At 38.9% G+C, this 72089-nt stretch overlaps 2 protein-coding genes and 1 non-coding gene across 3 annotated transcripts; 1 reads left to right on the top strand and 2 right to left on the bottom strand.

Annotated features, from left to right (window-relative positions):
• The first annotated feature begins 29785 nt into the window (after nucleotides 1-29785).
• Nucleotides 29786-30569, top strand: LOC137935229 (L10-interacting MYB domain-containing protein-like). Its single transcript, XM_068779921.1, has 3 exons — nucleotides 29786-30022; nucleotides 30120-30182; nucleotides 30282-30569. Exons 1-3 carry the CDS (start codon nucleotides 29786-29788, stop codon nucleotides 30567-30569), a joined length of 588 nt encoding a protein of 195 aa, XP_068636022.1.
• Nucleotides 30570-48208: 17639 nt separating this feature from the next.
• Nucleotides 48209-50142, bottom strand: LOC137934162 (cinnamoyl-CoA reductase-like SNL6). The gene is made up of 4 exons (XM_068778414.1): nucleotides 49948-50142; nucleotides 49663-49820; nucleotides 48964-49152; nucleotides 48209-48840 (listed from the first exon to the last, which is right to left on the bottom strand). The coding sequence occupies exons 1-4, from the start codon at nucleotides 50084-50086 to the stop codon at nucleotides 48409-48411; spliced, it is 918 nt and encodes a 305-aa protein (XP_068634515.1). The 5' UTR covers nucleotides 50087-50142; the 3' UTR covers nucleotides 48209-48408.
• Nucleotides 50143-50997: 855 nt separating this feature from the next.
• TRNAY-GUA (transfer RNA tyrosine (anticodon GUA)) lies at nucleotides 50998-51083 on the bottom strand. The gene is given in 2 exon segments: nucleotides 50998-51033; nucleotides 51047-51083. It is a non-coding gene; the product is annotated as a tRNA-Tyr (tRNA).
• Nucleotides 51084-72089: the final 21006 nt, after the last annotated feature.

Below are 72089 nucleotides of genomic sequence, written 5' to 3'. Positions count from 1 at the left end.
TACTTCTCCTTGGGACACCGTGATGGAAGAGATTATTACTACAATTATGTTATTTTTTTCAAACTGGGATCACTGCCATTAACTCCTAGCTTGAGGGGGTGTATTGGAAGATATGATGTAATTAGAGTTTCATTGATGTAATTAATTTATGTTTCTTGTCTCTCCTTCACTCTTACTAGGGAGAAGGGTAAAATTGTAATATTTTACTTTTATCATCTATAAATATAGCTTAAGGGAGAGAGTTTGTACTAAGTCCATAACCCTAATTCTCCAACCTCTTTCTCTTTCTCCAAATTCGTCACTCTTCTTCTTCTCCTCCTAAACTTTCTTTCCACAACTCTTCTTCTTCTTCTCACCCTTTAATCCTCTTCAACTTCTATTATACATCATGAAACCCTAAGTTTTGACATAAATAAATTGATGAATAATAGACGGGTTATGTTGGAGATCACGTCATGCTTCTCTAAATAATGGACATGGACTTCCAGAAATCACACAATATCCATTCCAGCTGGTTCTTGACGTGGAGTTTATTGACTTCAAAGGATTGCACATGTGCTGCTATTGGTAATTCAAACAACAAAAGCTGCTTCTCATATCAAAGCAGGCCCACTAGGTGTAAATATCAGCTGCTCTAATGACAACAGATGCTTGAAATCTAATTTATTCAAGGGCAACAAAGACGAGGAAGCAGATGTAAAGAAGCTTCATTGATCAAACTATTAAAAACCAGTAATAGCAAAGATAGAATCCGCAAGAAAAATAAGAGCATGTCATGACGCCTCCACCATGTGTTGTTGTTGAGTATTCAAACAACAGCTGCTTACCAGGAGACAGATGCAGAATCTATCTCGACACGGAAAGTTGTTGAGGTATTAGATGTAAAAAACTCCAGCAATCTTGGTAGCTTCACATCCAACAACCGTAGCTATCTGACTCAAGTATTTATATGTTGTTGATGGTATATCAATTTCTGACAGAAGCATGGAGTCTATAGCAGAAAGAGTATCCCGAGAACAACCAGAGGTTGCAGAAACAGTCAGTTTTTATGATCTGATTGAATAAGCTGAGCTCCTCCTCTGCCTGCCCGCTGCTGCTAATCGACTGCTGCTGTAAGTATTCTCAAAACGGAGAAGACTCACGGAAGCTCTGCTATTATTCATCAACATATCAATCATCAATCATCAAAGTCACTTGTTGCTGCTAATAGATTTTTGCTGCAATGTTACAACTGATCAAATAAATCAACATTACTCAGTTGTAAATACTTCTTCAAAGACTAAAGAAGAAACCAGGCTCTGAGACTGAGCCAACGTCTGGTACTGCAGCAGGTACAGAAATGAGAAGCTAGTGTGGATAACTTTCCAATGGAACAAGTAACTTTCCAAGATTATGTTAACCGTTTTCATGAGAAACGGTTTCTCATAGAGACACGATTGGTCTCAAACTTCTACCAGCAGTTGCAACTCCCTCAGTAATATGATAACATGAAGAACCTTGATGGGAGGTTGGTAATCTGGAATTAACGTTTTGGTCCCTTATCTCATCAATTACTTACCCTTCAGTTAACACCATCCCTGAGAGTGATCAGAGATTGGAGGCGCCAAAGAGAAGTAGAGAACAAAGATTTTCTTATGGAATCTGATCGTATGGAGGGAGGTATGATTATTCCTATAGTTTTCATTATACTATGAATTCATGATGTTAGACATTCATATTTAAGTCTTACAGTTGGTATCAGAGCAGTACCTCTGATGCTACGTTTCGATTCCAAATGAACGATTAATTTTCTGCTTTGTTTCTGTTTTCGATTGGGGAGCGTCGTTATTACTACAAAAGTATATTTTTTGGTTGGAGAGTCGTCGAGAATGTGGATGTAAAACATCCCGAAAACTCACTGCTGTCGAGCGGCTACGACCAATCATCATGTAGACCAGCAGCGCTCGGCTAGAAGGCTGATCAGCGCCGCTGAGAGCTCAGTGCGTGTGACGGCCGATGGTGAGAAGCATCGGCCTAATGCATCGGAACCGGCGTCGGTGACCATTCCGAAGGGTTCGCCGACCTTGACATGGCTTAGGAACGCCGGCGAACCTTAGTCTCTGCGTGCGGCTGGTGGTTGAGGACGACCTCCAACATGCAGAAACGGATTAAATCCATAAGATATTTTTGTAAATACCGGGCGAGTTGGTTCGGGCTGAGCCATTTGCGACTCGCCGTTCCAACTTGGCAACATGGTGCAAATAAAAAAAGATTTGGGTCGACTCGGCTCACCGTTCCAACTCGCAGAAGCGAGTGCCAGATGGAGGACCGAGCCGACTCAGTTCTCAAAATAAATTTTGTGCCAGTGGGATTCAAACCCGCACGCTGGCACGATATTCGGCGATAGTGACCATTAGGCCACTGGTCGTCGTCTATTAAATATATCAAAACTTTTATATTTATTTCAAGTAAAAGTTATTATGCATTTTTGGCATATATGCATAATATAATAGTTTTTAATTTTGCATATATTATGAGAATATTTTGTGCATAATGATAACATGTTAGTGTAAGTTAAAATTATGTAATTCATGATATTCTCATACATTTATGCGATTTAATGTCTAGTGATCCATATAATTTTTATTAATTAGAGAGTATCCACAACATCTTTAATTTAATAAAAATTATATATTATGATTAGGATCACATAAATAACATTAGACATTAATTGTAACTAATTTTACTTGATATAATAAATTTTATCCCACAAGAATTTTTATTATATTTGAGTTTATTAGTTAGGATAAAATATCAATTTATTCATAATTTACCCACAAGAATTAAGAATTCATAAATAATTTTATAGTTTTATCATAAAGAAAAAACTAGACATTAATTGTAACTAATTTTACTTGATATAATAAATTTTATTCCACAAGAATTTTTATTATATTTGAGTTTATTAGTTAGGATAAAATATCAAGTTATTCATAATTTACCCACATGAATTATGAATTCATAAATAATTTGATAGTTTTATCATAAAGAAAAAATTAGATATTAATTGTAATTAATTATACTTAATATAATAAAGTTTATCGTACAAGAATTTTGATTATATTTGAATATATTAATTAGGATAAAATATCAAATTATTCATAATTTACCCACAAGAATTATGAATTCATAAATAATTTGATAGTTTTATCATTAAGTTTATTCATAAAGAATAATTGAATCTGCTTCAATTAAAAATATTAGCCCACATGCATTTTTTTTTTGTCAATAGATTCAATTTTTATGCATGATTTACATTGGTAAAGTATGATATTTTATTCACGCCTCAGTTTTAACATAAACATGTAATTTATAATTTTATGCAGTTGTACAACCTGTACATTTCTCTAATATTCGTTGTGATATCCCTGATCTTAAGGGAGATAACTATAAGGCTAGAAAGAGAGAATAACTTTTCATTTAGGGTGGATGGACATAGACTACGCTATTAGGAAAGACGAACCACCAAGCAATTACTGATACAAGCACTGCAGCTGAAATCATGCTTTATGAACGATGGGAGCGATCTAATCACCTCAGTGTAATGTTCATTAAGATTAAAATTGTTGCTGGTATTCGTGGTTCTGTTGATCAGCATGAAAATGCCAAAGACTTGCTGAAAGCCATTGATGAATAAATTGTCACTTCAAATAAGGCATTAGCAAACACCCTAATCATGAAGTTCTCATCCCTAAAGCACACCAGTATGAGAGGTGTACGTGAGCACATCATGCAAATGAGGGATATTGAGACTCAATTAAAGAAACTCAAGGTTGAAATGTCAGAATTTTTCCTGGTGCACTACATCCTGAATACCCTTCCGCACCAATATGGACCCTTTAAAATCTCATACAACACACATAAAGATAAATGGTCAATTAATGAACTTTTGACCATGTGTGTTCAAGAGGAAGGGAGACAGGTGATGGAACAAGGAGAAAATGTCATGCTAGCAACGCATGGAAAGGGCAAGTATCAAACCAAACAGAAAGAGAAGGGTAAAATACCTCCCCCCTCTAAGCTGGTATTAAGAAATATTTCAAGTGTTTCTTCTGTAAAAAGAAGGGACACATGAAGAAAGAATGCGCCAAGTTTCAGAAATGGCTTGCGGACAAAGGTAATCTAATCTCATTTGTTTGTTATGAATCTATTATGGTTAATGTCAATATTAACACTTGGTGGATTGATTCTGGATCAACAATCCACATCTTGAATACCTTACAGGGTTTGCAAAACCTAAGGAAACCAGTGGAAAGTGATCATCACATTTTCTCAGGAGACAAGATGAGTTCACATGTGGAAGCTATAGGAACTTGTTATTTAAATTTAAGTAGTGACTTTGTTTTAAAATTAGACAAGACCTTTTATATTCCAAGTTTTTCTAGAAACTTGATTTCAGTTTCAAGGCTTGTACCTTATGAATATTCCTTTAAACTTTTAGACTCATCTTTTAGTTTATATTATAAGTCTGATTGTGTTGGGAGTGGTACATTGTTTAATGGTCTTTATAGCATTAATTTACAAAACAATGCCACTTACGATTCAATGCATGTTCACACTGGTAATAAAAAATGTGAATTTAATAAGGATTCCTCTACATTGTGGCACCGGAGATTAGGTCATATCTCCATAACATAGATAGAATTAAAATATTATTAAATGAAGGGGTACTTAATACTCTGGATTTTACTGATTTTGAGACTTGTGTAGATTGCATTAAGGGAAAGCAAACTAACAAGTCAAAGAAAGGTGCCAATAGGAGTTCAACCATATTAGAGATCATACATATTGGTATATGTAGTCTAGACATGGACTCACATGGTTAGAAATACTTCATCTCTTTTATAGATGATTACTCACGATACATATATCTCTACATGCTTTATAACAAGAATGAAACATTAGATGCCATTAAGATCTTTAAGGCCGAAGTAGAGACACAATGCCGTAAGAAAATTAAGATCGTGAGATCAGATAGAGGTGGAGAATACTATGGTAAATACACAGAGAATGGACAAGCACCTGGGCCATTTTCAAATTTTCTTTAAGAACATGGGATTGTTGCCCAATATACCATGCCTGGTTCACTGGATCAAAATGGTCTAGCAAAAAGAAGAAACCGAACATTATTAGGCATGGTGCAGAGTATGCTTGACATCTTCAATCTTCCTAGATATTTGTGAGTTGAAGCACTTAAGATGACAATGTATATATTAAACCGAGTTCCAACTAAGATTGTTCCTAAAACGCCATTTGAATTATGGAAAAGATGGAAAACGAGTTTACGACATATGCTCATTTGGGGAGGCTCGTCTGAAGTAAGAATTTATAATCCACAAGAGAAGAAGCTAGACCCAAGGACCATTAGTGGGTATTTTATTGGATATGTTGAAAGGTCCAAATGTTACAGATTTTACTGTCCATCTCACAACACTAGGATTGTGGAATCAAGAAATGCAAAGTTTCTTGAAAATGACTTGATCAGTGGGAGCAATCCAACTTGGAACATAGTTTCTGAGAACGATCATTCAGAATCTCAACCTTCCACCTCAAGTGATAGATTGGTTATTGTTTACAGCACCTCTCAAGTACCAACTGTTGTTGAACAATTAATCATTGAAGTTCCACAAGTTGCTAACGACATTCCAATAGATTTGGTAGTTCAAGAATTGTCAAGAACTTATGAATAACTAGTTGAACCACATACTTCTCAGGAATATGATGGTTCAATATTAAGATGCTCTACTAGACTAACGAGATCAGCAATTCCTGATAATTATGTTGTGTATCTGCAAAAATCTAACTACAACATTGGAGCTGAAAATGATCCCAAGTTCTTTTCACAAGCTATGAGTTACCAAGAATCAAAATTATGATATAATGCCATGAAGGAAGAGATGAATTCTATGTTATGAACTTTGGTGTGATAGATAATCTCAGCACCTATTATGATCTTTGCTTAACTAAGACTACATTAAGGTTCACTATTGTCTTGGAAGCTTTTTGATCTCCATAAAGGACTATGTGTAGATCCATTGCAAAGCTTGATAGTAATTGTGTTTTCCTCTATGTCAAACATACCGAACTAGTGATTATGGTGTTGTTGACATATTCTATTCCTATCTCATCAGTGGCATCTTCAGTGGCATCTTGTATATAAACAAAGGTTTACCACAATAAAAAGCAATTTTAACTATGTTTTTTTATAGCAATGAAGTGAATTATGTCATCAAATGTAGTTCTTAGTCTTTAGTGATGAAATTTTTTGTCAATAATTTAGTATTTTAATCATGACTTTATCAATGAAGATGCTATTTCGTCATGGCTCTCGTGGATATTTACTATGACAGAATGAGTTTCTTTTTAACACCCATTTTCTTATTTTATATTATGTATGTTGTGGTGTATGTGGTATCAGTTAAGAGAAGGCAAGTGTTCGAAGGGGAGAGGGCTAAAGGGAGACGAGGGAGAGAAAGAAGGGAGGGGAAGAGCAAGAGAATAAGGGGAGTGAGGCTAGTCAAACTCATATCAATAAGAGACTTTCCAATGGGGGAAATATAGGTATGCTAGTCAAATTAATAACAAAAAATCATAATTAACATTTAATTCATTGTCAAAATACTGCACTTTGTCTTTGTTTGTAATACTTACACTAATTTTACATAATTGATCACATAACTTCTTCATGTTGTTATAAAAGTCTTGCACTTAACAATTACAACTTTGCTTTTTTTGGCATAGAAATGGACTATTTTAAAGTGGTCCACAAGTCTTTGTTTTGTTTAACATTCTAATTGAGGAAATTATTTCTCCCCTGAACTTAGGTATTCCGCCAAGATGACGAGGAGGAAGGGGGTTACGGCACCGATGTCATCGGGGATGACGATTGCGATGGAGGTAGCGGCGATGACGGAAGGGGCGGCGATGGAAATAGAGGCGAAGGCGAGGGGAGGAAGAAATTGGAGGAAGAAATAGAATGTCCGGCAATAGAGGCGGCCGGCAAGCAGCTGTCGATGGCGATAGAGGCAGCGACTACAGCAGACGGGAAGGGCTTAATAGTGACGAGAGGAGGAAGAATCCCCCCTTGCTCTAGCTCTCACTCCCACTCCCACTCCCGACTCGCGATTCGTTGAGCCGAACTTGGATTCAGTCGAGCTCGGATCATTAATTCAAACAAGCTGATTCTGGATCTCGAGCTCGGCTCATGCTCGAGAGATACCGAATCGAATCGAGCCATTACTAAGCCGCTCGCGAGCCGGCTCAGTTGGAAGCCACCCCTAGTTTCAAGAAAATTGGTGGACTTAGAAAGGCTTTCACTTCCCTTTACCCAAAGAAAAAGTGAGTATAAATTACTCTTTAGACTAGGCATAAGTGTTATGGACTCCATAGCATCTAGAGTCATTGCTAGACGTAGAACTTAAGTGGTGTCACTTTCAAGTTACGTTATGGGCTGGGTCTAATGTAGTTTTCAGTTATGTGAGTGGGGCTCGTCATGGTTAGGGAAGTTAGCGTCAGATTTTGGGAAGTGTAAAAGTCATTGCTTGGGCAGTGTATGCTTTGGAGAAGAGTAAGCATCATGGGAAAGAGAATGGCTTGGGAAATGTATGGACGTCATGGGGAGTGAAGGGCTTGGAAAGTATATCATCATGGCCCTTCTTGTTATAAGAAGGAAGGTAGTCAGAATGTAATCAAGCTTTGATCATTTAAATTAAAGAAAGGTCGAATTATCCCTTTCCCTAACGAGGTCCAAAGAGTGCTTCCCTTCACAAGCTCAGTTATTCCTCCTTTCGTTAATTCAGTATTTTTTAAGCACCTAGCCAATAGTATCCAAAAGACCGGCCTGTCAGGAGCGGAAGACATAGGTACTTAACCCAGGACCATAACATCACACCCCACCTTAGCGAGCCGAAGACCACGGCGGCCCACTCTAGCGACAGCCCACTCTAGCAACAGCCTACTCAGGTCGCCCCCTCTACTATAGTGATGGCCCACTTTGGTTGCCCCCTCCTCGTAGGTCGCCCCCTCTAGCATTCGAACTCGCGATATGGGAGCCCGCTCTGATACTAAATGTTAAGCACCTAGCCAATACTACCCAAAAGACCGGCCTGTCAAGAGCGGAAAACATAGGTACTTAACCCAGGACCATAACAATAAGTTACCCAACTTTTGTCAGATAATTGCCACTAGCTCCCTTAATAGAGAACAAATCAATTGAGTTCCCCTATGGTCTCGAGGAGAAATAATTTGAAGGCAATGTCAGTGACTAACGAGCACTCAAATAATAAAAAAAAAATATATAAAAATAAAAGAAGAAGAAAGGAACAAGGACTTGGTTGAATTACTGAATTTACTTTAGTCTAGTGATGTGATTAACCAGCTCGGCAGGAATAATTTATACAGCAATTCAAAGAACGAGCGGTGAAGAAACGAATAAACGAATAAATTCAAAAACATCAATCTAGATAAAGTACGATGGCACCTTACTGTTAAGGAACTCAAAAGGGATTACCCAACATACAAAGTACGGAAAAGGTAAAATTTTCTCACACGTACATTTCTAATTCCATCTCAACTAAGGTTAGGACCCTAAAATCATCCTTCCACTTATATCTGAGAGCATTACACACGATACGGAAGCAGCGTATGAAAACAACATGTTTGAAGATGAAGATAAGTGAAGAGGATGTGAATTGTGATTCTTTTGGGGTTTAGGTTTCATCCCACAGATGAAAACATTCGCTTCTCTGTGCTGGATGCCTGGAACGAAGGGTGAGAAATGAAATTCAAGCGGTCCTGATCCTGGCTCCCGCACTCCCTTTGGATTATGTAAATGCGTCGGAAGCTCGCGAACCGAACCAGCACGAATTCGAGTTTGGCTGGTTTACTTAGAGGAATCGAACCCGGTCTCGAATTCGATTCAAGATCGAAAAACCTCGAATTGAACCGAACCGATGACGAATCGAGCTCAAGTTACTCGTGAACCCGCTTGGTTCGATGCCACCCCTACCAAAGGCTATGTTATCTACAAAATTCCAATATGGAAGGTTGCTGCAAGTATTAAAAAGTAGAGCAGTGAACTAGCTGATAATATCCAATTCGGGAGCTTCACTAAAAGGTATCGAGAGATGATCATATAATATCAAGACTAGCTGCGTGCGGTAAAGGAGAGAACCAGGAAAGTTTCCTAAATAACAGTAATGTGACCAGCCTGGTCAACCAGAGTGTGGTATAAATCATCAATAACATGCTTTTGCAAAAGTATGTGCACCAGTTAACCCATGGACAATCAATACAGCAGTAGGGGCTGGCATGTATGCCCTTCCAACAAGGGAACAACTTCTGTTTGGACTTGTGACAAAGTAATCGTGGAGAAAACTAGTCTATCCAATTCAAAACCTTTTTTGATTTTGGACCAAATTACCTCTCAACTAGAAATCTCTAGTGGGCCCAACTCTCTTCTATACTTGAATGAATATTTGATGGAGAGAGACTCAGAAGCTGATGCAGATTCGGCCACAAATATTATTGGAAGATGGGCTCAAACTCATACGACCAAGGAAGGTCCACACATCCAAGTGTGTGGAAGATGGGTTTAAGCCCACAGACCAAGGAAAGGCCCACATGCCTACACTGTGGTGGCATGATGATAAATAAAGAGTCATCTCATAAAGATAGTACTGATGTAATTAATTTATGATTTATGTCTCTTATTCATTCTAGGTTAAGGGTATTCTTATAATATTAGTACTTTTAATATCTATAAATACAACTTAAGGAGGAGGGTTTGGACAAGTCCATAACCCTATTCTTCTTCCTCTTTTCTCCTCCTAAAACCTTCTCTCCACAATTCTTCTTCTTCTTCTTCTTCTTCTTCTTCTTTCTCACCCCTTAATCCTCTTCTGTTGTAATTATTCCTTCCAATAGGGAAATAATTCTCTCTTACTCGTCTTGATTAGACAGAATTTCATGATATAGATTGGAGACTCCAACATGTCAAATATCACTGGTTCATTACAACATGATGCTAATAGCACCAGCATGATAACAGTCGATAATAGAAGATACCAGGCAGCAGGACGGTAGCACGATAATAGTTAGATAATCACCAGGTAATATACTTTGCTATTCACATAATCAAAGAGCTTCCTTTTTTTAAGTAAGTATGCTGGTATTCACGTCCTTTTGAGAGGAAGAATACCAACACCAACATGATAACAACACGCCTATTGTAAGCTTTAAGTATTGCCATCTGAAATTATCAAGCATGCACAATGTTCTTTGCTTGAGAAATCTATTTTTTTTCATCATTGAGCTTTATGTTGTATCCTCTTTACCATGACTTTATCGATAATTTAGTATTTTAATCACGACTTTTTCAATGAAGATGTTATTGTTAAGCTTTACTATGAGATTTCTTCCCTTAAGGAGAAATCATGTAAATATTTTGTAATCCGGTGATTGTGTAATCCCGTTAATCACTCATAATTCTTCCATGTATATTTTGTAAAATGGCTATTTAAGCCAATGATGTGAATGAGAAAATATGAAAGAAATTGAAGAAGTATTCTTTAGTTTATATTAGAGCAGGAGAATCCTTCTCCTTCTCGTCGCCGAAGAACAGAGCAAAAGCTTTGACCAAAAATTTCATTTACCGAAGAACAAAGCAAAAGCTTTGTCCCGTAATCTCAATCGATGTTCGGAAGTTCCGCCGGTCGCTGTAGTCGAGCCACTGCTCGGCCTTCTATCAGACAACAACCCAAACATCGCTGACAATGAAAAGCCGCACCAATGCATCTGGACGAAGACAAATCGTCGTCCCTACTCCAGCAGACCTTTTGGATGCTGCCAATGACTACAGTCGAGCAACAACTCGGCCTTCCAGTGAACCGCCATCATCGTCGGCGAAGACGAAGCTGCACTTCTCGACGAAGAAGACGAAGGTACAGAGAAAAAAAAATTGCTTCCGTTAACTTAGGTCCAACATTTTATTTTTCTTGCAGGTTGCCAAATCGGACCATTTTTCGGACCGGACCAGATCGAAACCAAAAAAAAAATGATGAAGTCTTATTTAGAAATCGGACTGGACCAGTTCTCTGACCAGACCGGAATCAGAGATCCCAATAGGATTAACCCAGCGAACAAAAAGCGAATTGGACCAGTATTTTTGGGTGATCATCACCGATCTTCTTGCATCATGTCGAAGGAATAAAAACAAGAGCATATTTTTACTCAATGTGGTGAGACTGGGCATACAAAGTCAAGATGTTATGAACTTATTGGGTATCCAGAATGGTGGGATCCTACTAAAGTGCCTCGCATACAGAATACTAAACCAAATAATCATGCTTCTGTTGCAATAGCAGAACCATCCACCTCTACTACATCCGGTAAGATTTTTAATACTTCCACTCCTAGCAGAAATAGTGAATGGATAATTGATTATGGTCCTACTGATCATATGACATTTGAAAATCATCATGTTGAAATTATGAAACCATCTAAACAACATATCGTATCTACAACAAATGGTACTCCCTCTCACGTTATTGGAGAAGGTTCCATCACCCTCACTGAAAATCTGAGTCTTGATTCTATATTAGTTGTTCCAACCCTCAATCATAATTTATTATCAGTCGCTCAAATAACTCACACTTTGCATTGTATTGTGATTTTTTGGCCTAACCATTGTGTGTTTAAGGCCATTCGTACTCGAAAGAAAATTGGTTATGGTACTAAAAGGGGGAAACTCTATTACCTTAATATAAAGCCAGAGAGTTCTCATCAGTTAGCTCAAGCATTCTCCATGAATAAATCTGCAAAAAATGAGATTTGGTTATGGTATAAAAGGTTGGGTCACTCATCTTTTGGTTATTTAAAGAAACTGTTTCCAAAACTATTTGCTAGATTATTTGTTTCAGATTTTAAGTGTGAGGTATGTGAATTGGCTAAAAGCCATTGTGTTCCATTTCAAATAAGCATGAATAGGAGTCCAACACCCTTTATGATTATCCACTCTGATGTATGGGGTCCAACAAATATAGCCTCTCTAAGTGATAAACGGTGATTTGTTTCCTTTATTGATGATCACACCCGGATGACTTGGATTGGCTTAATGAAATCAAAAAGTGAATTTAGTTCACTTTTCAAATAATTTCACAAAATGATAGCCACTCAGTACCATTCTACAATACAAACTCTCCGTAGTGACAATGGTGGAGAATTCGTTATTCAAGGTTTGAAAGAATATCTAGATGATCATGGTATTAGTCATCAAACTACTTGTTCGTACACCCCTCAGCAAAATGGGGTTGCAGAGCGAAAGAATCACCACCTTCTTGAGGTTATTCGTGCTTCCTTGTTTGAAGATCATATATCGGGTAGTTATTGGGGTGAGGCCATCACAACTACAACTTATCTTATTAACCGAATACCCTCGAGTGAGTTACAATTTAAGACTCCCTTGAGTGTTCTTCATGAAACTATAAGTTCACCTGTTGTGCCGAATCTACCACCTAGAGTTTTTGGGTGTGTAGCCTTTGTTCATCTCCATAAGCCATTGAGAAATAAATTGGAAACCCCGAGCTCTCAAGGGTGTCTTTGTTGGTTATGCTCAATATCAGAAAGGTTATCGATGTTATCATCCTCCCTCTCACAAATTTTAATTCACTCTTGGTGTGGTATTTCATGAAGATCACATTTATTATTCTACTCCTGAATCTTCAATTTAGGGGGAGAATAGGATTGAATTGCAGACCCTTAATCATCATTTAGATATCTTGGATACTACAAGTGGTAAGTATTCATATTACAGTTGTGAACATCAAAATTATACAAATGAGCATGATTCACAGGATGGAGAAAAGACAAGACCAGATAGAAGTGATGCAACCAATATCTTCACAGGATGGAGACGGACAAGACCAGATGGAAGTGATGCAACCAAAGTCTCAGTCCACACCTTCCCGCTTCTTAATGTACCACTGGATCAATTGCCTTCTGAGTCCGAGTTCATGTATGAGCCTCAGGTAAGTATCGAAACTCAACTAAGAGTGCTACCTCATTGAACCACAAGAGGAAAACCTAGAGTCAATTATGAACCCCTTCTCACCTCTAAATCTTAGTATCCCATGCATAATTTTGTGTCTTATCATAGATTGTCAAAGGCAAATGAAGTATTTGTGAATCAATTATCTGTTATATCTATAAAATAGTGTGCAAGAAGCCTTGAAAGATCCTAAGTGAAAAGAAGCCATGAATGAAGAAATGAGGTCCCTCCAAAAGAATTCAACATGGGAAGTGGTTGACCTACCTGTAGGAAAGACACCAGACGGATGCAAGTGGGTATTTACCATTAAATATAAAGCCGATGGAACTATTGAAAGATTCAAAACAAGGCATGTCACCAAAAGATATACTCAAACCTATAGAATCGATTATATAGAGACATTCACACCAGTGGCCAAAATCAATACTGTTCGGATTCTACTATCTCTGGCTGTGAATGTTGACTGACCCTTATATCAGTTTGATGTTAAAAATACATTTTTACAAGGAGATCTCCAAGAAGAAGTATATTGTTCACTCAAATATCTGTTACAACAATGGATCACTACTCCAATGCAACAATGGTGGCTAGTGAAACTAATGAGCTATGACTTTGAAATTACTTATAAAAAAGGAATCGAAAACATATCGGCTAATAGTCTCTCCCATTAGTATGATACTACTATCCACTACTTTAATACTTCACTTATTCCTTTACTATTAGTATATTAAAGAGATAGAAGAATAAGAAGAATGAATAATTTCTCGATTCCTTACATTCATCAATTCAGGTATTTATAGGTTGCAAAGATATAAGATTTTACATGATAAGCATTATCACTAAGATGAGTTTACAATGCTTCAGAGTTAAAATTTCAAATGATCTCAAATTTTATTAATTCTTATCCTTATCTCTAGCATGCCCTCGTAAGATGGAGCTCCAAGAGGAGAGTCAAATCTTGGTATTCAAGAAGACAAAGCGTGTTTGTGGAAGTGGTTTGGTGAGATCATCTGCTAACTGATTAGCAGAGGAGACATGAGTAACCAGAACAACACCACTCTGAACTTGTTCTCGAATGAAGTGGTAATCCAAAACTACATGTTTCATACGTGAGTGAAAGAATGGATAGGAGCACAAATTTATAGCACCGATATTGTCACAATAAAGCACTGGTTGTCGTGGAAGAAGAACACCAAGTTCAGTGAAAAGAGAGTGGATCCAACGGATCTCAATTGTAGTGGTTGCAACATATCGATAGTCTACTTCAATAGAGGATCGAGTCACAGTTCATTGCTTCTTAGAACTCCAAGAGATAGGATTGCGAACTAGGTAAACAAGATTGGCACCGGTGGAAGTGAAATCATCCTTGTTTCTTGCCCAATTAGCATCAGAGAATGCATAGAGAGACAAAGAAGATTTTTAATGTATTATGATACCATGATCCAAAGTCCCATATAGATAGTGCAACAATCACTTGACAATATCCCAATGGTCAATAGTAGGACAATGCATAAACTGGGATAACTTATTCACTACATAAGCAACAGTAGGCCGAGTAAGAGACAAGTATTGCAGACTACCAACAACAGTTCGATATTCAAATGCCAGACTGAAGTGTGAATGTAGATAATGTGTCAAGGGGTGTAGTTACAGGCTTTGAATTTATCATTTGTGTGTGAGTAAGAGTATCAAGCCAGACTGAAGTGTGAATGTAGATAATGTGTCAAGGGGTGTAGTTACAGGCTTTGAATTTATCATTCGTGTGTGAGCAAGGAGATCAGAGATATATCGACGTTGAGAAAGAAGTAGTCCTTGAGAAAGAGAAACAACTTCAATTCCGAGAAAGTAAGTCAAGGAACCAAGATCCTTGAGTGAAAATATCTAAACAAGAATGTGTATGAACTTTTCCATAGCTTGATCTTTGTCTCCTGTAATAATAATATCATCCACGTAGACAAGAATATACAACACAATTGTACCTATACGAGAGATAGATAGAGAGGAGTCTGCATGAGAACTGGTGAAGCAATAGGTGATGAGAAACTGGTGCAACTCATGATACCAAGAATGAGGAGCTTGCTTAAGACCGTAGATAGCCTCGCAAAGTTTGCAGACATGATGGGGATAGTCACGATCAATGAAGCCCAATGGTTGTACTAAAGACATCCTCAGATAGAGTACCTTGAAGAAAAGAATTATTGACATCAAGTTGTCGAAGCGACCAACCACAACTTACTGCAAGGCAAAGAACAATCTGAATAGTGGTAGGCTTGACAATAGAACTAAAGGTTTCATGATAATCAACTCCAGGTTGTTGGTAAAACCCTTTGAAAACTAAACATGCCTTGTACCTGTTAATAGCGCCATCAGAGAGATATTTAGTACAAAAAATCTATTTGCAACCAACCTGACTATGCGAGGTATCTGAGGGACCAAATTTCCATGTCCCATTCTGAACAAGATCATATACTCATCAGACATAACCTAACGCCATTTGGGATCAATGAGAATTTGAGTCACGGTTGTTGGTTCATAGTTGGTAGATGTAGGAAGTTGGGCTGTGAGGTTTACTTTTTGGATGGGCTTGTAAACGTTCTTCTTGTATCTGGTGACAATAACACAGGGAGGGGAGGAAGCAGGTAGGGATGATGGGTGTGTGTCGGCCGATGTTTGAGTGTGGTAAGGTGTTGGAGTGGGGTTTGGTGGTGGAGTGGTTTGGTGTGAGGTCGTTAATGGAGCTTGTAGAGGGCGTATGGATCAAAGCTACGGTAAGCGAAAGTAAGGAGACAAATGAACACCAGCAGGAGAGTGTGTCAAATGAAGGATGGTCAAGGTGAGACCGAAGTAAAGTGAAGTGGAAGATAAACTCAACAAATTTAACATGATGTGATATATAAAGACGAAAGGTAGTGGGTTCAAGACATAAATAGGCACTTTGAGTGGCAAAGTACCCTAGCAAAACACAAGAAAGGAAAAATGGAGTGAGTTTGTGGGAGGAGTATGGCTGGAGACATAGATAATAGAGCCATGAGAAAGGTATGGAGGATTAAGTGTGGGAGAAGGTAGACAATTGATGAGATGGACAAAAGTGGAGAAGCCATATGACCAATAAGAAAGAGGTATAGACTCATGAGAAAGAAGAGATAGACCTCTTTCGACAATAAGATGATGTCGTCATTTAGAATACCCATTGTGTTCAGGTGTATATGGATGAGACATAAGATGTGAGCTGCTAGTAACCAAAAGTAAGGACACAAATGAACACCAACGGGAGAGGGTGTCAGACGAAGGATGATCGAGGTGAGACCGAAGTGAAGTGAAAGGGAAGATAGACTCAACAAATTTAACATGATGCAACGCATAAAGACGAGAGGTAGTGGGTCCAAGACATAAATATGCACTTTGAGTGGCAAAGTACCCTAGAAAAACACAAGGAGAGAAATGTGGAGTGAGTTTGTGGGAGGAGTATGGCTGGAGCCACAGATAACAGAGACATGAGAAAGGTATGGATGATTAAGTGTGGGACTAGGTAGACAGTTGATGAGATAGACAAAAGTAGAGAAGGCATATGACCAATAAGAAAGAGGTACAGAGGCATGAGAAAGAAGAGACAACCCTGTTTTGACAATATGATGATGTCGTCGTTCAGAATACCCATTGTGTTCAAGTATTTGTGGAGGAGAGATAAGATGAGAGATGCCAATGGTCACCATAAAAGAGAACATTGCCTCGTATTCTCCCCCCCCCCCCCCCCCCCCCCCCTACGCCCTCCCTCCGTTATTAGAATATTGTGTTTGAATCTATTTACCAAAGAATTTTTCAACAAGATATTTAAATCGGATAAAGGTATCAAACACATCCAATTTTCGTTTGAGAGGGTAAAACCATATATACTTTGTAAAGTGATCAACAAAAATAACATAATATTTGAAATCATCAATAGAATAAATTGGAGAGGTCCAAACATCTAAGAATATAATATCATGAGGGGAAGAAGAGAAAAGGGTGGAGTGGGAGAATAGTAATTTGTGACTTTTATTGCATTGACAAGAATTTTAATTAAAATTAAAAATCAGAGGGTGTGATAAATCTAACTGAAAGGTGGACACAATGTACCAAAAAATTGTAGATGATGGATGGCATAAACAATGATGCAACTCAAACGAAGTGGTATTGACTCTAGAGAAAGCAAAACTGGATTGGGGATGACGGACATTCATACACACCATCCTTAGTTCGACCCAGCAAAAGCGTTACCCCCGTACAAAGATCCTTCACACTAAAAGAAGTAGATAAGAGTTCAATGGAATTATGATTAAATTGACATAATTGAGAAATAGAAATAAGATTCTTTTGCATGGTAGGAACACAAAGAATATTATTTAAGGAAAATGTGCATGAGGGTGTAGAGAGAGATTTGTAACTAGTATGAGTAATAGGAAGACTCGTGCCATCACCGATCATAATGTCATCAGTACCGTCATGAGGAGTGTGAATAGAGAGATTACTCAAGTCGGTGGTAACATGGTGTGATGCTCCACTGTCCAGAAGCCAAGTAGAACCAGTAGGAGAGTTGGTGGTTGTAAGATGTGGGTGTGGTTGATGTGATGCCGAAGGGTGAGGTTGTCAATAAGAAGGGTGGCAAGGAGCCTAGGGAGGTGGTAGACAAGATATTGTGGAATGGCGTGTCCCTTTTCTCGGCACCACTAGCAACGGCAGAGGTAGGATTGAGGCTGAGATCAACCATCCGGAGTGAAGATGTTGGTGAGACCTGAGACCGAACCTGGCTTTGGGCTGTAGGAGTTGATTATCTAACTTGCAGAATTGGAATGAGAACTGGCGGGATGTGTAGAGGCTGGAAGTGGAGAGGAGTGAGCTTGATGGACACGTAGTGAGAGTTCCTTGTTGATGAGTTTTTCATGCAGTTCATCAAAAGAAATTGGCATGTCACGGTCATTGATAATATCAACAAGTGGTTCGTACTCATCATCGAGTCCATCAAAAAATTTCTCAGAGGGATCATCTGTATCCATAGGTTTTCCTAGGACCATAAGTTTTTTCGCACGTGTTTTTATAAAATGCATAAAATCATAAATTGTATGAGATCCCTTAGTGGCATGTTTAAGTTGTTCCTTGATCTATTTGATGTGACCACATGAAGGCTAGACATAAGTACTGGCCAGAGTATTCTAGGCTTCATGAGAGGTTCTTCATTGAGTGATAAGTGGAATGAGAGATGGTATGAGAAAGCCGACAAGAACACCAAAAATCAACTTATCTTGATGAAGCCATGTAAGGTATTCGAGATTGAGATCAGGGAGATTATTGAATGTCTTTGTGGCTGAAGGCGTAGGATAAGAACCTTCAGCAAACTTGTAGAGATCATAATCCATAAGAATAGCTTCCAGCAAAGATAATTGGTAGAGGTGAATTTGACAGAATTGTGGATGTTGAGCATCGTAAGATGTTTGGATGGGTCATGGGCATTGGGAATAGTGGTTTGAGTCTATTCTGGAGCCATGAGAATAAAATCAGTCGGAGTTTCTAGATTTTTTTTCTTACTGTTGCACATGTGAGAGTCACACGTGCAGCAGTCTTCTTCCCGAACTCACTTTAATCAAGACTTTGGATTAAACTGAAGATCATATGAAAAAATGGGAAGAAGGAAAGGGAAGAGACACACCTAGCATCGATGTGGCAGGGACAGTGGCGATGGAGGGACGGCCCATGGTGGTGTGGCTTTGTTAATGATGGCTTTCAGAGACTACTTCGTTGGGTGATAGTGACGATGCGACTTTGTTGACGACCCTTGTTGGCAATAGGCCGATAGCAGGATCGTCAACGTTGATGGCTCGAGGAAGATCAACTCAGAGGAGGAAGAGCGGGTTTTGGGTTGGGGGAGCGAGTGGGATGGAAAAAACATAATCGAGTGATTTCGCCCAAAATCCTGATTCATCTGCTTGAAGTCGTCGGAATGCTGCCTATTGCAACTCACTTCCTCTCGAAATTTTTTTTCCTCTCTCTCACATTCTCTTCTCCCTCTTGGCATCGTCTCCTTCTCCCTCTCGCACTAGGCCTCCCTCTCCCTTCTCCCTCAAAGACCTAGTCATGGATCGAGTAACTTGGCGTGGGATTTGTGAATCCAGCACTATAAATGAGTGGTTGGTCTCGGTAAGGAAGAAGAAAACCCCTTTCTTTGTGCTGATCTCGAATAGGAGAAAAGCAACTCTCTTTGTGAGTCTATGCTTTTGTTCTAGGGTAAGGGCAGAGAGCCCTTACTACTGCTACTCGGACAGGAGGAGAAAGACTCCCCTTTTTTATCGCGGAAAAAAGGGTTTGGAACCCTCTTGGCTACTGGTCGTGATAGGGCTGAAAAAGCCTCTAACTTGTATAACTTTTGGCTCAAGTATTAGGGTTTTCTTACCTTCTTCTTGCTGGTCTTGATGCTGCAGTAAACTGGTACTGGTGCTGCTCGTGATAAGAGGATTGACAACCCTCAATTCATGCTCAGAAAGGAGGGTAGAGTCCGTCTCTTGCTGCTGATAATGAAAAGGAGGCCAAAGCCTCTGTTTGAACTCGGAAAAGGACAAAAACTCCCCTCTCTTCTTCGGTATAGATCAATGGAAACAGCAATCAAAAGATGATAGAAAGATATTCAAATTCTAGAGGGAACCTAGACCTAGAGCTCATCAAGGAGACCTCCCAACCTTAGAGCTCATCAAGGAGAACTCCAAACCCTATTTACCTAATTCAAGACTTGCCCTTTTCTCAATCCTTTACCCCCTAAGTAGGCTTCACGTCCCCCCTAGTTTTAGGGTTAAATATTACAATTCTACCCCTATTGGCAATTTTAACTTAAATAATGCATGAAAAACGAATTTAAAACAATATGGAAAGAAATCTATTAACTTTGTAACTCAGTTCACCTCCGTTGTATGACTCAGTTAGCTATTGAGTCCTTAACATCTGCCTCCCCTTGGAGAAAGAGTTTGTCCTCAAGCTTGTAAGCTGGTTAGACCTATTTGAAGGTGTGCAACCGCTCCCATGTAGCTGCATCAGGTTAAGTAGTTGTCCACTGGACTAGAATCTCCCACTGGTCATTGACCAAACAGGCACGTAACACTATGGCTGGTGTAAGAATGATGTGTCCATTGTCCACTGGAGGAAGGAACGGAGTGGATGTAGGCAGTGACCCCATATATGATTTCAGGAGGGATACATGAAACACATCATGCAGCTTGGCCATGGCTGGAAGTTTTAGTTGATAGGGCACCGATCCCACGCTTTGAATAATGGAGAAAGGCCCAAAATACTTGGGGGAGAGCTTATGGCGTGGAGGTCCTGCAATGGACTATTGGCGGTACGGTTGTAGGCATAACCAAACATAGTCCCCTACCTTGTACGAGAAGTCTCGGTGTCCCTTATTGTAGACATCTTTCATGCGAACCTAAGCTCGTCATAGGTATTTTTCAATATTCTGTAACACTTGGTCGCGATCCATGAGTGTCTGATCAATGGCGTCCACGCTGGTGAACCCTGGAGTACAAGATAGTAGCCGAGGGGGATCCCTGCCATAAAGAACCCTGGAAGGAGTGGATTGTAAGGCAGAGTAGAATGAAGTGTTGTAATAGTATTCAACCCAAGGTAGCCATTGAACCCAGTGCTTTGGACGATCGCCCACAAGGTACCGTAGATACATTTCTACGGTGCGGTTAACCACCTTGATTTGGCCGTCTGTCTAGGGATGATATGAGGAGGAAAATTTCAATTTTGTGCTGCTCAGACGAAAAAGTTCCCACCAGAAAGTGCTGGTGAATACTACATCCCGATTACTGACAATAGATTCTAGAATGCCATGTATTCGAACAATATGCTCAAGGAAAGTTTGTGCCACTCGTGATGTTGTATATGGATGAGTCATAGGAATAAAATGTGCATACTTAGAGAACTGATCGACCACCACAAATAAGACTGATTTTCTGGCTGACTGTGAAAGACCCTTAACAAAGTCCATCAAAATACCAGCCCATACCTGTGTAGGGAGGGAGGGCGAGAGGTTGTAGAAAACCTACTGGACTTAAGTGGTCGGCTTTGTTGCATTGACATACCTGACATGCTAAGACATATGTCGCAATGGAGGTTTTCATGGCTTGCCAATAAAAATCTGCTCGAATACGCTACAAAGTCTTCTGAATACCTTCATGTGTGTTGTCATGGTAGGCAGAGAGGATGGCTGGAATCAACTTGTAACTTTGGGGAAGATAAATCCGTTGTTTGTAGCAAATAAGTGAATCTTGGATGAATCACTTAGAATCCATTGTCCCCTCTGTAATTTTTCTGTGTAGCTCCTGTAGTACAAGAAGAGTGGCATTGGCTTCTCTCACCAAGTCTAGGATGAGGAAACTAGGCTGGCTTATCGTATATATGAGCTGTTGGTGTTCAAAACGTCGTGACAAGGCATCCGCTGCCTTGTTTAATCTCCCTGAACAGTACTCAACTGAAAAATCAAATCTCATCAACTTACTGATCCAATGTTGTTGTGGAGAAGTCATGATGCATTGTTCCAGTAACAATTTAAGGCTATAATGATCAGTACAAATGAGAAACGCATGGCCCCATAAGTAAGCACGCCAGTGTTGGACCACCTTGGCCAACCCTATTAATTCCCGTTCATACGCTGCCAATTTGTGATGACGAGCTGCCAACTACCTGCTGAAATATGCAATGGGGTGTGATTGCTGCTGTAAGACGGCCATCAATGCCCCCACTGGAAGTGTCACACTGAACCACAAATAAGTCCTCAAAATTTGGAAGTTGTAAGACAGGGGTGGAGACGAGAGCTCTTTTGAGGGCCTTAAAGGACTGTGTGGCCTCCTCATTCCAATTAAAAGAATTCTTCTTGAGGAGACTACTCAATGGTGCTGCCAAAGAACCGTAATCCTGAATGAATTTGTGGTAGTATCCGGCAAGACCCAAAAATGCCCTCAAAGCTAAGCAAGATTGAGGTTGTGGCCAATCATGAATTACCTAAATCTTCTCAGGATCAATAGTGACCCCCTCATGTGATATAATATGACCGAGATAGGCAACATGTGATACCGCAAAAGAGCATTTGGATTTCTTCAAATAGAGCTGATGGGCTCATAACAATTCAAAAATAATCTGTAAATGTACTAAATGCTCTTCTCCGGACTTGCTGTATATGAGTATATCATAAAAAAAAAACAAGTACGAATTTTCAAATATAGTTTCAAAATACCTCATTCTTCAGTGCTTGAAAAGTGGATAGTGCACTTGATAAACCGAATGGCATGACCACAAAATCAAAATGGTCGTGATGTGTGCGGAAGGTTGTCTTCTCTATGTCGGAGGGGTGCATACATAGCTGATGATATCCAAAGCGTAAATCAAGTTTAGTGAAGACCCATGACCCATGTAATTCATCCAGGATCTCCTCCATTATCTAAATAGGAAATTTATCCTTCACTGTTTGAGCATTTAACTCCCTATAATCAATACAAAATCTCTAAGTGCCATAATGTTTCTTCATGAGCAATATGGGTGAAGAGAAAGGGGACCGGCTGCTGCGAATAAGGCCCTGTTGTAACATAGTCTGGCATTGTCGCTCGACTTCATCCTGTTGTAGGTGTGGATACCAATACGATTGAAGTACCAACACATAAGAACCTGGTTTTAAATAGATCCTACTCACAATGTCTCAAGGGAGGCAATCCGGAAGGCTCATGGAAGAGGTCGGAGAACTCGTCGAGAACATTTTCAATAGTGTTGTCCGGTTGGTCCTATGTGTATATGGTATGAAGGTGGTGGGGTTGGTCCACCTAACTGCCCTGTAATAGCACTTGGCGACCACTCAATACAAAGCTCATAGTTAAAGCAGAGAAGTCCCACAGTATGGGTCCCAATGTTGGCAACCATTTGATGCCTAACACCATATCAAATCCTACCAAAGGTATGACAAAAAATTCTGAATGAAATAAAGTAGTACCAATGGAAAATTTTACCATTTTGCTGATCCCGTAGCTAGGGACTTTCTCCCCATTGGCCACTGAAGCCGGGGTTGTACGGTGTGGAAGGATTTGTAACTGAATATGTTGAGCAGCTATTAAGCTAAGAAAATTAGGTGTACTTCCCAAATCCACTAGTCCCACAAGTTCCTGGTCGAGGACTTGAGCTCTAACTTGCATAGTTTTGGCAGATTCCTGCCCAGTAATAGCATGCAAGAAATTATTGGTGGTTCCACCTCAATAATATCATCATTATATTTTGTATCCTATGTTTCATCCACTTCGAGCCAAAACAACCTTTTAAATTGGTGACCTTCCCTATACGGTTCATCACAGATTCTTGGACCTTCATTCCGCCATCTCAGAACTTGTTAATTTTTTATATACTGAAGTGGAGTATTACTAGAGCGTGTGTCGGTTGTCAGAGTAGTAATCAGATTGTTTCTGGGAGGTGGTAATGTTGGATGTGGCACCTGAATTCAAAATGGTTGTGATGTGTGCGGAAGGTTGTCTTCTCTATGTCGGAGGGGTGCATACGAAGTTGATGATATCTAGAGTGTAAATCCAGTTTAGTGAAGACCCATGACCCATGTAATTCATCCAGGAGCTCCTCCACTACTGGAATAGAAAAATTATCCTTCACTGTCTGAGCATTTAACTCCCTATAATCAATACAAAATCTCTATGTGCCATCATGTTTCTTCACGAGCAATATGGGTGAAGAGAAAGGAGACCGGCTGCTGCAAATAAGGCCCTGTTGTAACATAGTCTGGCAATATCGATCGATTTCATCCTTCTGTAGGTGTGGATACCGGTACGATTGAACTACCACCACATCAAAACCTGGTTTTACACAGCTCCTATGGTCATAGTGTCTCAAGGGAGGCAATCCAGAAGGCTCATGGAAGAGGTCGGAGAACTCGTCGAGAAGATTTTTAATAGTGTTGTCCGGTTGGTCCTGTGTGTGTATGGTATGAAGGTGGTGGGGTTTGTCCACCTAACTGCCCTGTAATAGCACTTGGTGACCGCTCAATACAAAGCTCATAGTTAAAGCAGAGAAGTCCGACATTATGGGTCCCAATGTTTGCAACCATTTGATGCCTAACACCATATCAAATCCTGCCAAAGGTATGAAATAAACTTCTGAATCAAATAAAGTAGTACCAATAGAAAATTTTACCGCTTTGCTGATCCTATAGCTAGGGATTTTCCCCCCATTGGCCACTGAAACCGTGGTTGTAGGGTGTGGAAGGATTTGTAACTGAATATGTTGAGCAGCTGTTAAGCTAAGAAAATTAGGTGTACTTCTCGAATCCACTAGTCCCACAAGTTCCTGGTCAAGGACATGAGCTTTGACTTGCATAGTTTTGGCAGATTCCTGCCCAGTAATAGCATGCAAAGAAATTGTTGGTGGTTCCTCCTCAATAATATCATCATTATATTTTGTATCCTCTATTTCATCCACTTCGAGCCAAAACAACCTTTTATATCACAGATTCTTGGACCTTCGTTCCGCCATCTTAGAACTTGTTAATGTTTTTATATACTGAGGTGGAGTATTACTAGAGCGTGTGTCGGTTGCTGAGTAGTAATCAGATTGTTTCTGGGAGGTGTTAATGCTGAATGTGGCACCTAAGGAGAAGTATTTCGTCGCCCTTCCCAAGTGGAGGAAGTGTTTCGTTCCCCTTGCCAAATAGGCCTACGATGTTGAAGCCGTTGTCGTTGTTCCATTGCACGAGCTAAATTCATTGTCCGAGCCAAATCTGAAGGTGAATGAAGTTCCACCTCTAACCTCAGAGATTCAGTCAGGCCTACTATAAACAAGTGGACCTGCAAGTCGACTCGTACCAATCGGCTAGCGCTAGCCAATTTTTCTTGGAATTTTTTTTATACAGTTCAACAAACCCGGTTTGTCTCAACAGGACCAAATCTCCCAAGGGGTTGCTGTGGGCGGGAGGGTCAAATCGAATGGTGCATAATTCTTTAAATTCTTCCCAATCCAGCACCAATCTTTCTAGTTCCACCTAGTGAAATCATAGTTGTGCCTCGTCTAACATGTGGAAGGCGGCCAGTCTCACCTTGTCAAACTCAGCAGTCCCTTGGTTTGAAAAAAAATTATCGCATCTATGCAACCAAATTAAGGGGTCGACTGACCCAGTAAAGGTAGGAAATCTAATTTTGTGCACCTGGGTATTGTACCTCCACTCTGTGGTGCCTGGACAGCAATGTGCCCAGTCAACTACTCCTCTCTTCGGCTGTGCGAATGATTCTCCCCCCTTGGGTCTGGAATAGAGCGTCTCTCTGCCATTAGATCATACATCATGCTAGTCATCCGATGGAGTTGAAATTCAATACCAGATTTTTTTTCCAAATTACTCGTGCTTCAGCCTGGTCATCTTCTATCTTTTTTATCCTAATTTGAAGTTCTTCATTGCTGGATGTATCCCCATGTTACCCTGCTCTGATACCAAGTTGTTAAGGTCCCTATTCATAGATCGAGTAACTCGGCGTGGGATTTGTGAATCCAGCACTATAAATGAGTGGCTGGTCTCGGTAAGGAAGAAGAAAAACCCTTTCTTTGTGCTGATCTTAGATAGGAGAAAAGTAGCTCTCTTTGTGAGTCTATGTTGCTGTTTTAGGGTAAGGGCAGAGAGCCCTTACTGCTACTACTCGGACAGGAGGAGAAAGACTCCCCTTTTTTATCGCGGAAAAGAGGGTTTGGAACCCTCTTGGCTATTGTTCGTGATATGGCTGAAAAAGCATCTAACTTGTATAACTTTTGGCTCAAGTATTAGGGTTTCCTTACCTTCTTCTTACTGGCCTTGATATTGCAATTAACTGGTATTGGTCCTGCTCGTGATAAGAGGATTGAGAACCCTCAATTCTTGCTCGGAAAGGAGGGTAGAGTCCCTCTCTCGCTGCTGATGATGAAAAGGAGGTTGAAGCCTCTGTTTGAACTCGGAAAAGGGACAGCAACCCCCCTCTCTTCTATGGTATAGATCAATGGAAACAACAATCAAAAGTTGATAGAAAGATATTCAAATTCTAGAGGGAATCTCAAATGTTAAGCACCTAGCCAATACTAAACAAAAGTCCGACCTATTTGGTAGCGGAAAGCCAAATACTTAACCCAGGACCAGAACATCACACCCACCATCATGAGCAGATGACCACGGCGGCTTAACACTAGCGACTCGGTCCACTGTTACATGGTCGCCGAAATCTAGGTTGACACGATCGCCCATTCCAGGAGTCAAACTCGAGACGTAGTGCCTGCTCTGGTACCAAATGTTAAACACCTAGCCAATACTAAACAAAAGAATGGCCAATTTGGTAGCGAAAAGCCAAGTACTTAACCCAGGACCAGAACATCGTCTCTCAATCTCACTCTTGGCGAAATTCTCATATCTCTCTTGTTCTCGACCCACAGCAATGCTGATCTCCCCCTCCGACCTTCCTCCTCTCTACGTCGTCTCCAACCCTCCTCTCCTCTAACCTCTATCTTTCTTTTTCAACCTTCTCTCGCTTCTCACTCTCTTTTCCCCTAAAAATATTCCCAATTTTATTTAATTCCCTCCATTTCGGTTTCAAATTCCTTCGATTTTCCCCATTTCGATGTCAATTTCTTTGATTCTACTTTAATTTCCCTTTATTTCCCCATTTTACTTCAATTTCCCTATTGGGCTTCGGTTTTCCCAAACTTTCAGAAGGTAACCCTATTCCCTATTTTTTTTTACAATTAACTTATTATTTTATTTTATTTAATTTTAATTTTTCTATGCAGTATTTGTATTGATTGTTTAGTTACTGCATGATTTTTTTATTTAGGGTTAGGGTTTATGGTATTTAGGGTTCAATTTCGTCTTTATAGGTATAATTTTGGGTTTAGGGTATTTAAGATATGGTTAAGGGCATTTAGGATTTTGGGTTAATGGTTTATGGTATCTAGGTTTAGGGGCTTATAGTTTGAGGTTTAGGGTTTAGGGCTTTTAGGGTTTTTTAGGTTTAGGCTATTGGTTTAGTAGTATGGTTTAATTTTTGGAATTAGAGTTAAGGTAGGGTTAATAGAAATCAGGGTTTAGGGGCTTATAGTTTGAGGTTTAGGGTTTAGGGTTTAGGGTTTAGTGCCTTTAGGGTTTAGGGTTTAGGGTATTGGTTTAATAGTATGGTTTACTTTTTGGAATTAGGGTTTAGGGTTTAGTAGGGTGTACTTTCTGGCATTAGGGTTTAGGGTTTAGGGTATGTGGGGTAATGGAGGGTGGGTCGAGTCCTGTTCAAACTAGGATGAGTTGGCTGCATGGGTGTCCATTAGCCAATGAATCCCGACCCCCATCACTAACGAGGTACAGATCATAGTGACTGCGAAGTCATATGGGGCTCTACCAAGGGTATTCAGTGAATTTTGACTTGATGAGTGTGTTTTTGCATTGTTCTTTTCATCTACAATGGAATTAGTTTGATTAATTTTTAAATGTTATAGAATATTGTTCAATAATTTTGAAGTGCTATGGAATGATCTTGCCATGTGGTGAGGAGATTCAAGTGTTATAAGTATCTGTTGAAGAGCAAATATGGAAGAGTCTTACATGACTCTCACAATAAGAAGTCTTACACAGCCAAAAATATTATGGAAGGAGGTCTCATAGAAGAGTTTCATTTTAAATATGTTTTATTTATGTTAGTCTTCTATTTATATTGAGTTGTTTAATTATGCTAGGACTTATCTTTAAGTGTTAGAGTTTGGGTATAATTGGGATATGGGTAATTTAATTGTAATTGGACTCTACTACTTTCCTCTATTATAAATAGGGATTCATAAACTCTGATTACATCAAGTCAATGAAGTTTTTCTCTTTTCCATAAATTCAACATGGTATCAGAGTAGGTTCTGTGAGTTGACTCGGTCAACCCTTAGAGATAATGTGATCCTTTTCTGATCTATTATCTTTAGCAATTTAGGTTAGTATTTTTTTCTCTTTTCAATCCCTTTACCCATTGTTTTATTTGTGTTTTCACCTATATAATTAGCTTTGCATGTTGCAATTTATATATTTAAGGAAAGATATTCGACTTTAATTTCCAACAAAAAATGAATTTTGGCAATCGGAGTTTTCTACAAAGAGAAATTGATATTTGATGCAGCAAAGGTCAGATTGCAAGAGAGGTTCGAGCAGCAGCAGAAAGCTTCAACTTTTGAGCCATTTTATGCTATCAATAACGAGAATTTATATTGATAATTATACATAAAAAGAAATATCTGTAAGTCTATTTTCTTACCTATTCAACCAATTATCAATATGAGTCTTTAATATGGAGATAATGATCTTGGAAGAGTTAAAGGTCATATTGGCAAAAAGAGAAAGAGTACTTAGTTCGGCAAGATTACAGAGATCGAAATCTATCAGATTTATTTATCTCAAAAAAGTATATTTTATTAAGAGAAGTTATACTTGGATGAAAGGTATTTAAGTCTAGTTTCAAAATAGGAAAATTTTATATCAATATGATCTATATTTTAGGATAGATTCACATTGGAAGAATCAAAGATCTTGAAGGTATCCTATTGCATTGAAAAATTCAAATTTAAGCCGAATTTTTTGTGCCACTTTTTGAGTTGTTGTTATCGATCAACTATATTGGGAAAATATCTCAATTACCTCTTTTTCAGTTACCTTTCTCCTACCATCCTTTTTTTACTCTCACATACCCCCTTGGGCCAACCTCTTGTGTGTTGCTTCGGTTGGTTTACCTTTATATACATATATACAGATATGTGGGTGCTTTAAGTCCATTGAGACTTTTTATATGTATTCGTGGGTCTTTTATCACCATCTTGTGAATGACAGGCATTATCCACTTATCACCCATTTCTACCTTTGAGAGTCGATGCCTGGGTTGGGACACCGTGATGGAGGAGCTTATTATTACATCTATGTTATTTGGTTTAAGCTAAGATCACTGCCATTACCTCCAGCTTGAGGGGGAGAAGTATAAAAAGAAGTACAATAAAGAGGTATTTTATTACATATGTTGTGGTAAGCTTTATGTAACCAAAATATTCAAGAAAGGGGGAGCACAAAAGATGAAGTTTTTGCATCTATGAAGAAATATTTGCAGCAAAGAAAATTGAAGACCAAAAATCCTTTTCATTGCAAGCTGAAGTTATAAACTTCAGCTTGAGGGGGGGTGTTGAAGAGCAAATATCGAAGAGACTTACATGACTCTCACAATAAGAAGTCTTAAAAAGCCAAAACTATTATGGACGGAGGTCTCATAGAAGAGTTTCATTTAAAGGTGTTTTAGTTATGTTAGTCTTCTATTTATATTGAGTTATTTAATTATGCTAGGACTTATCTTTATGTGTTAGAGTTTGGGTGTAATTGGGACAAGAGTAGTTTAATTGTAATTGGACTCTATTACTTTTCTCTATTATAAATAGGGGTTCATGTACTCTGATTATATCAAGTCAATGAAGTTTTTCTCTTTTCCATAAATTCAACAATATCCACCATGTGGTATTTTTTTCAGTGTTTTTTTTGTGTTTTCATGTGTCCCTAATTACTAAGGGTAAAGGGTGTCTGATAAAGTTTTTTCCATGAGGACCATCTCGGATTTAGATTATATATGGTTGGAAGAAGACAACAAAATGGTCGATCTCTTGGTCGAGTAGGTTAATATGGGGAACAAGTTGCCCAATGAGGTTTGGAAGCATGAGGTGTCTATGGTCTGTGTCAATATGTTTGATGAAGATACAGTCAATAAAAAAACTTGTGAGCAACTCAAGAATCGAACAAGATCATGGAAGAAAAGCTACCAAATAGTAACGAGATGTCTCAACACTAGTGGGTTCGGCTGGGATGCAACCACACATCGAGTAACTGCATGTCATTTTGTATGGCAAGATTACATCAAGGTCAGTAATTCATGTTGTACTGCAAAACATTTTGTATGTCTTCCGCATTACTAGAACTCTATTCCAAGATGTCTAAAAGATTTTTTTTTTCTTGTAGGAGAATAGAGATGCTGAGAAGTATAGACGTGAAGGGTGTCTTCTTTACGAAAAATTGGCTTTGGTAGTGTGAAAATCAATAGTCATGGGGACAGCAAGTCAAATTTGCGTAGATCTGAGCGATGATCTCCTTTGTGAGTCATAATGGACACTGATGGACAAGCTCGAGGATGTCAATGTAGGTAGGGATACTCCATCACCATTCCTTATCGAGAATGAGTCAGCACCTGAGCAGTCTCAAAGAGGTAACCCATCATCTTCAACTCGTCATAGAAAGAGACCCGAAATGTCCACTGATGACACCGGCAGATTCATTGATGCAATGAAAGATATCATTGAGACATTTAGGGATACCATAACGTCTAAAGATGGTAATGCCAATAGTGATTTAGTACGAAGTCCTCCTGTAAATCCCGGACCTACCGATAGAGTTGAAGTATCACGCTCCTAAATGGTTGGAGATGCCAAATAAGAAATTCATGTTTATGAAGATGACAATGGAAGAGCGGCTCAAATGGCTTAATTTTGTTCTCATGAATTGTAGTAATGAGTTTTAAGCACACTATCTACTTTGGAACGAGTGTTTTGCATTTTAATGATGATTTTTGAATTATGACATTGTAAGAGTTATCATTGATCTTTCATGAATGTCATTATGATTAAAATTTGTTTTAATGATTGTTGTATTGTTATTGTGTGGATGAATATGGTGGATGAGTATAGATGTGGACAATTGAATGGATATGGTTGTGTGTTACAGTCCCGGGTCATGGATCGAGTAACAAGGCGTGGAACTTGAGACTCCAACACTCAGAATTTAAGCTCACTTCACGTCAAGGGTCTGTATATGAGTCTTTCTCTTTGACCAGTGCTCGGCCAGGAGGAAAGCTCCTCTTTTGATGGTCCTAACGAGTTGTTGTGATAGGTAGGATACCCCACTGCAATGCTGAGCTTGCTAGAGCAAGCTGCTCTCTTTTCTTGATCACGGCAAAGACGGTTTGGCCCTCTTTGTTGCTGCTCTAGCTAAGAGTGCAATCCTTCTTTCTGAATTAACTTGAAACACAAATTTGGGATAGATTATTACCTCTTCTTTGCTGCTGTGATCAGCTCCCACGTTGCACCAGGATTGCTCAAGATCTGAGGATGAAGATCCTCACTTTTCTACTCGATAAGGGAGGAATTGAGGCCCCTCTTGCTGCTACTGCCGAGAAGGAGGACAGACCTCCTCTTTGGGCTTAGAAAAGGGGCAAGAAGCTCCTCTTCATAGTATGGATGATGATGGATGAAGTTGGGTGAAGATGGATGGCAATAGAGGATGAAGGATAGGTTGGATTTTTTGAGTAAACCCTAAACTCGAGATCAAGAGGTGATCTCAACCTATTTACACTAGGTTATTCTAAAATCTTAAAGCTTACCTATTTATTCATTCCTTTCCCTTAAATAGATCACGTCATAGAGTTAGGGTTAGGGTTACAATAATTCCCCATAATGCCCCTTCATATAAAGTAATTAGAAATAACTTCTTCTTAAAACAATATAAGAAATAAATCCTACTCAAAGTAATATAAGAAATAAATCCTATTGAGTGAGTTGTTGTTGCCTCCTTCGTTGTGTGACTCGGTGTGTTATTGAGTCCACAACATCTGCCTCCCCATGGAGAAAGAGCTTGTCCTCAAGCTCAAAAGCTGGGTATGCCTGTTTGAAGATGTCGACAAGTTCCCAAGTGGCAGCATCGGGGTCAGTGTCCGTCCACTGAACGAGAATCTCCCAATGGTCATTGGTCAGCCGCGCGTAACACCACGGTTGGGTTAAGAATAACCTCGCCATGATCAACCGGTGGTAGGAATGGTGCGGATGTAGGCGGCGCCCCGGAATGTGGCTTCAAAACAGAGACATGAAACACATCATGAATTTTGGCCATGCCCGATAATTTGAGTTGATAGGAGACTGGTCCCACGCGTCGAAGAATGGGAAACGGCCCAAAAAATCCGGGAGTGCTTATGATATGGAGGTCCCACAAGAGACTGCTAATGGTAGGGCTGGAGCCGTAGCCACACATACTCCCCAACCTGAAAGGAGACCTCACAGTGGCCTTTGTCGTAAACATCCTTCATTCGAGCTTGGGCGCGTCATAGTCGTTCTGTGATATTTTGTAGTAGCAGATCCCATTCCATGAGTGCCTGATCAATCGCATCCACGCAGGTGGACCCTGGGTTGTATGAGAGAAAGCGAGGTGGATCCCAGCCATATATAACCCGGAAAAGGAGTGGATTGCAAGGCATAGTGGAACGAAGTGTTGTAACAGTATTCGGCCCACGGAAGCCATTGAACCCATTGCCGCGGACAATCACCCACCAAGCACCGTAGAAACATCTTGATGGTGCAGTTCACCACCTCTGTCTGCCCATCTGTCTGTGGATGATAGGCGGAGGAGAAGTTCAATTTAGTCCCGCCAAAAGGTGCTCGTGAAAACTGCATCTTTGTCACTCACAATGAATTCTGGAATGCCATGTAAACGGACTATCTGCTCCAGGAAAGTCTGAGCAATCCGTGTTGCTGTATAAGGATGAGCCAGTAGTATAAAATGTCCGTACTTGGATAATCTATCAACCACCACGAAAAGTATGGATTTTCCGGAGGACAGGGGTAGACCTTCCACAAAATGCATCAAAATGTCGGCCCAAACCTGCGTAGGAAGGGCCAGAGGTTGGAGAAGACCGGATGGACTCAAGTGCTCGGCTTTGTTGAGCTGGCAGACCTGACAGTCACCCACATAAGTCATAATAGAGGGTTTCATGGCTTGCTAGTAAAAATTGGCTCTAATTCTTTGCAAGGTCTTCTGTATCCCCTCATGTGTACTGTCATGGTAGGCCGAGAGAATAGCTGGAATCAACTCGGACTCAGGTGGAAGGAAAAGCCACTGCTTGTAATAAATAAGTGCATCTTGGATGGACCACTTCGAATTCATTGTCCCTTCCGAAATCTTCTGATGCAGTTCCTGCAGTGCAAGGTCACTGGCATGTGCGTCTCTTACCAAATCCAAAATGAGAAATCTCTACTGGTTGATCGAATAGACCGACTGTTGATCCTCAAAACACCGTGACAAGGCGTCTGCCACCTTATTTTAATCTCCCCGCACGATATTCCACCGAGAAGTTAAACCCCAATAACTTACTGATCCAGTGCTACTATGGCGACGTCGTCAAACGTTGTTCTAGTAGGAATTTAAGGTTGTAGTGATCCGTGAGTATGAGAAAAGTCTGGCCCCAGTGAAAAGGCCTCCAATGTTGGACCGCCTTGGCCAAACCAATCAATTCGCGCTCATAGGCTTCCAACTTGTGATGATGGAGTGCCAACTGTCTGCTAAAGTACGCAATAGGATGACCCAACTGTTGTAGAACGGCCCCAATGCCCACGCTCGAAGCATCGTACTCTACCACGAACAATTCGTCAAAGTTGGGAAGTTGTAATATTGGCGGGGATACGAGGGCAGCTTTGAGTGCCACAAACGACTTGGTGGTCTCCTCATTCCAAATAAAGAATTTTTTCTTGAGTAGACTGGTCAATGGTGCTGCCACTAGCCCATAGTTCTGAATAAATTTGCGGTAGTAGCCCACAAGACCCAAAAAACCCCGTAATGCAGAACACGACTGTGGCTGCGGCTACTCGTGAATAGCTCGGATCTTCTCAGGATCCACCGTAACCCCCTCATGTGAGATAATGTGGCCCAGATACCCCACTTGTGAAGCCGCAAAAGAACACTTGAAATGTTTCAAATAGAGCTGATGTGCTCGTAACAAATCGAAAAAAATCCTCAAGTGTGCCAAGTGCTCCTCAACCGACTGGCTATATATCAAAATATCATCGAAAAATACACGAACAAATTTTCTAAGATAGGGGCTAAATACCTCGTTCATCAAAGCTTGAAAAGTGGAGGGTCTATTGGATAACCCGAACGGCATGACGACGAACTCAAAGTGGCCATGGTGCGTGCGGAACATCATCTTCTCGATATCAGAGGGGTGCATTTGGACCTGATGGTATCCCGAATGGAGGTCGAGTTTAGTGAATAACCACAATGTTAGGATCCTCACGAGCCATGGATCTTGTCACCCTCCTCTCTTCTCTTCCTTCCATCACCTTGCTTGACGTTGAGATGGAATGAGGGATTGATGGGTATTGAATTTTGGAAAGGAGAATTGGGGGGAAAACGGAAGAGAGCTTGAAGGAGCTCTTGACCTGTTTATCTAATTTACTCTAGCTAAAGTAGACTCAATTCATAATTCTCATTACCCTAGCCGTCCCCTTAAATAGGGTTGAGGACGTCCAAAACACTAAAGACCTCTTGGGTCAATGGTTCAAACCAATAAATGTTAAACCAACCGAAACCAAAGACAAAACCAAACCAAGAAACAATTACATGGAAATTGAAAAACACATTCATTAATTCCTACGCCTGTTGGTAACTCGTGATGCTATAGAGTCCATAACACACAACCCATGTAACTCATCCAGGAGCTTATCCACTACCGGAATCGAAAACTTGTCTTTTACTGTCTGCACGTTCAACTCCAGATAATCCACGTAGAACCTCCATGTCCCATCATGTTTCTTCACAAGTAAGACGGGTGAAGAGAACAGGGAGCGACTGGGATGAATAAGACCCTATTTCAACATCTCCTAGCACTGACGCTCTATCTCGTCCTTCTGAAGGTGTGGGTAACGGTACGGTCGCACGACCACTACCTCAGATCCTGGTGTCAGACAGATCATGTGGTCACAGTGCCTCAGGGGAGGCAAACCGGAAGGCTCCCGGAAGAGTTCAGAGAACTCTTTAACCAGACCCTCACTAGTACTGTCAGGTTGTTCCTGTGTCTGCAAAGTGTGCATGTGGTGGGCCCTGTCCACCAGACAGCCCTGTAAGAGCACCCGACTCTCGACCAAATCAAAGCTCATGGTTAAAGCCGAAAAGTCCCACAAAATGGGCCCCAACATTTGTAACCATTTAATGCCTAATACCATATCAAATCCCGCCAGGGGAATAACAAAAAATTCAGTATTAAACGAAGTAGAGCCAATGGAAAAAGTTACTGCCTTACTAATCCCATAGCTAGGGACCTTCTCACCATTTCCCACTGAGACGGTGGTTGTCGGATGAGTGTGTATCTGGAGCTGGATATGTTGTGCGGCTGTCAAACTCAAAAAATTGTGTGTACTCCCCGAGTCGACTAGTCCCACTAGTTCTCGATCGATGGCATGAGCTCGGACTTTCATTGTATTAGGTGATTTCTGGCCAGTAATAGCATGCAAGGATATCTCCAGTGGTTCCTCCTCGATAATATTCTCTAGCTCCTCTGGATCCTCTAGAATCCAATGTCTCTCTACCCCCAACTCCGTTAGCATGCTGATGACTCGGCTCATCTCTTCTTCCAAACCACAAACCTTCCCCAGCACTGGTTGTGCTGTTTCAAGGCCATCTTCTATCTTTTGTATCCTGATTTGGATTTCTTCATTGCTGATATTATCCCCCATGTTACCCTGCTCTAATACAAGGTTGTTACAGTCCCGGGTCATGGATCGAGTAACAAGGAGTGGAACTTGAGACTCCAGCACTCAAAATTTAAGTTCACTTCACGTCAAGGGTCTGTATATGAGTCTTTCTCTTTGACCAGTGCTCGGCCAGGAGGAAAGCTCCTCTTTTGATGGTCCTAACGAGTTGCTGTGATAGGTAGGATACCCCACAGCAACGCTGAGCTTGCTAGAGCAAGCTGCTCTCTTTTCTTGATCACAGCAAAGACGGTTTGGCCCTCTTTGTTGCTGCTCTAGCTAAGAGTGCAATCCTTCTTTCTGAATTAACTTGAAACACAAATTTGGGATAGATTACTACCTCTTCTTTGCTGCTGTGATCAGCTCCCACGTTGCACCAGGATTGCTCAAGATCTGAGGATGAAGATCCTCACTTTTCTACTCGATAAGGGAGGAATTGAGGCCCCTCTTGCTGCTACTGCCGAGAAGGAGGACAGACCTCCTCTTTGGGCTTAGAAAAGGGGCAAGAAGCTCCTCTTCATAGTATGGATGATGATGGATGAAGTTGGGTGAAGATGGATGGCAATAGAGGATGAAGGATAGGTTGGATTTTTTGAGTAAACCCTAAACTCGAGATCAAGAGGTGATCTCAACCTATTTACACTAGGTTATTCTAAAATCTCAAAGCTTACCTATTTCATTCATTCATTTCCCTTGAATAGATCACGTCATAGAGTTAGGAATAGGGTTACAATAATTCCCCACAATGCCCCTTCATATAAAGTAATTAGAAATAACTCCTTCTTAAAACAATATAAGAAATAAATCCTACTCAAAGTAATATAAGAAATAAATCCTATTGAGTGAGTTGTTGTTGCCTCCTTCGTTGTGTGACTCGGTGTGTTATTGAGTCCACAACATCTGCCTCCCCTAGGAGAAAGAGCTTGTCCTCAAGCTCAAAAGCTGGGTATACCTGTTTGAAGATGTCGACAAGTTCCCAAGTGGCAGCATCGGGGTCAGTGTCCGTCCACTGAACTAGAATCTCCCAATGGTCATTGGTCAGGCGCGCGTAACACCACGGTTGGGTTAAGAATAACCTCGCCATGATCAACCGGTGGTAGGAATGGAGCGGATGTAGGCGGCGCCCCGGAATGTGGCTTCAAAACAGAGACATGAAACACATCATGAATTTTGGCCGTGTCCAATAATTTGAGTTGATAGGCGACTGGTCCCACGCGTCGAAGAATGGGAAACGGCCCAAAAAATCCGGGAGTGCTTATGATATGGAGGTCCCACAAGTGACTGCTAACGGTAGGGCTGGAGCCGTAGCCACACATACTCCCCAACCTAAAAGGAGACCTCACAGTGGCCTTTGTTGTAAACATCCTTCATCCGAGCTTGGGTGCGTCGTAGCCGTTCTGTGATATTTGTTAGTAGCAGATCCCATTCCATGAGTGCCTGATCAATCGCATCCACGTAGGTGGACCCTGGGTTGTATGAGAGAAAGCGAGGTGGATCCCAGCCATATATAACCCGGAAAAGGAGTGGATTGCAAGGCAGAGTGGAACGAAGTGTTGTAATAGTATTCGGCCCACGGAAGCCATTGAACCCATTGCCACGGACGATCACCCACCAAGCACTGTAGAAACATCTCGATGGTGCAGTTCACCACCTCTGTCTACCCATCTTTCTCTTTGACCAGTGCTCGGCCAGGAGGAAAGCTCCTCTTTTGATGGTCCTAACGAGTTTTTGTGATAGGTAGGATACCCCACAACAACGTTGAGCTTGCTAGAGCAAGCTTCTCTCTTTTCTTGCTCACGGCAAAGACGGTTTGGCCCTCTTTGTTGCTGCTCTAGCTAAGAGTGCAATCCTTCTTTCTGAACTAACTTGAAAAACGAGTTTGGGATAGATTACTACCTCTTCTTTGCTACTGTGATCAACTCCCACGTTGCACCAGGATTGCTCAAGATCTGAGGATGAAGATCCTCACTTTTCTGCTCGATAAGGGAGGAATTGAGGCCCCTCTTGCTGCTGCTGCCAAGAAGGAGGATAGACCTCTTCTTTGGGCTCGGAAAAGGGGCAAGAAGCTCCTCTTCATAGTATGGATGATGATGGATGAAGTTGGGTGAAGATGGATGGCAATGGAGGATGAAGGATAGGTTGGATTTTTTGAGTAAACCCCAAACTCGAGATCAAGAGGTGATCTCAACCTATTTACACTAGGTTATTCTAAAATCTCAAAGCTTACCTATTTCATTCATTCCTTTCCCTTAAATAGATCACATCATGGAGTTTTAGGGTTAGGGTTACAATAATTCCCCATAATGCCCCTACATATAAAAGTAATTAGAAATAACTCCTACTTAAAACAATATAAGAAATAAATCCTACTCAAAGTAATATAAGAAATAAATCCTATTGAGTGAGTTGTTGTTTCCTTTGTTGTGTGACTTGGTGTGCTATTGAGTCCACAACATTGTGTAAGGTTGTGATTAAAGGTAGGATGTGTGAATGAAGGTAGGAATGTTGGCATGTGGGAATGTGGGAATGTGGATGAAAATGGATGTGTGAATAGATATGGTTGGGTAGAGGTGTGATTGAAAACAGGTTATGATTGAAGATAGGGGTGTGTTTGTGTTTATGACTTTTAGGAAAAAATAGGAATTATTTTTGTAGTTGTCATTGTGCTTGTGGCAATTGTATTTGCAGGTTTCCATGGATATTATGACTGACTAAGAAAAGATTACACAAGAGCCACACAACACCGATATGTCATAGCAACTCGCATGTGGAATGATAATTGATGGTTGTATCTTATTGTTTTTGAACATGTATTTTGTCGTTTATATGCACTAAACTGGTAACTTGATGATTTTGATATTAAAGGCACGAACTCGTTGTTATCTTCCAAGGCATAAACGTTTACTTTTATGCTGCAAATTGTGGACTATTACGAGTAACTCGGTTCATTATCAAGCATGTTTTTTAATTTTTAATTATATATATGTGTGTGTGTGTGTGCGTGTGTGTGTGTGTGTGTGTGTTAATAATCTATCTTATGTTATTAATAAAATAGTATATTTGTTTATTTATTATATTCATTAATTGTATTACTATATTAAATTAGATATTTAAGACTGGTAATTAAAATATTGTTAAAGTAAGCATTTGATCAATTATTGTGGTTAAATTATCCCATTTTTATAATTAATTAAACCAATAGTTTTAAATTTAGTGGTAATATATTATTAATTAATAATACGTAAAACATATCTTGTGTTATTGATAAAATAATATATTTATTTATTTTATTTATTTATTTTTATTACTATATTTAATTAGTGATTTAAGAGAGGTAATTAAAATATTGTTAAAGTTAGCATTTGATCAATTATTTTTGTTTAATTATTTTTTTTTATGTTAAAATATTTCTTATGTCATTAATAAATTTATTAATTTATTTATTTATTATTTTTTTTATTTTTTACTTTTTATTTATTTATTTATTATAATTAATCAGTGCACATTACCACACGTAATTATTGTATTAGTGTACAATAAACTACAATCATTAATTAATATAATATTTTATTTAATTAATTAGTGTTTTAATATATTTTAATTCTACATTAAATTAATTATTAGTATAGTAATCATGTTTGTTTTGGTTAATTATTTATTTAGGAATAAATGTTCTATTTAAGTATATTATAAAAAGTTACTCATTCCCTTGTTTTGGTATTGTTTTTCATTTTGGGGCACTAACACTGAAAATTGTTTTCCAATATACTTGAACTCGTCCACACTAACACCCAACTTTCACTTGATGTTGAATTAGATCATTCACTTGAATTTGAATTTGAACTCAAAGTTAAATTTGAATTTGAACTTGAAGTTGAACCAAAGGTGCACTAACCCCGCTAATGTCTCTCAGTTACTCTTTTGGCTCTTGTGTCTGGTATACTTTCGTGTACTCTGGGGCAAGTGCCATCGAGTACTTTAACTCATGTACAAACTGAGGGAAGGCTCCACGTAGGCTCGAGTTGACGCGAAGAAGCTCAAGGCCAATTGAGCTTTCATCTTCCTCCTTCAGACACCAACCACAAAATTAGTTTTGCAATTAGGGTTTCGTTGGAAACCCTTCTTTCAGTCATGGAATACCCTTCTTTCGGAAGAGCAAAAACAAACGACAGATGGAATTTCATGATGTTATTAAATTTCAGTCATGGAATTTTATCTCTTCCATTTACATTCGTTTATTAAATTTCATGATGTTATTAGAAATTCAATTTTGATTTACTTTTGGTATCAGAGCACGTCCTTTTTTCTTGCGTATTGATTTCGTTTAATTGAATTTCCATTTATGCTCTCTGCATGGAGAGCGTCGATTTTTCGACGAATGCCAATGGCTGTCGGTGCGCTTACCACGCATGACAGCCGGCGGCTTGGCTCTACGCTGGACGTTGGTGTGTGGCCGCACATGTCAATGTGTGGCTATGGACGTCGATGCGTCGGTGTCTAGATGTTGGTGAATTTATACCAGAGATCGCTCTCTGCGTGATCTTTGTGCGCTCACCGCTCATGACAGCCAGCAAACCTTTATCGGCGTGATGCGTCAGAGAAGTCACAACGCCATTGCCGACGACCATTCTGAAAGGTTCATCGGCGTCGATGTTGTCCAGGTGTCGCTGGTGCCAAAGGTTCTGCGCACGGCTGGAGGTTGAAGACGACCACCAACGCTCAGAAAAAAAAATTTGATTAAAGTTATAAGGTACTTTTGTAAATACCAGGTTGAGTGGTGTGGGTTGAGTCGTCTGCAACTCGTTGTTCCAACTCGGCAACCGAATCACAGGCCGGAGCGACTCAGTGTACATAAAAAAATAATAAATAAAATGGGTCGACTTGGACGGGTTGAGTCGACTCACCCGTTCTAATTCCCTGTCAACTCGCCCAAGAGAGGACTGAGCCGACTCGATTCACAAAATCAAATTTTGTGCCAGGAGGGATTCGAACCCGCGCGCTGGAAATAAAGTTGGCACTAGTGACCATTAGGCTATTGGGTCTAATAAGTTGCATTTTATACATTTTATTACATGTATTTATTTTTATGCGTTTTGACATATACTTAAATGCATGAAATTAAATGTTAAGCATAATTTTATATTTTTTTAATTATGCTTATATTATAAAAATATTTTTGCATAATGATAAAATATTATTATTAGTTATAATTATGCAATTCATAAATATTCTCATGTTAATTTAGCTTTTATGCAATTTAATGTCTAGTGATCCATATAATTTTAATTAATTAGAGAGTAGCCACAGCATCTTTAATTTAAGTAAATTATATATAATGATTAATTAGGATCACATAAAGAATATTAGATATTAATTTTAATTAATTATACTTAATATAATAAATTTTTCCACGTGAATTTTTATTATATTGAGTTTATTAGTTAGGATAAAATATCAAGTTATTCATAATTTACCCACAGGAATTATGAATTCATAAATAATTTGATAGTTTTATCATAAAGTTTAATCATAAAGAATAATTGAATCTGCTTGAATTAAAAACATTTAGCCCACAGGCAACTTTTTATGTCAATAGATTCAATTTTAAGCATAATTTACATTAGTAAAGTAAGATCTTTAATTTAGGCTTCAATTTTAACATAAACATGTAATTTGTAATTTTATGCACTTGTACAATCTACAAATTTCTCTGATATTCATTGTGATATCCCTGGCCTTAAGGGAGATAACTATAAGGCCTAAAAAGAGAAAATTCTTCTTCATTTAGGGTAGATGGACATAGACTATGCTATTAGGAAAGACGAAGCACCAGCAATTACTAATACCAGCACTGTAGCTAAAATCACTCTTTATGAACGATGGGAGCAATCTAATTGCCTCAGCATGATATTCATTAAGACAAGAATTTCTACTGGTATTCATGGTTCTGTTGATCAACATGAAAAGGTCAAAGACTTGCTGAAAGCCATTGATGATCAATTTGTCACTTCAGACAAAGCACTAGCAAGCACCCTAATCATGAAGCTCTCATCCCTAAAGCTCACTTGTATGAGAGGTGTGCGCGAACACATCATGCAAATGAAGGATATTATGGCTCAATTGAAGAAACTCGAGGTTGAAATGTCGGATTCTTTCCTGGTGCGCTACATCCTGAACACCCTTCCACACCAATATGGACACTTCAAAATCTCATACAACACACATAAGGATAAATGGTCAATTAATGAACTTTTGACCATGTATGTTCAAGAGGAAGGGAGACTGGTAATAAACAAGGAGAAAGTGCAATGCTGGCAACGCATGGAAAGGGCAAATATCAAACCAATCAGAAAGGGAAAGGCAAGAAACTCCACCCCCCCCCCCCCCCCCCCCCCCCCCCCCCCCCCCCCCCCCCCAAGTGCTGGTATAAAGAAATATTCTAAGTGCTTCTTCTGTAAAAAGAAGGGACACATGAAGAAGGAATGCGCAAAGTTTCAGAAATGGCTTATGGACAAAGGTAATCCAACCTCATTTATTTGTTATGAATCTAATATGGTTAATTTCAATATTAACACATGGTGGATTGATTCTAGATCAACAATCCACATCTCAAATTCCTTTTAGGGTTTGAAAAACCTAAGGAAGCCAATGGGAAGTGAGCAAAGCATCTTCTCATGAGACAATATCAGCTCACATGTGGAAGCTATAGGAACTTGCTATTTAATTTTAAGTAGTGGCTTTGTTTTAAAGTTAGAAAAGACCTTTTATGTTCCAAGTTTTTCTAGAAACTTGATTTCAATTTCAAGGCTTGTACCTTTTGAATATTCCTTTAATTTTTTAGATACATCTTTCAGTTTATTTTATAAATCTGATTGTGTTTGGAATGGTACTTTGTCTGATGGTCTTTATTGCATCAATTTATAAAACAATGCCACTTATGATTCAATGCATGTTCACATTGGCACTAAACAATATGTTATTAATGAGGATTCGTCTGCATTGTAGCACCGGAGATTAGGTCATATCTCCATGGAAAAATTAAAAGATTAGTAAATAAAGGGTACTTAATACTCTGGATTTTACTGATTTTGAGACTTGTATAGACTTCATAAAAGAAAGCAAACTAACAAGTCAAAGAAAGGTGCCAATAGGAGTTCAGACATATTAGAGATCATACATATTGATATATCTAGCCCAGACATGGACTCACATGGTCAGAAATATTTCATCTCTTTTATAGATGATTACTCATGATATATGTATCTCTCTACATGCTTTATAACAAGAATGAAGCATTAGATGTCTTTAAAATCTTTAAGGCTGAAGTAGAGACACAATGCGGTAAGAAAATTAAGATCGTGATATCAGATAGAGGTGGTGAATATTATGGTAGATACACAGAGGATGGACAAACACCTATGCCATTTGCGAAGTTTCTTCAAGAGCATGGGATTGTTGCCCAATACACCATGCATGGTTCATCGGACCCAAATGTGTGGCAGAAAGAAGAAACCGAACATTATTAGGTATGGTGCGGAGTATGCTTAGTAGCTCCAATCTTCCTTGATTATTATGGGCTGAAACACTTAATACGGTAGTGTATATATTAAACCGAGTTCCAACCGAGGTTGTTCCTAAAACGCCATTTGAATTATGGAAAGGTTGGAAACTGAGTTTGCGACACATGCGTATTTGGGGATGCCCGTCTGAAGTGAGAATTTATAATCCACAAGAAAAGAAACGAGACCCAAGGACCATTAGTGGGTATTTCATTGGATATGTTGAAAGTCTAAGGGTTACAAATTTTATCGTTCATCTCACAACACTAGGATTGTCGAATCAAGAAATGTAAAATTTCTTGAAAATGACTTGATCAGTGGGAGCAATCAAACTCGAAACATAGTTTTTGAGAAGGATCATTCAGAATCTCAACCTTCCACCTCAAGTGATAGATTGGTTATTGTTTACGGCACTCCTCAAGTGAAAACTGGTGTTGAACAACCAATCATTAAAGTTCCACAAGCTGCTGATGACCCAGTAGATTAGGTAGTTTGAGAGTTGCCAAGAACTTTTGAATAACTAGTTGAACCACTTACTTCTCAAAAATATGATGGTACAACATTAAGAAGATCTACTAGAGCAAAAATATCAGCAATTTCTGAAGATTATGTTGTGTATCGACAAGAATCTGACTACAACATTGGAGCCGAAAAAGATCCGAGTTCATTTCACAAGCCATGAGTTACAAATAATCGGAATTATGGTATAATGCCATGAAGGATGAGATGAATTATATGAAGAGTAACGGAGTTTGGGAACTTGTTGAGTTGCCTAATGGAGTTATAGCCATTGGATGTAAATGGGTCTTTAAGAAAAAAAAAAAGACTCATTGGGCAACATTGAGAGACACAAAGCAAGACTAGTTGTTAAGGGATTCACTCGGAAAGAAGGAATCAATTACAAGGAGATTTTTTTTCCTGTATCTAAGAATGATTCCTTGTGCATTATTTTGGCATTAGTAGCCCATTATGACTTAGAGTTGCAACGAATGGATGTGAAAATGGCATTTCTCAATGGAGATCTAGAGGAGGAAGTTTACATGAAACAACCTGAAGGATTACCCTCTAGTAATGGTGAGCAATTGGTTTGCAAGCTCAAGAAATTTATATATAGATTAAAACAAGCATCCCGCTAATGGTATTTGAAATTCCATAATGTAATTTCTTCATTCGATTTTGTAGAAAACATTATGGATCAATGTATATACCAGAAGATCAGTGGGAGTAAAATTTGTTTTCTTGTTTTATATGTGGATGAAATTTTGCTAGCAACCAATGATAAGGATTTTCTACATGAGGTGAAATAATTTCTCTCTAAAATTTTTAATATGAAGGATATAGGTGAGGCATCTTATGTCATTGGCATTAAGATTCATAGAGACAGGTTTCGAGGTATCTTAGGTTTGTCTCAGGAAACCTGTATTAATAAAGTTTTAGAGAGATTTCGGATGAAGGCTTGTTCACCAAGTGTAGTCCCCATTGTAAAGGGCAATAGGTTCAATTTGAACCAATGCCCGAAGGATGACCTTGAAAGGGAACAAATGAAGGAGATTTTATTTGCTTCTACTGTCGGAAGCCTAATGTATGTTCAAGTATGCACAAGACCTGACATTGTATTTGTTGTAGGAACGTTGGGACGATATCAGAGTGATCTAGGGTTAGACCACTAGCGAGTTACAAAGAAAGTAATGAAGTACCTTCAAGGAACCAAAGACTACATGCTGATGTATAGACGGACGGATAATCTAGAAGTAATTGGCTACTCAGATTTTGACTTTAATGGTTGTATTGATTCACGTAAATCAACATCAGGATACATTTTTTAATGACCAGTGGAGCTATATCATGGAGGAGTGCCAAATAGACTATGACTGCCATGTCCACTGTGGAAGCCGAGTTAGTTTCTTGTTTTGAGGCTACTCCACATGGTGTATAGCTTAAGAGTTTCATTTATGGGCTTAGAATTATAGAATCTATCTCTAGGCCGTTGAGAAAGTATTATGACAATTCAACAGCTATTTTTATAGCCAAGAACAACTATAGTGGAAATCGAAATAAACACATCAATATAAAGTATTTGGCCATAAAAGAACATGTTAAAGAAAAAAAAAGTAGTCATTGAGTACGTAAGCATTGAATTAATGATAATTAATCCTTTAACTAAGGGCATGCCGCCGTTGAAATTCAAGGATCATGTCGTGAATATGGGACTCGGTTCCATTATGTAATTTTTCATTATATAAACAATGTTATTTTAGTGAAATTCTTAATTATTGTGATATTTTTTTCTCATATTTATGTGCACCTTAATCTTGAGAAAATTCATCTATGTTAGACCAAGAATAAACATAGGGTTTATTCATTAAGAAATTGTTGTTACATAAATTATAAGAAATAAATACAATGTAATACATGGAAGGTAATACTCATCATTAAAGGACCTATCGCCATGATTCTTTTTTTTATTACTTAAATTCATATTATCGATGGGTTTAAGATTATATTTGAAGTGTGGACCAAGTGGGAGAATATTAACCGCTTCCCTTCATTTTCGGATCCTCAACTTCAATCAGGAGTTATAACTCCTCCCTCGGTAGTTATACGATGCCTTATAACTTGATGGGAGTTTGGCTAAAAAGACATGTTTTTTGGTCCCCAATCTTTGTTACTTGATCCCCTTCAGAAATTCTCATCGGTTTCCAATCTTAAAATGACAGAAGGAAGAAGATGAGCTTTGAGTTACCGGCAAATTTTGGCACTAAAATTTTGATACGTTTATGGTTTTTTCCACCGTTGGCAGACTTTACTTATTTATTTTAATATTTTTTTGTAAATTATAATTAAAAATGAGTTTTTATTGGTACAAATTTTTATAATTTCTTATAAATTTTTTTATAATTTTAAATATTTATAAAAAATAGGGAATTTCACTTAAATACCTATTTAAAATAAAATATTTTTAAAAATACCGACATCAAAATATTTCTAAAACTACCCAACTTTGACCGGTCAAATGCCTATGTGTGCAGTCAAAAGCGACACATAAGCTATGACTGCTTATGTGTTGCCACGTCATATGTGCAGTAAACACAGATCGACAAATCATCTGCCACATCATTATTTTGCCATGTCATCTACCACGTAAGTTGACACGTCATTAAATAAAAATTAAATAATCCTCACTGTATTCCACCGCATTGTATTTCAAAATAATTTATTTTAAATGCCTTATATGTCCCCTCCCATCTTTCTCTCTCCTCTCGCCACCCCGCTCGGCCTCCTCTCCTCTCGCCCCCTCTCTCCCTCTCCTCTCGCCCTCTCGCCGCCGCTCGGCCTCCTCTCCTCTCCTCTCGCCCCCTCTCCTCTCGCCTTCTCGCCGCCACTCTAGCCTTGCTGTCTTTCCTCTCGCTGTCGTCGCGTGGCCTCGACCTTCTCTCCTCTCCTCTTTCCCCCTCCTCTCGCCCTCTCACTGCCGCTCGGCCTCGCCCTCTCTCCTCTCGCTGCCGTCACTCAGCCTAGGCCTCCTCTCCTCTCCTCTCCTCTCCCCCCCTCTCCTCTCCCCTCTCGCAGTGCCTGCTGCCGCTGCTCAGCCTCAGACTTCGCCCTCGACGCCCCTCTCTCAAAAAATTAAAAATTAAAAAATTAAAAAAAATTTATATCGATAATAAAATATGTTAAATTAGTAAGAGTAAATTTTTTTAATTAATTATATATTTATTTTATTTTTAATTATTTTAAATATAAGGTAAAAATAAATTTGAAAAAAAATGTATTGATAAATTTGATTTTTAAACTCAAAACTAAAATTTTCAAAAATTTTTATTAAAATAAATTTTAATCGATAATAAAAAGGTGTTAAAATGGTAAGAGTAAGATTTTTTATAACTTATTATTTTAAATATAAGGTAATAAAAAGTGTACTGGTACATTTATTTTTTAAACTCAAGTAAATTTTTTATATTTTTTCAATTAATAAATATTTTTAATTGATAATAAAAGGTGTTGTAAGATTTTTAATTAACTAATATATATTTTTAATAATTTATTATTTTGTAAATAATATGATAAAAATTATACAAATAAATTGTATTTTTAAACTCTAAAATAATTTTTAGGCTTCGAGACAACATTTATTACTTTTCCTAAAGATGAATGTCCAAAATTGTAGATATTAGGTAATAAAAAAAGTATCTGATTTTTTTATTTTTTAAAAAAATATTTAATTTTTATTTAATGACATGTCAGCTTACGTGGCAAATGACATGGTAAAATAATGATGTGGCAGACGACGTGTCGATCTATGTTTACTGTACAGATTATGTGGTGACACATAAGCAGTCAAAGCTTATATGTCGTTTTTGACTGCACACATAGGCATTTGACTAGTCAAAGTTGGGTAGTTTTAGAAATATTTTGATGACGTCGGTGTTTTTAAAAATATTTTATTTTAAATGGGTATTTAAGTGAAATTCCCTAAAAAATATTTTTATTTCAAAAAATCATTAAGCTATATATTTATCTATTTAAATAATTAATTTACTATTATTACTATTTAATAATTTGAATTATTATATTATTATTTATATTGGAGTAATGTTTTCCTTTTAATTTTTAATAGTTTAATTATTATTTTTCAAAATTTAAATTTATTATTTAATTAAATTTTAATATCTATATTTATTTATATTTTTCTACACCTACTTGGGTCCTGCCAAACCTCTAATTTGGAGGTTTGATCTTAAAAAAACCTGCTCCACCTCATGAGCCCTAAAAACTAAGTCCCCGTAAAAATTGTCTCTAGAGTTCAAGCCAAGTATACAATAGATAGACGAAAAGTAATAATTTTAAATTACGCAAAAATCCATTTGTTGTAATAATCTATTACATCATTTAAGTTGACTTCTAACACCAAAAATCTATTAAAATTTGGAAAGCTTCCATATAGTTTTTTCCTATAAGATAAACTGTGTAAGAAGTAGAGCACTAAAATTAAATGGTTTCTCAACTTGTATTTGTGTTTATTTTCGTAGCTCATCTTTCATTTGGAACACTTCGTTCCATGCTTCGGAAAGAATCCTTTCCTTCGTTGCACATAATCAACCTGGGGAAGCGTAATATCCAGGCAGCTCCAATTAAGCTGCATGCACAAGGATTTGCCCTCTTAACGATTGCAAGATGCTGCAGCTATTGTTCCAGTTGTTGGAGTCCAGTTTGAAACTGAACCATCTGTTTGTTGAGTTTCTTATTGCTGATTCGTTGCTGGAAGATCCTCACATCGTCGGAGGTGGGCGAGCAGAGAGCGTCGGGCGTCAACTTCTGGGCCAGTTTCACGGCATCCTCCGCCCGGTTGATCACACGGCTGAAGCAGAGGTAACGCCCATAAGTAGACGGACCCTCGAAGACAGAGACATGGGCATCCACCAGTGCTCGGTCGTCCACCGTCACCAGAACACCATCCTCGTACATCTCCGCCGCGCCTTTCAGGTACGGGTCGGAGAGGGACAACTGGGAGCCCATCAATAGCCCTCCGTTTACTGACACCATGTTGATGCCCCTGTCCATCGCCAGAGCCCACGCGGTCTTCTCCGCCTTTGTCTTCGCCAGAGCGTACCACAGCTGTCATCGGCATGTGTGTTATTGTTTGTCTTCCGACGACAACTAGCAGAGTTTCGAATTGAATTCCCCTAATAATGGCGAGTCAAAAAGTGTAAAACTGTAACATACGGGACATGTCCTCACCTTAAATTTCCTGCAGAAATTGGTGTCGCTCCAATCTCTCTCGTCGAATTCAGGGCCGGACTGTCGGTTTTCCTTCCAAACCACGGCCGTGATCGACGACGTGAAGACGACTTTTTCGACTGTTTCCGCCTGGGCGCAGGCCTCCAAAACGTTGTGAGCTGCACGAACTTCAATTTCAGCCATAAATTCCTGCACATCCAATAAGTTAAAACACTTTCAGTTGACCAGATTCTTCTCAAACTTCTTCTATGGAGTAACTCATTTATGTCGGGAAGTCGGGGACTGCATTTCTTATTTTCAATTTTCTCCACCTGAAACCAGTAGCCCTTCCCAGTAAGATATTAGGATTCATCCAAGACCACTTTGCATTTCCCTGTTTAGCTTTCCACTCTCGTCGTTCTACATCTGGGTATCGTGCTAGAAGAAGAAAAACTAACTCGTCCTTTTCGATGTGGATTTTACACAAATTTTCATAAGTCTTTTAGTGGTTTGTGCAGCTGGGTTTGCCCTTTCGGAGCTAATTCTCGGTTTTTAGATGCTCTCGGCTGCAAAAATACGGAAGAAGCACATGGAGAGTGATTTGCGGGAGATATGACGGGCTGTAGTTTATCCAGTCTAACGGAATCAGCCCCGCTGTGGTGCTGGAGAAAGGGGAGGAAGGAAATAGAGCGAAGAGGAGATTTCAGAGAAGAGACTCACATCATAGATCGTTTGCTCTTGAGGAGGTTCAAACGTGTAAAATAAACCGGAGCAACCCTTGATTGCATCCATGATGCTCTGGTAATCAAAAGGGTCGGACTGGAAAACTTTCAATTTCCTGCTTTCGCTCGCATATCCCTTGAATAAATTCAAATTCCCTGCAAAACCCAAGGGCAGACGACAGGTAAGAAAAACTGCAGTAAGTAGTGTGGAGCAGAACGACATGAACAAAAATTAAAAACAGGGAGCAGGCACAAGGTCACATAAGCGAAGTTGATGTCTTACCATGACTTTGGACTGCCGCATGAACCGTGTAGCCCCTCTCTAGAAGGCTTTCCACCAACAAGGCACCGAGCAGGCTCGACGCGTCCATCACACAGACGCTCTTTGAAATTTGATGGAGAGACGCTACTTCAGGAGCCATTAGAGAGAAGAGAGAGAGAGAGAGAGGAAGCTGTTGGACTTCTTGAAAGAGGAGAAGATGCTTTTGGTCGATTGGGTTCAGAGAATACGCTCTTATATTAAAGAGGAAGAAAGAGAGAGACAGAGGAGGTAGGGGGGAACTAGCATTCAAAGAGCGCGTGAATTGACGGGTGGGAAGTGGTTGTTAGATAGAGGAGAGGGTCAATTACAGTGCGAAGAAGATTGGAGGAAGACAACATGTGTTTGTTCTGTTGCAACAGGAAAATAAAGGTATTTTATCTGGTACAGAAACTAAAGATTTGCAGGATAACAGTAAAAATATCCAGCTCTAAAGCAAATGCAAACAGCAGAAAGAATTAAAGAGCTCTCCGTGTACAGCTAGCGTGTGAACGATGACAACCATTTTCCAGAATACTGCGAACGCTGACCCAGCATTTATTAAGGACCACTCAGCAGAACGACCCGTTGAACAAGATTTCTTTTCATGAATCAAGCTTTCATTTCGAGTTGTTCAATCCTGCGGCACACATCCTGGACTGAAATCGTTGGTTGTATCGACTGATTCTGTTTGGATATTTCACTGATGGAGAACAGGGATAGGATAAGGGTGAATTTGTTTATAATGGAAGCAGGAATAATAGAGGAATGGATGAGGATGGAATTGTACCAACCGAGAAGGTATCATCAGGAAAAGGAAATTTGATTGAGAAGGATAGAAATCAGTGACTATTAGGCGTGCGTGAATAGTCGGAATCAAACGGGACAATGTCTCGAGTGATTGCGAAACTTAACAACGAGTCTGACAGAAGAATTACGACAAAAATAAAAGGTTAAGAAAAACCAAAAGAATTCACAAGAACTGAAGGACTGAATGATGTTTTTACAAACATAACACAAAACAATAAGAAATATTCCGACCTGCCGGATTCGAACCAGCGACCTAAGGATTAACTGCTAAACACTACAGTCCTCCGCTCTACCAACTGAGCTAAGGTCGGTTGTTGCACTGTCAGAATGAAATCTTATATCCATTCATTAAGTAAAGAATGCATACCTCATATCTCATAAATTATGTTACCGTGAAAATTGATAAAATAAATATCGATAATGAAAAAATAGGATAAAAAAAAAAAAAAAAAGTCAAGTTAGAGTTCAAGTGCGTCTCAATCAGATGTAGAGAGGTTCCGGCCGCTAGCTGTTTCTCTGAAGGAGTCAAAGCAAGAGTTGTGCACTTATGAATCACAAAAATAAATAAATAAAAACTGTGTTTCTTTCACTTTTCAAGTCACACCTGGAAAATTTGGATTTCGAAACACCATTTAATCGACCTCTCAACCATCCAACGGCCACAATAAATAGGAGCTTTTGCGTTCACACTGGAATCTTAGCTTATTAAGCAGTGGAGGGATTTAATTGCTGCAACGCTCTGCTTTAAACTTTAATTAAAGTTATATAGCCGCCCCTCCTGCCTCCAAATCTTCTTAACCTCTCTACCAACTCTTTATCTGCTCCCTTCCTTACTTTGGAATGGCTATTCCAAGTAAAAAGTGTTTAGGCTAAAAGAGGCTCATAAACATGGGACGATTTTCGGTTTTACTGAAGACGTAATCAATCACGGAGATATCCATCACGGTCAGAAACACCCAGAATTGGCCGTAGTGGCTTCGAGCTTGCCAGCAAACCATTCTACCAGGTGATGCCCACCCCCCCCCCCCCCCCCCCCCATCCACCTCTGGAGACAAGCCCAGAAGCCCCCGTTGCCGAGGTTTGATATCACTGGGTGGGTGTTACTCGGCCAACTTTAATGACGGCATCGATGGCCTCATGGCTCCCAACGAGAGGTCAGTGGCGAGTACTTCAGAAGATAATGAGTTTCACGAGGTAATGAAAGCCTCTAAAGAAGCCATGTCAAAAGCTCATAATGAAAAAATTTACGAAGAAAAACAAAGGATTCTCAAAGATGTATTAAGGTAATTACTTTTCCCACATTAAAGAGAGGGTGTTGTTGATTTCTAGAGCTAAGATATAAGTAAAAGATATCTTAAGGGAGGGAGAGAAGAGATAAATATAGTTATTGGGAGAGAGGAGAGAAGAAACCAAAAGAGAAAAGGAAGAGGAAAAGAGAAAGGTGTATGGACGAATTTGAGCCAAGAGGAAGAGGTTTGAATTTTTTACCCCATGCATTGATGTTATGATTATAGTTGTGTGAAGGTGTTTACAATGATTACAAATACCCTTAGGGCTACATGTTTCAAAAGGGGATATAAGACGATATATATACTAGTTTACATAATTACAATTATATGTCGTCTCTGTAAAAGTTCTCCTTATTTACTAATCATGCCACCTCTACACATGTGGGTGTCTCTTAACACTCCCCCTCAAGGTGATATTTGTAATTTCATTTGCAAATAATCTTAGTCAAGAAACTTATTTTCTTGAAAAAAAATTAATTACATTGTTTTGACTCATCTTGTTCTTGTTCACTTCTTGCTTGTAGTCTTCAGCTTGTTCTCATCTTACCTCCCCCTTACTTGGATATTCTAGTCACACAAAACATAATTACCACAACATGTGGAATTCTTCATCATTGGTTCCTTATTTCTTGTACTTCTTCTTCTACTTCTCCCCTCTCAAGTTGGGGATCTATTTGTTCTTTAACAAAAGACCCAACTTGCACAAAATAATAGTGAAAGAAGAAAAATCATTCTTAGTCGTATAACAAAGCTCCATACACCAGTTAAAATAGTCATGACTGACACACACTTTGCTCAATTTAAATAGTGAAAAAATAGTTCAACTTTAGGGCACAACAAAGAGACTACTCACTTTCTAAGGGTAGCTCAAACAAAAAAAAATACCTTTTGGTTGAAGAGCAAAAAGACTTGACTAAAACAGGATGTTGGGCACACTCCTATGCTTTTAGGTAGTCTATATAAGCATTGCTCTGAAGTTATTTTAACAAACACAAATTGAAGAAAGTACTTTGAGGAATTAAGGGTGTGAATAAAAAAGATAGCAACTCTCATACTTCTAAAGGGAGGCGTACAATACAGGTCTTCGCACTTCCAAGTAAGGAGGCGCATTTAGACCAATAGATGGACACAAAGTGACCAGGTTTTACACAAGTCCGGGGTAAAAAAATAATTCTTTTATGAACATGATGATTAAAAAAACTTTAAAAAGACCCCAATAAGAAGGTTTTGAGATGAAACATAATAATAAAAAGTTTCTAAACATAAATTTCTCATATAAGGCAATTACTTTTCAACACTACTGACCAATTTGTAAATGAAATATTCATGAGATAATTTATGGAATGAGAGAGATTTTAGGACTCTAAGATTTGGAATTTAGAATGAGCAAACAATACTTTCTAATTCAAATTTTCAGACTTTGTCAAAAAAAGGAAATTAAACTCATAATGGGAAAAACTTATCTTAAGGAAACTAATGTAATATGATATCAAACAAAAGAAACTTTTAAGGAAGGAAAGATACTCAAGTTGGTAAAATATTGACTAGATTTTTAAAGTAAATAGGAAAATTAACTAACATTATCAACTCAAACAATGAAGCAAAAATTAGGCTTAAATTTTGATCTTCGCATGCAACAGGATACCAGCATGACCTTTGATTCTTCCAATATAGATATTTCTCTCTAGAAAGATTAGATTGAGAAACGCTTTATTGGGATAGAAAGTAGACTCACATAGATTTTTTTTGAGATATAATTCTCAATTTAAATTTGTAGTAATGTTGGTACAAACTATTCAAGAAGTTGAGGCTTTTTGCAACTTCACAAAACTTTTTTGCTACTTGACCTTTGTTGCTTCATAAGTTGATTTCTATTTCTAGAAAAATCTGATTTCATAGATTCTTTTTGAGTTGGAAACTAGACTCAAATATATTTCCAATTGTATACAATTTACTATAGGAAACATATTTAAGAGAATAAAACATGTAATGAAAAACATGAATTAGGAAAGAAAGACTCAAGGGAAAACGAGAAGCTCCCCTGTTTTTCTTTTTCTTTTTCTTTTTCTTTTTCTTCTTCCTCCTTTTCTTCTCCATCTTCTCCTTCTCCATCTCAGATCTTTGTTGGCTTTGATACCATGTTGATTTCTACGGCCAAGACTTAAATACGAGAGATCTCAAGGGATTGAGAGAAGAGAGGAATTCTAGTTATTGGGAGAGAAGAGAGAAGAAAACAAGGGGAGAAGGAAGAGGAAAAGAGAGAGGGGTGCATGGACGAATTTGAGCCAATAGGAAGAGGCTTAAATTCTCTACCCCATGCCTTGAGGTTATAATTATAGTTGTGAAAAGATGTCTACAATGATTACAATGCCCTTAGGTTATATGCTTCAATAGGAAAAGGACATCAAAGGACATACACCAACATGCATAATTACAAATTTATGTTATCTCATAAAAGTTTTCCTTATTTACTAGTCATGCCACCTCTACACACGTGGATGCCTCATAACACGTTCATTGAGGCCATCACAAAACTCTTCAGAGATGTCAAATAGCGGCAACACGATTCTACTGGCAATTGGTGTCTAGGAAATAAAAAAGAGGTACCTTATTTTGTTCCTTAAATTATTGGGATTCTTTAATAAAATAACCAATTTAGAAACTTAATTAGGAAAATACCCAACTATGACCCGTCAATAACCTTGTTGGACAATCAATAGTGACACATTCATCATTGACGCCCATGTGGAGCCACATCATTTGTCATGTTGTTATACGAGGATGGAATCTCCTGTTATGCACGCAATAACATTATTATTTTAGTGTTTCCTTTAATTTACTTTATTTTATTTCAGTTTTAGGTCACAGGGGTATTTTTGGAATTATTTATTAATGGGATATTTTTGGAATATTTTATTGTAAACCCTAACAGGGCGAACCCTATTTAAGGGGTAAGAGTAATGAGAAATACAAGCATTGAATTATTAAGAATTAGGTTAAATCTAGCGTAAAGAGGCTTAGAGTTCTTCTCAATGAGCTCTAGGGTTTTCAAGCTTCCCTTAGGTTTGATCTTTCGTTTTCATCTTCCCCATGTCTTCCTACTACCCCTACGGTAATGCCTAGAAGACCCGTAACCCGTGGCAGACCCCAGATCCTCCCAAAGAATCCTTGTGTCAGATCCGGGACCGTAACAACTGGTATCAGAACGGGAACACAATGGGTTATTCTATATCCCAAGAAAGATGGATGGCTATGGGTAAGGAATTGGAAGAAATACGAGCACAGTTAGATGCTTCCATTGAAATTTATGCAAGTGAAGAACTCGTTGCCTCAGCAGAAATGGTCACACGACCTCAAATATCCGACCATGAAATATGCGCAAAAGAGGTAGTAGAAACTATCTCGGACGGGCACAACGGCCACCCATAAAATTCGAAGATTTTATCTTCTTTTCCGGCCGACGTCCCAGAAGAGGCAGACGTCCCTGTAGAAGAGGCAGACGCCAAGAAGGACCTTGGAAATCAAAAATCGGAGGGGTATACGACCACAAACCCGTCGGTAAGGGTTGATTTGGGTTCATCCTCAACAAACCCCTCCTCACGGCCAGCAGAAGCAATTCGTCCGACAAGGAGGCATTTTCGAGAGCCCTTGGTTGCGGAAAATAACCAAGAGGTGAAGTGGCAAAGGGCTGCCCTTTGCCACCGGACACGGAGGAGGCTCTGTCGGCGCCGTCGGACACAACTCCGGTGGGATTGGATTTCCGGCCAACACATCCCACTCGCAATCTACTTCTCGACAAACAAGCGCAAACCCAAATTCCAATTTGGGAGGGGGGGGGGGGGGGGGGGGGGTAAGTGTCTCGACAAATTTTTTTTGAAGGAACTTTGTTTTTATGTTGATGCGCACAATACTTGTGTGTATGGTCATTGCCCAATTGAAATTGTGGGGCTGTTTATTCTTTCTATTGATGAGACCACCAGCAGGGTGGATTTCCCATATCGGTTTGTGCTTACTGGGATGCTCCTGCATGATAAGCAAGGTGAATTAGAGACTGCAGATGTTGCTATTCTAGACGTTGAGGGTGTGGTTGGGTATGTGTCTCAAAAATTGGAATCGAGTTTTCCCTCTTCTTATCAATTGTGGTCCCTGACTAATTTGCCTGTTGGAATTCGTTGGAGAGATTTGAATGAGGTTGATCTTAGGATCAAAGCAGTTTTCACAATTTTGTTTGTGGATTGCATAGTCTTGCTTCCCTTTGCTTATTATCTGGACCAGGTTGCTTCATTAGGCAGTGGTATTAGAACACGTCCTCTATTTGTTTTGCAATCTGTGGGGAAGAAAGGGAAGATGTATGAGGCATTGCAGCTGTTTGATGAATTGCCCAAGAAAATGTCGTGTACTGGTATGCAATGAATCGGGGACACTGTATTCATGGGGGTCTTGTAGATGATCTTATTTTAGTTTCAGAAATGGTGGGACTAGGTTCCAGCACCAAACCCGGTGCCAAGCCAGCTTCAAAAAATAAAAGGTTGACGGCTGAAGTTACACTACTACTCCAAAAGAAATTACAAGTTTCAGACAAAGTCAAACAAGATCCGCCTCTTAGATTATCTCGAATCACGAACCAACGGCAAGGCGATAAATTTATTTCTTTTTATCCTCCAAAGGGTGAATGGAGATTTTTTGTTTGTCATTTTAGTAGATTTGGACTGCATGACGAGCAGGTTGAGGTTGATATTATCATGGATGATACTCTGGTTCAGAAGCCACAGGGAACCACTGGAGTGGAAGAATTGGACGTTGATGATGAACCTCATGGGTCTTTTGCTTCTTCTTCTATGTATTTGTTGCACCAGGTCATGGGGTGGGAGTTGATCCAGGTTCTGTTTTCAGCATGGGAAATCAGTAGCCAATCTCAACCACAGCATGTAGATGCCGATGTGGATGAGGGGAGGGATATGATTGATGATGTCAAGGATGGTCCAAGGGACTTGCATCCTGAGGCCTACCCTGTTGTTCGCAGAGCTGAGTTCATTTATTGGGTGCAGGAGAGTGTTTGCCACCATGTGCAAGAGGAGTATCGAGGGAGGTTCGAGAAAGGTGGTGTAGTGGAGGTTAATTGTGCTAGTTTTTCCGCCGCGTGGTTCTTCCAGAAATCGTTTTGTGCTGCTGCTACGGTTCTGCAGCCACCAGTGCTGCCACCAGTGGCACTACTGCAACCAGTGCTGTTTATTCATAAAGTAGTTGCAGCAGTGACATATGGCGCTTGCGCTGATGAGGCCAAGTTGTTTCTGCTCTCTCCCTTTCCTACTGCAATTGCAGTGATGATATGGGCACCCCAGCAGCAACCACACACTGCAACATATTATGCAGCTCTATATGGTGTACAGAAACAGGTCCATGGTTTGGACATGGCATTGGATAAGAAATTGAGTGCTTCAGGCACACCTGCCCTGCAAAGTGGCCTGCAAGTATACATGGCTATGCCTTTTAGCACTGTGAATTGTGCTGTTGGCACAATGCGAAGTCATGATGTGCCGGAAAGTTACCACAGGTATCGGCTACCTAAAGATACCATCCAGGTGCAGCTGACAGGAAGTGTTGGAAATTCTGTTGGAATTTCCATGACTCAGTTGCTTGTTGGAATTTCTGGAGTGTCATGGAGGGAGCTGCATGCCATTGATAATGGGATAAACGCAGTTGTTCCTTTTCTGTTTGGGAAAGAGCTTAATTATCACCGAGGGATTATGTGGGCTCCTAGTGGCATGTTGGTGGAGATTATGAAGCATTTACCTCAACATCCAGACATAGTGTGTTTGAGGGTTACTTACGAGGATGATACTGCCGTGCATCTTGTGCTGGAATTGTGTGCAGGAGGTAACTTGTTTGATCGTATGATTGCTCGGGGACATTTTATAGAAAGGACTGCTGCTAGGCTTACCAGAACCGTTGTGGCAGTAGTGCAGATGTGTCCTACGCATGAGATCATGCACCGAGATCTCAAGCCTGAGAACTTCTACTACTGGGCACCTGTATCTACTACTAAGGATGCATTTGTGTTGTATGGTTCTGCTATTAGTGCAGTAACTGCTGCTCGATCTGCTGCTATTCCAATCAGCATTGGAATCGTGTTAGATTTCTTGTGGTATGAACCTTCTAGTGAGAGAATCGACGATATGGTAGTAGTGCAAAGGGCAAGAGATTTTCATCTCGGCGGGTTTCTGGAACCAAACAGATTTGGTCACTACCCAACTCAATGGAACTAATGGTAGGAGAGCGGCTCCAACAACTCTGGTGGGTGAAATCAGATTGGAATAAAGATGAAAGAATGGCAGGTGCTTGGGTGCACACTTCTGGAAAATGGAGTGGTAATCCCAGTGACAAAGGTATCCAAACCTCTCCAGCCTACGGAATTTTTGCTCTCTCTTCACAGTTTCCTTAGCTCTCTACCAAAGACAAGACCTTGGACTTTCAATTTTTTGTTAAACATGAGCAACAACTTGATTCTGTCCCCATGAAGAGGAGCACCCTCCAGCAACTCAGGCAGGACATTGGCTTCACTACTTATTGATCAAATTACCTACCTTGATGATTGGGCTGTACGGGATAGAGAGCATTCACTATCTTTGGCTGGGGCTACTGCAGCATTGGTAGCATGTCCTCTCCACCTTCCTGTCATGGATGGTAGCATCTCGGCAAATTTTTTTTGAAGGAACTTTGTTTTTATGTTGATGCGCACAATACTTGTGTGTATGGTCGTTGCCCAATTGAAATTGTGGGGCTGTTTATTCTTTCTGTTGATGAGACCACCAGCAGGGTGGATTTCTCATATCGGTTTGTGCTTACTGGGATGCTCCTGCATGATAAGCAAGGTGAATTAGAGACTGCAGATGTTGCTATTCTAGACGTTGAGGGTGTGGTGGGTATGTGTCTCAGAAATTGGAATCGAGTTTTCCCTCTTCTTATCAATTGTGGTCCCTGACTAATTTGCCTGTTGGAATTCGTTGGAGAGATTTGAATGAGGTTGATCTTAGGATCAAAGCAGTTTTCACAATTTTGTTTGTGGATTGCATAGTCTTGCTTCCCTTTGCTTATTATCTGGACCAGGTTGCTTCATTAGGCAGTGGTATTAGAACACGTCCTCTATTTGTTTTGCAATCTGTGGGGAAGAAAGGGAAGATGTATGAGGCATTGCAGTTGTTTGATGAATTGCCCAAGAAAAAATGTCGTGTACTGGTATGCAATGAATCGGGGACACTGTATTCATGGGGGTCCTGTAGATGATCTTCTTTTAGTTTTAGAAATGGTGGGACTAGGTTCCAGCACCAAACCCGGTGCCAAGCCAGCTTCAAAAAATAAAAGGTTGACGGCTGAAGTTACACTACTACTCCAAAAGAAATTACAAGTTTCAGACAAAGTCAAACAAGATCCGCCTCTTAGATTATCTCGAATCACGAACCAACGGCAAGGAGATAAATTTATTTCTTTTTATCCTCCAAAGGGTGAATGGAGATTTTTTGTTTGTCATTTCAGTAGATTTGGACTGCATGACGAGCAGGTTGAGGTTGATATTATCATGGATGATACTCTGGTTCAGAAGCCACAGGGAACCACTGGAGTGGAAGAATTGGACGTTGATGATGAATCTCATGGGTCTTTTGCTTCTTCTTCTATGTATTTGTTGCACCAGGTCATGGGTGGGAGTTGATCCAGGTTCTGTTTTCAGCATGGGAAATCAGTAGCCAATCTCAACCACAGCAGGTAGATGCCGATGTGGATGAGGGGAGGGATATGATTGATGATGTCAAGGATGGTCCAAGGGACTTGCATCCTGAGGCCTACCCTGTTGTTCGCAGAGCTGAGTTCATTTATTGGGTGCAGGAGAGTGTTTGCCACCGTGTGCAAGAGGAGTATCGAGGGAGGTTCGAGAAAGGTGGTGTAGTGGAGGTTAATTGTGCTAGTTTTGCCGCCGCGTGGTTCTTCCAGAAATCATCTTGTGCTGTTGCTGCGGTTCTGCAGCCACCAGTACTGCCACCAGTGGCACTGCTGCAACCAGTGTTGTTTATTCATAAAGTAGTTGCAGCAGTGACATATGGCGCTCGCGCTGATGAGGCCAAGATGTTTCTGCTCTCTCCTTTTCCTGCTGCAATTGCAGTGATGATATGGGCACCCCAGCAGCAACCACACACTGCAACATATTATGCAGCTCTATATGGTGTACAGAAACAGGTCCATGGTTTGGACATGGCATTGGATAAGAAATTGAGTGCTTCAGGCACACCTGCCCTGCAAAGTGGCCTGCAAGTATACATGGCTATGCCTTTTAGCACTGTGAATTGTGTTGTTGGCACAATGCGAAGTCATGATGTGCCGGAAAGTTACCACAGGTATCGGCTACCTAAAGATACCATCCAGGTGCAGCTGACAGGAAGTGCTGGAAATTCTGTTGGAATTTCCATGACTCAGTTACTTGTTGGAATTTCTGGAGTGTCATGGAGGGAGCTGCATGCCATTGATAATGGGATCAACGCAGTTGTTCCTTTTCTGTTTGGGAAAGAGCTTAATTATCACGGAGGGATTATGTGGGCTCCAAGTGGCATGTTGGTGGAGATTATGAAGCATTTACCTCAACATCCAAACATAGTGTGTTTGAGGGTTACTTACGAGGATGATACTGTCGTGCATCTTGTTCTGGAATTGTGTGCAGGAGGTAACTTGTTTGATCGTATGATTGCTCGGGGACATTTTACAGAAAGGACTGCTGCTGGGGTTACCACAACCATTGTGGCAGTAGTGCAGATGTGTCCTACGCATGAGATCATGCACCGAGATCTCAAGCCTGAGAACTTCTACTACTGGGCACCTGTATCTACTACTAAGGATGCATTTGTGTTGTATGGTTCTGCTATTAGTGCAGTAACTGCTACTCGGTCTGCTGCTATTCCAATCAGCATTGGAATCGTGTTAGATTTCTTGTGGTATGAACCTTCTAGTGAGAGAATCGACGATATGGTAGTAGTGCAAAGGGCAAGAGATTTTCATCTCGGCGAGTTTCTGGAACCAAACAGATTTGGTCACTACCCCAACTCAATGGAACTAATGGTAGGAGAGCGGCTCCAACAACTCTGGTGGGTGAAATCAGATTGGAATAAAGATGAAAGAATGGCAGGTGCTTGGGTGCACACTTCTGGAAAATGGAGTGGTAATCCCACTGACAAAGGCATCCAAACCTCTCCAGCCTACGGAATTTTTGCTCTCTCTTCACAGTTTCCTCAGCTCTCTACCAAAGACAAGACCTTGGACTTTCAATTTTCTGTTAAACATGAGCAGCAACTTGATTCTGTCCCCATGAAGAGGAGCACCCTCCAGCAACTCAGGCAGGACGTTGGCTTCACTACTTATTGATCAAATTACCTACCTTGATGATTGGGCTGTACGGGATAGAGAGCATTCACTGTCTTTGGCTGGGGCTACTGCAGCATTGGTAGCATGTCCTCTCCACCTTCCTATCATGGATGGGGCGAGGGCAGATGTACAGCTGGTGAAGGATTCCATTAGTTTAGTTGTTCATGTTGTGCTAGCCATGGGTTCCTCAATGTATCATTTACTGTCAAGGGCAGAGGAGCTGAATTTTCTGGTGTCAGCACTTGCCACCGTAGCAGCACTGGAGAGTGTCTTGCTTGACGCATGTGGAAACCTATTAGCTTCAATAGTAGAAATTCCTGTAAATAAAAGTAGCCTCAAAACTCACCTTATACAACTCCAAACAAGCACTGCTTCACGGGCTCTATCTATCTCAGCTATCGAATATTTGTTTACCGGCTAGCGAAATGTAGAATGTCCACGTAAATTATTTATTTATTTATTTTTTCACTCTACCTGAAAAAAAAAATCCTAGAAAGTTTGCTCCAGTTTTTGGGCGTCCAGAGAGCGCAAATGGCTATGGTGGATGCTACTCGGGCACCAATGAAGACGTCGACATACAGACACTACTTCCGAGCTTGAGGACAAGCTCGTCTTCCGAGAGGGGTGTAATGTTATGCATGCAATAACATTATTATTTTAGTTTTTTCTTTAATTTACTTTATTTTATTTCAGTTTTAGGTCATAGGGGTATTTTTGGAATTATTTATTAATAGGGATATTTTTGGAATATTTTATTGTAAACCCTAACAGGGTGAACCCTATTTAAGGGGTAAGAGTAATGAGAAATACAAGCATTGAAGTATTAAGAATTAGGTTAAATCTAGCGTAAAGAGGCTTAGAGTTCTCCTCAACGAGCTCTAGGGTTTTCAAGCTTTCCTTAGGCTTGATATTTCGTTTTCATCTTCCCCATGTCTTCCTACTACCCCTACGGTAATGCCTGGAAGACCCGTAACCTGTAGCAGACCCCAGATCTTCCCAAAGAATCCTTGTGTCAGATCCGGGACTGTAACATCTCCTATGTCATTTGCCACATCCCCATCACTCCCACATTATCTGCCACATAAATTGCTACATCACCATCGTGGAACATATGCCCTACTCTTTTTTCCCTTTCACCTCTCATTGTTGATTTAACATATTTTCTAATTTTAAAAATTATTTTGAAAAAATAATTTTATTTTTTGGAAATCTTATTTTTTGGTACATGTTTTATCACCTTCTATTTATTATAATAAAATTTTAATTTTGAATATTAATTTTTTAAAAATATTCTTTTGTTCTAATTAACACCTTCAAGTATTGAGTTAAGATATTTTCTAATTTAAAATATTATAAAACATATATTAGTTTTAAAAATCTTATTTGTTGGTACAAGTTTTATTACCTTTTATTTATTATAATGAAATAAAAAACTTATATATTGATTACTAAAAAATCTTCTCCTATTCTAATTAACACCTTTCATCATTAAGTTAAGATATTTTCTAATTTAATAAAATATTTTGTAAAAACAATTTAGAAATTTTATTTATTGGTACATGTTTTATTACCTTTTATTTATTATAATAAAATAAAAAATTAATAGATTAGTTATTTAAAAAATATCCTTCTAATCTAATTAAAAATTTCATAATTTATTTAAGATATTTTCTAATTTAAAAAATAATTCATAAAAAATATTTTAGTTTTTAGAAATCTTATTTGTTGTTACATTTTCATTACCTTCTATTTATGATAATAAAATGAAGCATTTATATATTTATACAAAAAAATTCCAATCTAATTAACACCTTTCGTTACTAATTTAAAACATTTTATAATTTAACCAAATATTTTGTAAAAATATATTTTAATTTTTAAAAATCTTATTTTTTGGTACATTTTTATTACCTTATATTTATATAACAAATTATAAAATTTATATGTTAATATTAAAAATTCTAATTTTATTAACACCTTTTATTATTTATTAAATATATTTAAAAATTATAAAAATTTTATAATTTTTAATTTTTTAAAATTCATTATTTGTTTTACTTGTTTTCTAATTTTTTATTTATTCTAATAAAATATAAATTTACGTATTAATTATTAAAAAAATTCTATTCTAATTAACACATTCATTATTGATTTAAGAAAATTTCTAATTTAAAAAAATGTTTTGGAAAAAAATATTTTAGTTTTTAAAAATCCAATCTGTTGTACATGTTTCATTACCTTTTATTTATTATAATAAAACATGATTTTATATATTAATTATTAGAAAATTCTTTCTTCTAATCTAATGAACGTTGTTCATTATTGATTTTAGATATTTTCTTATTTAACAATATATTTTTAAAAAAAATTAGAAACATGAACCCAACCCCAAAACCTGAATCTAAAAAGAAACCCAAAAATGTCAAACCTAGCCTCGACCTAATCACCGTCCCTGCAACCTTGTCCCTATCCTAGCCCTATAAACTCGATTTAAACCAAAGCACAGAGCACCCCCTCTTTATACTTGACCCATCTCCGACCAGTTCCTACCCTGTTTTATATGCATGTCTCGTCCCCACTGGTCGAGCTTGGAAAAACGCATCCCAACCCAAGACCCAAACCCATGGTTTTTGGTTTCTATCAGGTTGGGTTTCCCGTGGAACCAACCCGATGCTCACCCCTAGTCAGATTTGGCCCTTCTATTCTAGGGGCGGATCCACTAACTCACCTCAAGTTCACTGAATCTTGATTCAACTTGGGCAATGTAACTCAAAATTAGGGATGGGCACCAAGTCAGGATTCATGGGAACTCGACCCCACTTGACCCGAGTTGACCCAAAAACCTAGAAGACATGTTTTAAATTTTACACTACAACCGAGTTTGAGGTTCGGAGGGTTTTTTCCAAACCTAATCAGACCTCAACCCTCCTAACATAATAATTTATATACCTTTGTAAAAAGTTATTGTACTTAAAAATAAAACCTCTTTACTTATAATTTTTATTATTCTTTACTTATACAATATAGTAGCATATTTATAGATTAATTTTTTAGAGTTTTTATTATCATACATGAACTGTAGATTGGGCCATAGGTAGGGGTGGGCACAAGTTAGGTCGGGGACGGGTTTTCCAAAACCTAAATTGAACCCCCAAAAAAACATGAAAACAACCTTGTCCCCACCATGTTGCCTCATCTTTATAATCTGCCCCTACCTCCTCCCCAACTTAATTTAATCTTGAATCTTCCATCAATCCCCGACTCATTGTTGACCCATCCTTGACCTATCACCACATTGCTTGAACCCTATTCGCTCGATCTGTAATTTTTTTAAAAATATAAAAAAATTAAAAATTATAAAAACATTAATACACGATAAAAATCTCATAACATGAAACTTTGTATATTTAGGCCATTGGACATTATCATTCGAGTACAAATTTGTTTAAAATATTTAATTTTCCTTAAATATCCCTAAAATATTTATAAAATAATATTATTATGTCATTACAATATATATCATTTATACATTTTCTAAAGGACATTAAGGGTATAAAAGCACACAGGTCGGGTACAAGAAAACCCATCCCCAACCTAAAACCCAACGTAGTTGAAGTTGTTGAGTACTTACTAGTCTTTTTGTGCATAAAATAAAAACAAAAGAACTTTACTACATAAAATAAAATACATTGAGTTCTAAAAATAAAATAAAAAATCATGTTTTCTTGTGTCCATCATGAATGCAGTAATAAAAAATTTCCCCGATTATTTTACATTCATTAAATTAACAAAATAAAATTACATTAAAAACATTCTTTATAAAAATAAATAAAAATACATCAGGTGATACAAAAAGGAAATAAAGTGATATGTTTGCATCCATTAAGAGCTATATCTCTCTTCTTTAAGCGTTCATTTTTTTTCCCATGATGCTGTTTAAGATCCTAACAACCAAAAGATGAGAAAAAAATAAAAAAATATTAATTTAATAACATCTTATAAGCTAGTATAGAATAAGTCTAACTAATACAAATTTATGTGGGTTCTTGTGGGCAATTTGTACCACGTCCCTCACTAGACCACATGCACACTTAATCTATGAGGTCCACTAGATTGACCTGATATAATATCACCAATACTTCTTTTTTTTAAGAACTCCATTAATATCACACCAAATGCATATACATCAGCTTTAAATGAGTGAACTAGGTGGATTGCAGTGGCAGACTTTGGGCTCAAAACCCATGGTTTCCTAAGTTTAGTATTTGTTCAATTGTCCCAATGGGAGTCATGAGACGGAGTCCATAGTCAGTCAGCTAAGTAGTGAGATCAGGGCCTACTAGAAGTATGTTAGTAGGCTTAAAATTGCCATGATGAAGGCCTCTGTCATGATGGAGGTAATACAAACACCGAGCAACAACTAATGCAACTTTAAGTCTTTGGGAAAAAGATAAAGGAGAGTGTCTCCTAGGTTTCACTTAATACCCATGGTAGAGTCTCATATGACTTTACAATCACTACTATAGAAGTTAGGACTCCATGAGAATGACTCTAGGTTAACGTGGAAGAATGAGAGAAGAGAAAGAAGAGGGAGAAAGGAGAAGGACGTTAGAGAGGAGAGTTTGGATTAAGGGAAGGAGAGAATGCGTCAAGGGAGAAGAGAGGGTGGCTAGACGATTTCTCAAAGAGAGGGGAAGGATTGAATGCCTTACCTCTTAGCCAATACTCATATTTATAGTGATATAAAGCCCTGAGGGCTACAACTCAATAGATTAAAAAACATACTAATATTAACATCTTCATGCCATCCTTATGGAACATACCATAAATAACCATTTTGCCACTCCTTTGACGTGTGGGCTTCTAGCCTTGAGCTTGTGGGCTTGAGCCCATCTTCAACCACACCCCCTTACATCATAAATACCCAGGTTGCCACCTATATAAGATAGAATTTTGGATGTAACCGGTCTGGTGAGGATATTAGGTAATTTCTCTTGAGATGAAACATAAGATAAATTATTCCTGCTTGAAACTTTTCCCGTATAAAATAACAATCCACTTCAATATGTTTAGTTCTTTCATGAAAAACTAGATTTGACGTAATATGAATAGTTGCTTGATTATCACAATGTTGGCCCATAGAGCCTCCTTTATAAAATCCCAATTAGTAAGAAGAGTCTTTATCCATAAAAGTTCACTTACAGTGTGGTCATAGCTTGGTATCATGCTTCAGCACTAGATCTTGCAACCACGTTTTACTTTTTGTTTTTCCATGTGACCAAGTTCCCCCCAACAAGGGTACAATACCCAAACTTAGATTTTCTATCATTGGGTGATCCAACCCAATCTGCATCTGGGAATCTTTCTATATTGAAGTGACCATGTTTTCTATATAGTAATCCTCTTCCTGGAGCACCTTTTTGGTATCATAGTATTCTCTCCAAAACTTGCCAGTGGGTAATTTGTGGTTTGTGCATGACTTAACTTACCACACTCACAACATAAGATTTATCTGGCCTAGTTATCGTGAGATAGCTCAATTTTCTCGCAAGTCTTTGATATTTGACAGTGTCAACATCTTCTCCAGTTGTGGTACACAATTTTTCATTCACATCCATAGGTGTATCAACTGGTCTACAACCCTTAATTCATGTTTCTTCAAGAAGATCCAAGACATATTTTATTTGAAATAATACTATCCCATGGTTTGACTGAAGGACTTCTATACCTGAAAAATATTTGAGCTTACCCACAAAAGATTTGGGTAAGCTCAAATATTTTTTGGGCTTACCCAAATCTTTTGTCTTGAACTCTTGACATATCATATTCTTCACTTCTTGTATATTATGAGCATCATTCCCAATCAAGATAATATCATCAACATACACAACCAATAATATCTTCCCTTTTATAGTATCTTTAACATATATTGAGTGATCAATCGAGTACCTATGAAAGCCAAATCATAGAAGCGCTTGACTAAATTTATCAAACCAGGCCCGAGGGGACTGTTTAAGCCCATATAAATATTTCTTTAACCGGCATACGGACTCCCCCTCAACCACATATCCTGGTGGTTGATCCATATAAATTTCTTTGCATATATCACCATTTAAAAATGTATTTTTTACATCGAGTTGATATACTAGTTAGGATGAGTTAGCAGCATTAGAGAGGTTGATACGTACCGAGTTCAGTTTTGCAAACGGAGAGAAAGTCTCTTCATAATCTATCCCATAGCACTGAGTATAACCTTTTGCAACAAGGCATGCATTAAGGCAAGCAACCGACCCATCTGGGTTGTGTTTCACCGAAAGGACCCATATGCAACCAATGAGTCTTTTCCCTTTTTGGAGAGATGCCAATGTCCATGTTTGATTTTCATATAACGCATGCATTTCTTCATCCACAGCCGCCTTCCATCCTGGATGCTTTAGAGCCTCCTGATAGGATAGTGGTATGGAAACAAACGAAAGAGAAGCAAGAAACTGAAACACTCAGAAGATAAGTGATGAGAAGACATAAAATTGGCAATTGGATGAGATGTAGCACAAAAACGGGTTTCCTTTCGTAATGCAATAGGAGGAGTAGGAGAAAGACTTACCTCAGGTGGATCGGATAATTCCACAAGTGAGGGGATGACCAATGCTTCAAGGGATTGAGTAATATCTTCACTAAATGGCACAAGTGGGCATGGAATGGTAGGAGGAAATGTAAACCCTGGAGGAGCCTCATGTGAGTAGAATGAAGTGTCTTCAAAGAAAGTCACATCCCGAGATACCGTCAACCTCCGAAGTGTAGGATTATAACAAGTATATCCTTTTTGAGTTCGAGAAGACCCCAAAAAAATACATCTCAGAGATCGAGAATCAAGTTTATTTATATGTGGTGAAGTATCATGACCAAAACCACGTGCAACTAAATACTTTAAGAGGAAGAGAAAATGGATCTTCACCATGAAACAAAACAGAATACAGAGTTTGATTTCTAAGTACTGATGAAGGTAACCTATTGATGAGAAAGCATGTTGTAAGAATAGCATGAGGCCAATAAAAGTAGGGTACCTTCATGGAGTAGAGGAGGCCTCGAGCAACTTCAAGGAGGTGACAATTCCTTCTTTCAGTAACACCATTTTGTTGAGGGGTATAGGCACATGATGTTTGATGAAGAAGCCCATTACCCTCACAAAATGAGTTAAACTCATTAGACAAATATTCCTTAGCATTATCGGATCTAAGGATTTGAATTTTTTTTCCAAATTGCATTAGAACCATTGCATGAAAGTTTTTAAAAATAGAAAGAATTTCTGATCATTTTTTAAACAAAAACAACCAAGTCACTCGGGTAAAATCGACCACAAAAGTAACAAAATATTGAACCTGAGAAATGTTAGAGACCTTTAAAGGGCCCCATACATCAGAATGTATTAATGCAAATGGAGCAGTATTGGTAGTTGTAAGACGAGGAGAATATGCACTCCTAACATGCTTAATTAATTGACATGCCTCACAATTGAAATTAGACAAAGATTTGAGAGATGGAACTAAAGAACGAAGTGACAAGGTAGAGATGACCAAACCGGTTGTGCCACAGTTGAGCCTTGGATGTAGTGGATGAAATAGCAGCTACTGGTGGAAGAATAAAATAGTATAAATCCCCTTTTTCATGGTCGCCACCAATTACCTATTTTGTAGTTAGATCCTGAAATATACACAAAGATGGTAAGAAGGTGACAGAACAATTCAATTGTTTGGTTAATTGACTAATAGAGAGCAGATTTAACGGAAATCGAGGAACAAATAACACATCTTGGAGAGGAATAGACGTAAGAGAGGAGAAATCCTTTCCAAGCACCTCGTTTGGGAACCATTAGCAATAATGACAAATTTATGAGGAAAACATGGAGACAATGAATGAAGCATGTGTTTGTTATCTGACAAGTGTTCGGAAGCCCCGGAGTCAATGATCCAAGAGGAAGGGGTTGAAGCGGAAGAAAGCATACATACCTATGGCAATGGTAGTGGCAGCAGTAGGGCCTGGTGGAGTAGAGGATTGATCCAATAAGGATTTCAGCTTCTGAATTGCAGCATAGTCTTCAGCATAAATAGTCACATTTCTGGAATGAGAATTAGTCCTATCCTCCTTTTTTCTCAACATTAACAGAGACTGGATTGGTTGTTGCCCAATCAGGTTTGCCATGGAGTTTCCAGCATGAATCCACAAGGTGGTTCTGACCACCACAGTAAGTGCACAATCGAGGCTCAATACGGGAATGGGTCAGACCTTCGACCACCTCCATTGTGGCCTCCTCTTGTATTTTTGCTACCTCCTTGAAATGGGGATAATGTACCCCAATTACCAGAGAATATAGCTGATGGAGAATCAATCGATCAGGAATATGTAACAATGTAGCATTGATGTCATCAAAAGAGGGAAGGGCAGAGGAAATAAGAATTTGAGTCGTAACCACCTCAAGATACGACTTAATATTGGTAAGGCAAATAGCCACTGCTAGGGCCTTTTGCTGTTTTTCTTGAACAACAATATCGGTAGAATATGGTTGAACAATTTTCCATTCTTGGAGAAGGCCACAAAACTGGACCAGAAACACATGAATATTATCTCCTTGTTTGGTAGCCAGCATACTTTGGAAAATATCATATACTCTTTGCAAGGAGGTGGTATTGGAATAGTACTTAGCATATGTGTCCCAAATATTGTTGGAAGTCTCCAAGCTAACCACATTGTTAGCGACATGCTCTTCCATGGTGTTAATAAGCCAATTGATAACCATGTTATCGCTTTTTACCCATTTACAGTAGACTTCATCTTCTTCATCAATCGGAGGAGGGATTTTGATAACATGACTGAGAAGGTCACAAGTAATGAGAACCCTCCGTACCGATTGTGACCAACTGAGGTAATTGGAAAGACCTCTTAGTGGAATTATAGTAATTCAGAGTATGTCACTCTTATTACTCATATGTCCACTCTCCATGTTGACGCAAATCAACTAGTGAGGTCAATTATCAAAGGGTCTCAAATAACAATTACACAACGTAATTTGAAGCACCCGTAGACCAAATTAGCCACAAAAAATAAGTAGATAATATTTTCACGAGAATAATCACCAAATCATGGAAAATGGTGCTTTGTCAAGTGATAACAAGAACCAGCCACTACTCAACTTCTTTTATATTTATCAAAAAAATAGAGAGAAGAGAATCGATGCAACTCTTATCCTTAATCAAACAAGGCCTTTCTCAGCAAACTGAGAGCAATTTCTTGATAAAATAAATTCCAACTCATGGAAATACTTCAACACAAAAAAGGATTCAATTGCTGAAGTTCAAACGAAAAAAAACAATAAATAGGGATAAGTGAGTGTTGCAATTCATCAAACATATAATGATCATCCAACAACATCAAACACTCCCATGAATAACGTTAGATTATAGGATTGACACCCACATGTGCTGGAATCACATATCAACAATGTTTGATTCCCGTTACATAAAGGTAACTAAATCCAAATAACAAACAGAAAAAAATAACCTTTGATCAACCATGTAATTTTGCTACAAGGAGATCAAGGCTACACCATCCTTTTAGTCATAAAAGATAGATCTTCACAATGTTTATGAAGATTATCCTGACTTGACGTGAATCAAAAATTCAAGAAGAGTGAAATAAATTGAAACCGTAAAGAGAGAATATGAAAACAAAATATATTTTACCTATCTGTTCAAGGCATAACTCCTATAAACAACTTCTTGAATGGATGACATAACTACTTGAATAGGGATCCTAACCTCCATGTTCTGATACCATGTAGAAGTTAGGACTCCATGAGAATGACTTTAGGTTAAAGTGGAAGAAGAAGGAGATAAGAGAAAGAAGAGGGAGAAAGGAGAAGGACATTAGAGAGTAGAGTTTGGATTAAGGGAAGGAGAGAATGCATCAAGGGAGAAGAGAGGGTGGCTGGATGATTTCTCAAAGAGAGAGGAAGGCTTGAATGCCTTACCTCTTAGCCAATGCTCTTATTTATAGTGTTACAAAACCATTAAGTTACAACTCAATAGATTAAAAGACATACTAAGACAACGTATTTACATCTTCATGCCATCCTTATGGAACATACCATAAATAACCACTTTGCCACTCCTTTGACGTGTGGGCTTCTAGCCTTGAACTTGTGGGCTTGAGCCCATCTTCCAACAACTACGAACCGTACATCATCAATGATGGGGGTTGGGTTTCTTTTTCTAATGGACGACTGGGCAGACGACTCAAACTAATTTAAATTGGACTCAACCTACTTGTCTAATTTCACTGATTACCCCTAGTAGAGCCCCATATGACTTCACAATTACTATGAACCATAAATTGCCAACGATAGGGGTTAGGATTCATTGGCAAACAACTCCCCCCATCACTTCTCCTCCCCTCCTCGACAACTTAACTGGATATTTTACAAAAACCCCCAAATTCTTCTTGACTGCTTTCCATATCACTCAATTAGATGCTTTTACTATGACTAAGCTACCAAGTTCCATTTTTTCCATTCTTGCAGTCTGGTCATGGAACATAAAAGAAGTTTAAATGGAAGGAGATAGAAGTCCA

The sequence above is a fragment of the Aristolochia californica genome, unplaced genomic scaffold (assembly GCF_029961685.1).
Source record: "Aristolochia californica isolate CCGP_79_NKW_82.1479 unplaced genomic scaffold, dmAriCali1.0.hap1 SCAF_6, whole genome shotgun sequence".
Classification (NCBI taxonomy): domain Eukaryota; kingdom Viridiplantae; phylum Streptophyta; class Magnoliopsida; order Piperales; family Aristolochiaceae; genus Aristolochia; species Aristolochia californica.
The sequence above is the reverse complement of the archived record's forward strand: the minus strand, read 5'-3'. Positions and strand labels throughout refer to the sequence as shown.

Coding starts and splice junctions, on each gene's coding strand:
- LOC137935229 (XM_068779921.1), top strand. CDS start 29,786: ATGGGGAACAAGTTGCCCAATGAGGTTTGGAAGCATGAGGTGTCTATG. Junction 30,023..30,119: donor TATGGCAAGATTACATCAAG/GTCAGTAATTCA, acceptor TTTTTCTTGTAG/GAGAATAGAGATGCTGAGAA. Junction 30,183..30,281: donor TTTACGAAAAATTGGCTTTG/GTAGTGTGAAAA, acceptor CTGATGGACAAG/CTCGAGGATGTCAATGTAGG.
- LOC137934162 (XM_068778414.1), bottom strand. CDS start 50,086: ATGGCTCCTGAAGTAGCGTCTCTCCATCAAATTTCAAAGAGCGTCTGT. Junction 49,153..49,662: donor AAGAGCAAACGATCTATGAT/GTGAGTCTCTTC, acceptor TTGGATGTGCAG/GAATTTATGGCTGAAATTGA. Junction 48,841..48,963: donor ATTTCTGCAGGAAATTTAAG/GTGAGGACATGT, acceptor TGCCGATGACAG/CTGTGGTACGCTCTGGCGAA.